Consider the following 69,775-nt stretch of genomic DNA (forward strand, 5'->3'; position numbering starts at 1 on the left):
GAAACAGTCAGAGGGAGAGAGTGTGTGCACGAGAGAGGGAACAGCAGTCCAACCAGATCAGATTGCAAAAGATTGATAGAGAGAGCTGTTCTGTTAATAAGTAGTTTTATGGAAAATATGACAGGCAGACTAAATACAAATAAAAATTAAGGATGAACACCAGCTGAAGACAATGCCTCTGAAGATGGAGATACAAAAACCTGAATTTTCACTTGGATAGTTCTCATTTTGCACCTGTTCTGCAAGTCCAGCGCTGACTAACGGCGGCTTGGGCCAAGGTTTCTGGTGCGATTCAGCCTCGTCAGAGCTCCGCTTCACCTGCGCTCGCAAAAGCACCTGAAAACGACAGAGAGAGAAAGAGAGAGAGAAATCACAGAAGGATGAAGAAATTCAAAAGAAGCCTTATCCTTTTGCTGAAGACGAAGGAGTGGTTTTCTTCAGTATTAGATTAGCAACAAAGAAGGAGGAGTTGTAGTGGCAGATGGAGAGAATGCTTCAGTTTGGTTAACAGGGATACTGGGAGAGAAGATACCATCTTTTAGTTCTGCAACCTGGTGTAGGACAAGTAATCATAAAGGTAAGATATGGAGAGAAAACTTTAACCTGAACTTGGGGCCTGAATCTATTGTCGTTCTGTGTCAAATATCATTGCTCTGTGGCAGTGGAAACGGCAATTTCTACTTTTAAGAATTCCCAACAGAACCAACCAGTCATTCTGCTGAAATTCAATCAGAATAATCTGAAGTAGTTGTTAAAAATCCTTGAATTAGACTAAACCAAAGTCATGTGCATCTTTTCAAGCAAGGACATGTCCCCACGAACCCAGAACTCTCAATATGAGCAATGCCACGCAATGATACCTGATCTGATAAGTTTAAGCACCACAAATTGAACTAGTAGTATAATTGTGTCGTGTAAAATCCACAGAGCAGGTACTGTGTTATAGAGTATAGCTTAAATTAAGCACAAATTAACATAAATATAGTATTATAGTTTGTGTGGATTTTTCCACCAGAAACCTTTCATGCATGCAGGGTTAATTAATTTAATTATGGCATCAGATTCTGGCCTTCCCTGCTGATATCGACAAGCTTCCAATTCGCACAGGGTTAAAACAAAAGTAATAAAAATAAGCTGGCATTTACTTTGATCCAAATCACCTATTATTATTCAGTACAATAGGAATGCAGAGCGAGAAAGCATTAAAATGAGGAATAAACATGGTTTAATCACGCACAGCAGCAACTCAGATTTACCAGTTTAGTCTACACACCAAACTGGTAAATGTGTTAACTTTGCGAGTTTCTGATCTGGGTTATTATAAATCATGCTTATGCTTAGTCATGCTTATATGCTATTTAGTATAGCTGTGCATATTTATAAAAATGGGTCAAATTAAACAGGCAATTTTAGCTTTTCACTTTCAAATATGGTTTGCATCTGGTAGCATAATTAATGGCATAAATTAAATGAATTAGTTTGTTGTTTCAAAACACAAGAGGTTGTCAATCAACCGAAGCATAAATCCAGTCAACGTAAATAAATAATCTGCCTGCTTTACATTTAAATAACTCAATATTGTGGGAGTTGAGGACAGCAAGTATCAAGGGACCAGTGGGCTGTTTCAGGTGGTGCACTTTTCTGCCTGTGTATAAAGAAATCACTGATGTGCAGGTACAAAGGAGACACAGGATGAAGAGAATGAACATTATGCAATCCTGCCCGAGAGTTCAATGACCTCATCTCGCTTTTTATCTCAGCTTAGTTCAGTTTGACATAATGTACGAATAGTTTTGTATTAAAACTAATGTTGTCAGAGTTTTTTTTACCGTAGACGTCACTTCATATTTGAAATTGCAGAGTCTGGGTTTAATATGGATGATTCAGCTTGTGAAAATGGGCACAAACAATTAAAATAAATTGCACAAGTAAAGATCAAAAAAGCCCAGAGTGAAGCTCACATGTGGGAACGATCAATCAGTGGGAACCAGGTGTTTGAACAGTGGAATAGCTACAGGTGCAGCTGTAAAAAACCACTAATGTTGTTCTACTTAATAAAGCAGCTGTTCTAACAATGTGTGAAGGCGATTCAGTAATTTATGTTACGTTTATCAGTCTTATAGTACAATTCAATGCACCGAGCACCTAAGATGGTTTTTCAGCACGGAGGATGACTTACATACAGAGTCCAGCCTCCGGTGTTGGTAACTGTTTATAGTTTTACTATTTCTGTCTAGCGATTAGTCACTGGTGCACCTGAAAACTCCCAAAAAATAAAAAATAAGATGTAAAGTTGTTTGCATAACATATTTCAGACAGCATCTTTCCATGTCGAGGTGGTGTCACTTTCTATAGTAAAATACTTGCGGGTCACTTGAGACGAGACGGTTCCACATGGTGAGCTATAGGAAAATACAATGACACCTGAGCCTCGGCTCTTCCTTTACAATGGCCTTGGGAGGTGGGCTGGGATCATAGTTCCTCAGCAGCTCAGTTTTCTGCGAGCTTGTCTTGAGATGAGGTGCCCTCTCCAAGTCCACTTCATTGTTGCCGCCCAATCCCTTCTTTTATTTTGCACATCCAATTATTCATTCTATTCATCCTAATCAGCAGGCGAGCTTATTATCTCCCCCAGTCGCTCCTCTCAACTCCCTAAGAACAGACACGATGGGCGAGGTCACAAAAAGGTTACACAAGAATTTTATTGAATTTGGTGCAAATCACTTTCTGTGCCCTGCCTTTTAAAGGAAAGATGTGTGTTCTTTGGTCAAAGATGTTTTTCAGACTTGAAGTGCTTTAAACACAGAACAAAACAATATGCAAAAAAAATGCACTGCTAATAGCCTTCCTCTGAGATAATGTCACGCTGCATGTTGCGTAAGATTTACATTTGAATGCTGACTTGATATAGGAATTAACAAATAATAATAAAGGTGCAATAAAGATGATCCCAATTAAACAAGCAATATGTAGAACCTGTTGCAACTTCCAGACTGACTGACATGATCCTCAGCTAATGCAATATATGTATATATATATATATATATATATATATATATATATATATGTATGTGTGTGTGTGTGTGTGTGTGTGTCTGTGTGTAAATAACAAACATAAGGTTGCTATTTTTAGCTGTGCTCTTCTGGGAGTGTAATGCAACATTTGTCCAAAGCAAACATGTAAAAATAGCATATTTGTTTTCCTGACACGGAAGAATTTACCTAATTGGACAATTTAAAGACTGTGCATGATGTAATTGGGCTAGAGATCAAGAGAACTTACACCTGAAAAGAGTGTGAATGAGAGCAGCGCGTAGTGTGAGTGTTAGGCAGACGGCGGGACACCTGGGATTTTACATTGCACATGACTGAACTGTCTAGTCTTCAGGGTCCAAATCATGAAGGCAGACACACAACGGATGTGTCCAGGCGATAAAAGCTGTCTGCACCCAGAGGGACCTCAGTAAACTCCCATGGGTCAAACTTCTTAACCCTCAGGCTCGACATCCAGCTCAGGGGCCAGGTTATCTGCTGCCAAACAGTCATTTTACAGCTCTACTAATTGTGATCCATTTTATCCCACTCTGACATTTCTACACTCGCAAGGTTTAAAATATCAACTTATCATGTGTCTACCTCATCATATTGTTGTAAGCTCAAGTTCTACCATATAATTAAGAATTATTATGCAATACCGGGCACTGTACCAGGAGAAAATCCTCTACCTACTTGTATGCTGCAGCAAGAGAAGAGAATATGAACCTGCAGCACCCTCACAACATGATTAATAACCCTGGAAATTTTACAGAATGGGGCCAAATAAATAGAGCCCGTCTTTATTAATCTCTTTATATAGAATCTGGAATTGCATGTCCATAGAATCAGTGGCACACATACCCTTAGGAGTTTAAATAAACAAGTACTACCCCATCCAGTCCCCTGGCAGAAGCAGAATGCTAAAAGGACAATGGCCTCAAAAGAAACAATGGAAGAATTATACTCATAGACTGTTTATACCACTTTGTAGGATTCCTTATTACTTAATGGCCTCTCTTATGAGCTGTGATCAAAAACCTGATTCAACTTTGGCCAATTTCTTATCTAAAGCATCTTCTTGTGCTACTTATATTTTTAGATCTCTTCCTGGAAGTTCTTTTCAGATCACTTAGACAGGTTTCTATGATTTGACAACAGACCTCAAAATTGTATAGATCAAACTTAAACTTGTCTTTCATGTCAATGTCTTTCATGACGCTGGTAGTGTGTACCAGCGTCCCATTTCCGGAGTCTCGTGGCTACACTAGCGAAATGTTTGTTCACAACCTGGATCAGTCACTAGATGTGGCTGCACCTTCATCAAGCCTGAAAAATTGCAGTTTTGACACACTTTTGCCGATTGTAGAAGCACCACTTAATATGGCAACATAATGACACTTTCACTGAGAGAGCTTAAAAAACCCCCAAAAAAACAAACAGCCAACCTCAAAATTGGCTTGAGGGTCTTACGATCCGCAAAATTTAAATCAGGTGAGGCTTTTGATTTTAATGGACCTGTTCTCATAACTTTTTGAACACTGCTCATTCAACAGGCATCCTCATTATATTAAAAAGAACAATTAGGAGCAGTGACTCATACAAGAGTTAATTTGTTCATTAAGTAATAATAAACATCTGGCAGGGTAAGGCCTCCACTGTGAACCTTCTTTATAATTTGCAAGAGAAAAGCAGAGGAAATGCTAGTTGACAGAAGTGGATGTGCTGTGAGGCCAGCTCCTCACTTACCCAGTCGACATCAAAAGACATGAGGGCCCTTGAGTGAGGACCAATTGGATTTTGAGTCGTGAGGTTTAGAGAAAGGAAGATGGATACTACTACTACAGCTTGTACTAGGAAGTACAACAGAAACAATATTGCTACAATACTGAAAGTCTTAGTTTTTTATTTATTCAGCATAGATTTGGGAGTCTACAAACTTAAAAGAAGATGGACTCTAGCAAGACTGACTGCACTGATTAAGAGACATGTGGACATAGAAACTAGAGATAACTTGAAATTTTACAAAAGGTCAGTGTAGGTTTTTTTTTGTGTGTGTTTTTTAATAAAAACATGTATAATGCTGTGAAAGGTAATGATATGAAGTCCTGAAAAAACATTGTCATTCAGATAAATATATGCAAAGAACCAAGTCGTTGTAGGCTTAAATACACATTTCACTGTCATTTTCTGGACAGAAAAGTGGTTATACATGTATCATTTAAAAGCTTTAATAATGAATATCTCAATTTCAAATACACAAATAAATAAACAGAAAGATTTTCAGGCATATTCTCCTCTTCTGATTTTTTTCTGCAGGGATTGGATTAAGACACAAGGCTACCAACTATCCACCTAAATGACTCACTGACATGCAACTGAGCCAGTGATCAAGCTGTGAAGGGGCCTTGATCCCACACTGGGACTCCAGGTCTGCCCTTCTACTCTAACCCTGCAGCTGGAGGTGCCGTCAGGAACATGAGCGTGGGAAGAATCAACCGCTACAGCATTGTGTCATCTGAAGAAGAGGGTCTGCGCCTCACTACCATGCATGGTATGAATGGATTTGGCAATGGCAAGATCCACACACGCCGCAAGTGCCGCAACCGCTTTGTGAAAAAGAATGGCCAGTGTAATGTGCAGTTTGCCAATATGGACGACAAGTCGCAGCGCTACATGGCCGACATCTTCACGACGTGTGTTGATATCCGCTGGCGATGGATGCTCGTAGTCTTTACTCTTGTGTTTGTTGTCTCTTGGCTGGCCTTTGGCTTAGCTTTTTGGGTTATAGCTTTGCTGCATGGAGATCTGGACAACCCAGCTGGAGATGACAACTTCACTCCATGCGTTCTACAGGTCAATGGATTTGTGGCTGCCTTTCTATTCTCCATTGAAACGCAGTCTACCATAGGTTATGGCTACCGCTGTGTGACTGAAGAGTGCCCAGTAGCTGTCTTTATGGTGGTCTTTCAGTCTATAGTTGGCTGCATCATTGACTGCTTCATGATTGGCGCCATCATGGCCAAGATGGCAAGGCCTAAGAAGCGAGCACAAACGCTCTTGTTTAGCCACAATGCTGTCATTGCCATGCGGGATGGAAAGCTGTGTCTAATGTGGAGGGTAGGGAATCTGCGCAAGAGCCACATTGTTGAGGCCCACGTCAGAGCACAGCTCATCAAACCTCGGATAACTGACGAGGGGGAATACATCCCTCTAGACCAGATAGACATTAATGTGGGCTTTGACAAAGGCCTGGATAGGATTTTCTTGGTTTCACCTATCACTATTCTACATGAGATAGATGAGGAGAGCCCTCTTTTTGGGATCAGCAAACAGGACTTGGAGACCGCAGACTTTGAGATTGTTGTCATCTTGGAGGGAATGGTTGAAGCAACCGCCATGACCACCCAGGCTCGCAGCTCCTACTTGGCCTCAGAGATCCTTTGGGGACACCGGTTTGAGCCTGTGTTGTTTGAGGAGAAGAACCTGTACAAGGTGGATTACTCTCACTTTCACAAAACTTATGAGGTGCCGTCCACCCCCCGCTGCAGTGCCAAGGACATGGTGGAAAACAAGTACCTAGTCCCCAGCTCTAATTCTTTCTGCTATGAAAACGAGCTGGCCTTCCTTAATCGCGATGATGAGGAAGAGGATGTAGGTGGTGGAAGCAGAGCACTGGCGAACCTCAGTCCAGATCGAAATAGCCGACCTGAATTTGAACGCATACAGACCACCAGGGTCCTGGATCAAAGGTCATATCGTAGAGAATCGGAAATATGACCTCTACACTTTGACCTGATGGTCAAATTTCAATAACTTTATTAAGGGTAAAAATGCAGAACAATGCAAAGTGCCATAGGAAAAGCTGACTACTGTGAAAGAGTGTAAAGGTGACAGGACAACAGTAAAAGGGACTTAATTGGAAGAAATGGGTAAAAGTGGGTGTATGCAGCTTGGCAAATTGTGGTAAAGAATGTCTACAAACAAGGAAAAAGCTAGAGGGATACCTTCTTCCTTTATGGAAACTTGAATCTTTTTTTCACACGGTCATTTTGAGTTTAGAGTGTTAACTGATAGAGCATCAAAAAACCTTTATGACAAAACCTTATAATCGAACCTTAGGTGTAAATACATTTATTAGATAAGTTATGTTTTGTGTGCAGTATCAGTTTCCAAAAACACTTTTAAAATTAAAAGTTGCTATTTCAAATTGTTTGTGAGATCAAAGATAATGTTGGAAGGCTTCTCTTAAGCTGTCTTCGAATTGCTGCGATTTGCTGGAATTGCATTCAGTGACACATTGAAAATTTGTGCACCGCAGCATTCAGATGCAATGAGCCATGATCAAACGTCTGACCATGAGCCGCTAAGAACAACACAAGTCTACAACTTCATTCGAAACCCAAGCTAGGGACCCAGACTAGAATATAAAGGAAGGTGTTAAACAGAAATGAAACTGAATGGACTCCCTATTTATAATGACCTAATTCCTCTTACAAGCTAACAAACCACGATTTGGCTGCCTACAGATATGATGACATTTGCAAATACGGTTCAACTAAGAAGTCAAGTAAAACAAAACTTAATCACTGATTTTAGACAATCGTGCTACAGGTGGCAATATCAAAGTTTGTACTGATCAAATTAATAAATAAACAACCCTTAAAAATGCACACTGAAGTGCTCTTTTACTTTTTCCACTTATGTGACAAGCAAAGATCAACTAAAACCTTTATGTTATCACTCTTCACTACTTTATCCTGAATTCTACCAAGACAAAACTGGTATAAACTGACTACACTTAATTTTTTTTTTTTAAATGGATCTATGCATATTAACCTATCAGGGGACAAGCATCCTATAGAGCTAAGTGTGTGAGATAAAATTATCTAAAGGGATTAATTCAACGAATGCCCAATGCTTAAAAAACAAACTGAAATTAAAAAGGTATGGTGTCAATTTCCAAAGGAAGTTTATTTCACCAGAGTTAAATTAAATTTACAGTAAACTGACTGTCAAAAATGGATAAAGGAAGACTGCTTGATAGATTTATTTTGTCTGAGAGTGGGCCTATGATTAGGTTAAATCACAAATCTAAGATTTAGTTGTTTGTATCCTAAATGAACGAGCACCATGAAGTCTCCAGTATGGTTGCTTCGCTCACTGCTGCAACCTCGTCTCACAGTCTCTTGTATTTAAACCCGCCAGTACGGCGCAGGAAGCTGCTGCATTATTCTCTTGAATGATATTTGCCACCACTCATACAATATCACCACATAAGTGCTGATATAGGAGGAGAAGAAGTCAAAACCAGAAGCCAAGACTTTGTTGAGTGTTTTTTCCACAAACTCTCAAACCTTTCCTGCATCTCCCTCTGTATATCTGTGTGTCTCTGAGCTTCTGTGGCGGAGTATCATTAAGATGGCAGTAAAAGCCGACACGCTCATACACTCGTGTCTTCACCCAAGCTGCGAGCAGCCACGGCGTCACACGTCAGGTTACAAAAATTGAGAGGTACACAACCAGCACAAGGTACATAACAGATGATGTGACATCAAAATCAGCATGCGACACCAGCGACACAGCGAGCATAATGACCCCATTAGGCAGATGAGTGTGTGTACAACACTTTGTGCTTTTAGATTAAGTTTAAAATACTCAAAATGTATAAACCAACTTTATAACTGCTCTGACATTTCTATTCAGTTTACATCAACAGTGGTTATATTTGACTACTGTTGTTATAATGTTACTAAGAGAGCTTATTTCAAACTATACTTGGATTGTAGATTTACATGACAACATTTTATTGATGATACAACAAACTGAACCTTCATTAAGCTGAAAAGTCAGACGTCCAACAGTAACACACACAAAAAAAGACAGTGTTCCCTTTTTTAATACTTGACTTTTGCTTTTAAAACAGTACATACTGTAGACAGCTAAATGCAGTTTAGCAATATGCTAATAAATGAGTTAAGACACTGGAGGGAGTTCAGAATAGAAGCAATAAACACTGAAGCACACTTTTTTAAAAATGTGCTTATTCATGTTCATTCACAGATAACAAGTAAAAGGTTTTGTGCAAGGATAATGACCATAGAAGTTTTTTTGTTTGTTTTTGGAGTTTTTTTGTATTTTACTTATAATAAAACTTGTAATAAAAATAATTTCTCATGATTGATACCAAAGTAGTGGAGTGTAGCCTGGACTTAACTTGTTAAGTAATTGCTCCCACCTTAATCTTCCAAAACCAGTTCAGACAGAATGGGTAGATAGGCTCTAAGAAGGAGTTTGAGTCTCCAGTTTGCATATTTAAATCATTTCTAAAACTACATCAAAACATACAGTATATATCTGTCAAATAAAAATCTAAAACCAAATCAAGTAATCTTTTATTTGTAGTTTGCTATATAGAGAGTAGGTTAAAGTAACTATATAGAATTATTAAGCAAGATAGCTTTTCTCTATGGCATGGACAATAAGATTTAAAAAAGAGCCCTTATTCTATACCATGCCAATTTATCATCCAAACCTCAACATGTTCAGCATAAAGTTCAGCTTAATTATTACCTCAGTAAAATGTGTATTTCATGGTCCTATACAAAAAATTATGGGAAACATAAAAGATTCTATATGTGCAAAGAAGGAGATTTAGGTCTCATTCACACAGGCCTAGAGACCAGTCGGTGGCCACTGAGCAGCCACTGGTATCTAGGAAGAAATTTGTATTTTCTAACCGGTTATTGGTAGGTGGTGAGGCTGTTGGCTGTCGTTGGGTGAAATTGGTCACAAAGACGTATACGGTGCTGCATTTAAAATCTCCTTGCAATTACTTCAGTCACAAGCAGATTGCCTTTGTTGTCTGTAGTTTGCATGCTGTCTGCCAACAATCGCCGACTACTTGCCAAGCAGAAAATAAATTGTGCGAACTTTGATCCAAATTGGCAAACACATAACATTTGGCTTCAAATTAAAAGTATCTTCAAAGTTGCTCTCTCTTGCAACCTGTCAGCAACCAAGGCTATCTGCTAACAAAGCAATCACAATGAGGACGGGTAGAAAACCCTCTTTATGACCGATTTCACCTGGCAATAGCTAGGAGCCTCCTGCAACCCCTCAATAACTGGTTAGGAAACACCAGTTTCTCTAGCAACCAGTGGTTGCCAAGGGTCACCAGCTACTGTCTGTGCCTGTTTGGCTGAGGCCTTAACTGATTTAAAGAAATAGGAAATAGAAAAGAGGAACCATAAAATGGTTATTATGCTGGTCACAATGACTAATGTTTTCAGTTAAGTTGTCATACGTGTGAGTCTAAGATACTTCTTGGCTATATGTTGCTTTTTTTGTAGGATGTAGTGAAACATAAATAGATTTTTTGGGGCTTATAAATGAAGCATCCTTTACCTACCCTGAACATTCATATGTTCATTACCTTCTGGGAAGGTTTTGCACACTGATGTGTGAAGCCTCTGCACCTACTCACGAAACTTTAGTGATAAAAAACAGGTGAAGGGTCTACAGCTTCCACGCTGCATTAAAGAGATTCATTAAATTCAATTTCTACTGAATATTTTTTTTCAAAGATTGTTTTTCATTTTCATGTTGCCCACCCGAGCCCTTAAAAAAGAAGCACACACTAAAGTTTTAGCTAAATAAAACATTTATAGTGTAAAAAGAACAGTGATTATAAAAATGATAATAAGGAGCAGCCAGGATGAACAACCTGCTTATTTTTATACAAAGTTGTTGGGTTTTGGGTTTTTTTTTCATAGAATACAACAATCAATATTTATCTGTTTTTACCAGAGCACTACGATAAAAATCACACTGAGAGGCTAAAATGTAATTCTTGTCTTAGTTTTCAAATTTTCACTTTCTGTTGTTTCCTTTCTGCACAGAAGTTAATGATTAAACAAGTATTTCTCTTAAAGGGATGATTGGAAAAACCTTTGACCTCTGTAGAAGTCTTCCTATGTCCAGCAAAATGTCTACTGGGCTTTTTATTTTAATTCAAAGTCATTAAAATATTCAATTAAAAACAATGTGAATTTTTTTCATCTCTTTTGTTTCTTCATCCCTACCAAGTGTGGTCTGTGATGTATTGAAATGTACAGTCCAATTCAAACCTAGTGTTTCCTCGAGCATGCCCTCACGTGAGGTAATACATCACCACGAGGGGCGTGTGAAGAAGAGAGATCGAGCTTCGTGTCACCACAGTCAGATAACTTCCTGGGCTTGGGCCAATTATTCAAGAAGGCTCATCAATTAACCACTGTGACACACAAACAACTATTGGGGCCAGAGGCCTTTTGGCCCTGGGGAATTGAGCAGGAGGCCTGCAGCTGACTTTTTCATATCAATATGGCAACAACACATGACTTTGCTACAAGAGAGTAAAAAGAAACCTTACTGTTTTTCACAGAAGACAAATTGATATAACACAGTAGACAAAGTACACATGTTAATAAGAAGATGGATGATAGTTTCAGCATCTTAGTTTTGTGCATGCTGACTTGTTGTCATGACTTACAGTGTGGCCTGAATAGTGCTCTAAGTCAGCGGTCCCCAACCCCCGGGCCTCGGACCGGTACCAGTCCATGAGTCGTATGGTACCGGGCCGCGAGAGCTGAGGCTCAGGTGTGAAATGTATGGTTTTCAGGGTTTTTATCGGTTTTCAGCGTTATTTTGTTATCGTTTTTATTGTTAACTTGGTTTTCCTTGGTCTTTTCACGTGTGTTATGAATAAATCTTCTTTTTTTCGGTACCGGTACTAGTTTTATTTTGTTGTATTTATCCGCGACACCTTAAAGGCCGGTCCGTGAAAATATTGTCGGGCATAAACCGGTCCGTGGCGCAAAAAAGGTTGGGGACTGCTGCTATAAGTCATAACTCTCATTTTCTTTCTAAAATACGTTGAGGTTTTTCTTTTAAGTTTAAGGACTTCCACTGCTAATTAAAGCCCAAACAACACTGAATACGTTTATCGCTGCTATTTGAAAGGGAAAACTCTGAATTATCTAAAGTGATTTATTTTGTTGGGGTCCTTAAATTTTTTCCATCCAACTTCTTTGATATGCAATTCAAAGTTGGGGGCTGGGGATGGAGCCATCGCAGCTGTCATTGGGTTAAAGGAAGGTACAGCCTTGACATACAAAATAACTAGGCAAACTAACAAAGTCATTATAAGATAATATCAGCCAATGTTGTTGCCCAAGTACATGTAAGAGTATTTTATTGTTTGTATAAAACATTTGAAATTGGGAATACAGGTTTCATAAACAATATTGCTGCTGGTGGTTAGTGGGTTGACATAATTCTTCAGAGCTATCACAAAGATCGCCTCCTAACAAGACACACAGAGTGTGCAAAGCAGAAGTTACAAATACAATAGTGGCATACTGACAACAGCAGCTACACTGAAAGAAAACATGTATTTATCTGTAATTTGGATGAGATCTGTGGCCATAAGTTGGGGTGACTAAGTCACACACATTGAGGTCCATTTATAGGGTTAACGTTGCTGACCGCTGGTTGTGCTGAGATCAGGCATTGGGCCTCAGCACTAACTGACACCGGGATCACAGAGGCTGTACTGAAAGCTTTTGCCAACTTTGATTATATAACATGGACTAGGGAGTGTATGTTGTGCTTTGCATTGCTTAGTATCAGAAATACATAGAAAATGTGAAACTTTACTTAAAGTGATGAACTGTAACAGGGGTCGTGGAAGCCAGTTAAACTTAACACTGAAAATGAGCCGTCTTTAGAGGACTGAGATGTCAAACTGGTGTACTTCCTCAGTAGGATTAAACATCAAGAGGTCCTGGATAATTAAGGGCATGTCAGGATAAAATGTAGCCTACTGGGACAGGGAGACTCTGACTTCAGTTTTAATTATCCTGAGCAACTGAAATCCCATTGAATTCTTGCTATGCTAAGTATTTTGTGGCCTCCGTTTATCCACCCTAACAAATTGCTCAAATTTCTCAAGTAAATTTTGCTCTCACTTATTTAGTCATATATAAACACATATGACAATGTATCATGAGACCAAAATTATTAGCTAAAAGTAATTTTCCAAATCAGTATATTAATTACAGGCAAGTCAGTCATGCTCGGTCAGTGCTGGGATGTGAGGCTTTATTTCTTCTAAGTTTGGTAAATTATGATGACATAAAAATTGTATTGTATTTTTATAGCTTTAACTGTAGAATATGCCACTATTAACCTAAAATCGTGGTAAAACAAAAATGCACTGTCTGTTAATTCTAAAATATTCACGTAGTAGGTGTTAGCGCAGTGGTTAGCACTGATGCCTCGTAGCAAGAATGTCCTGGGTTTGACTCGACCACCCGGACAGGGCCTTTCTGTGTGGAGTTTGCATGATCTCCCAGTGGGTTTAGGTATTGCTGCTCTCTACCACAGTCCAAAGACATGCAGTCAGTGGGGATAGGTTTATTTAACAAAAACTGAACCAAAATGCAAAAGCTATGTGTGGACAATTAAATAAACCCCATGATTCAGTAGCTTATGGAATCATCTTTAGCAGCAGTGACTTGAAGTATTTACTTTCTGCATGACTTTATCAGTCTCTCACATAATAGTGGAAGAATTTTGACCCACTCTTCTTCACAATGTTGCTTCACTTCATTGCAGCTTGTGGATATTTATCCACACACAGCTGTCTCAAGTCGGGCTGACAACAGACTTTGACTGGGTCATTACAACAACCTTGTTTTTATTTTCTTTTTCAGTCATTCTGTTATAATATTCTGCTGAGCTTGAGATCACTGTCCTGTGGCATGACTCAGTTTCCGCCTCATATTTGACTCTAGATTACTTTGGTATACAGAGGAGTTCATGGTTGACTCAGTGATACCGAGGTCCTGTGGCTGCAAAACAAACCCAAACCATCAACTGTCCACCACCATGCTTGACAGTTGATGTGAGGTGTTCATGTTTTTATACTGTGTTTGGTTTTGGGAACCTTAATGTTGTGCATTATGACGAAACAGGGCACTTTTTTAAAACTCTTGTGGTTTGTTCATGCAATTTTGCAAACTCAAGTTATGCTGCAGTGTTCTTGTAAGATAGATAAGGTTTTCTCCTGTCAACCACTAAAAAAAAAAAAATCACATTGACAGTGTAATGAATGTTAACATTTAACAATTTTAAGCTAACAGAAGCCTGTAGAGTCTAAGATGTAGCCTGTGGGTTACAATCTCAATTTCTCTGAGATTTGTACGGTCTGACCTTGGGGTGAATTTGCTGGGACGTCCACTCCTGGGAGTATTAGCAACTGTCTCAACTGTTTTCCACGACAAATAATAAATCCCACTCTAGAATGAAAAACTTCAAATGGCCATACAGTTCTTCTCAGATTGATTGGAAACAGCAGTTGCTTCTTTAAGTTCATTAATGATGTATTTCCTAGTTGGCATTTTGCTAACACAGACCTGCATGCTCCAGACCTGCAAACTGCCAAATCGTCTGCTTTTATAGAGGTGCTCACACTTCCCCATGATCAGTTAATCAAGTGCATTTGATTATCAGCACCTGGCTGATTCTCTTAACTCCTCTGGAAGCAGTAAGGGTGTATTTACAAGTCCAGACTTCACTTTTAATGAAATGCTGTGGCGGGACCATTAGACAGCTGTGCATGAACAAATGCCCACGTACGTCAATGAAATTAAACAATGTTGTAAAGAAGAGTGGGCCAAAATTCCTCCACAATGATGCAAGAGACTGATAAAGTCATTCAGAAAACAGTTACTTCAAGTTATTGCTGCTGAAGGTCTTTCTAGAAGCTATTGAAGCATATGCTGTATGCTGGACCCGCATTTTGGATTAGGGTTTGTTAGACAAATAACGACACAGTGTAATATTTCACGCTTTGTAGCTCATCTTTGATTGTAATACCATCATTTTAAAACCTGCTATGGACCAGATGATTTTTTATTGAGTCCTGATGTATAAAACAATTTATTTCAAACACATCTCAACATGCATAACTTAAAAATGTAAAAAACAAAAAATACTGTAAACAGCCTATGCTTTTGTTACTATTACAATACACCACCATTAATTGTTGTATTTTGTAGTGCAGTGGTTAGCTGTTATCCGGTCGGGTCCTTGCTGCCATTCTGTGTGGAGTTTATAGTCCAAAGGCATCCATGAAGGTTAGCTGTTGAGTCTAAACTGGCCGTAAGTGTTTACGTTGTAAGTGTCTGCGTGTTAGCCTGTGGCTGTCAATCGGTTCAGGGTGAATCCCACCTCTCACCCAGTGATAGCACGGATAGGCTTCAGCCTACGATAGATAACCAGATAGCTAGATAGATAGAATGACTTGAATTGTGCAACAGACTTGACAACCTGGATCCCATGGGAATGTCCCCTCTGTGACTCCCAGGGAATAGACGAAGAAGCCAGCTGGGGTCTGGACAGAAACATTTACTAATATGATCTAAAAAAAAAAAAAAAAAGAAACTCTTACACCTACTAAAATGTAATTAAACTATATGAAAGGATGCAAGACATAGCCTGGCTAGGATCTCTGCCACCTAGCCCATATAGACTAGTTATAAATAATGCTGGAACACATTCCCTGTAGGCTGAATTGCTGATGACAGTAAAATGGGGGAAAACTGTGTTGAAGCAGCTATATAAAGCTCTTTGGTGTCAAACCACATGTGGCTCTAATCCGTAGCCAGCATTTCAATATTCGAAGTACTCTCGATTAGCTGCTGTGGTAGTATCACTCAATGAAAGATACTTCTGAAATCTGTGTTACTATGACTGAGAATATTACTAGATGGAATTTAAGTAGTTCAAAGCTCATTGAATGCTGCAAAAAATGGTTAATATGACGTTATATAAAAACAGACAACGATTTAATATGATAGCAGCAACATAATCTAGAGACAGATAAAACTATATTGAAGTGAGCTATAAATAAATATATCCTATAAAGACACGCAATGTATTTTTACAAGCAGACACTTCACAACAGTTTGTATGCCAGAGCAGTCTCTAGTCAGACAAATGAAAATAAAACCAGTTGAAAGCGCTGCTGAGTGACAGTACAAACTGATCCTGAAGTGTGATGGGACTTTATCCAATTACTGAGATGTGTTTTGCAGTTGCCCAAATGGAAGAGACACAACAGCCTTATCCTACAACCCATCCTTGTCATCCTGTGTAAAAAGCCCATGGCTGTAAGCCGTGACCCAGTAGACGTTAAAAGACTGCATAGATTTAAAAAAAATTATGAATGCAAGCGCCATACCTAACTACAGTATAAAATTATTGTTTAAAATATTGGACTTTAAAATTTTTGCTAGCTACAGGTATTTTGTTAGTGCCACAGTCCTCAGTTGTATGTTGTAGTTCCAAATGTGTGTGTGTGTGGTTTTTTCTTCTTAAAGCGTGGGCTATTATTCCTGATATTTTGGGCTCTTTGTCTGTTCTATAAATGCGCTGTAATACAAACACTAGAAATAGCAAAATTTTGAAATTCTCTATTATATCAAATGACAAGTTTATTGTTTTATTTTAGCAAAATTATTATCCTCAACTTCACTATACACATCAGTAAGAAAGATATAATATGAGTAAAAACAACTCAACACATTTAGTCTTTTAGACATTGTCAAGGCAGCCTGGTGAAGTCTAAACCGAGGATCAGAATGGAGAGGAAAGGTGATTTTGGAGGTGGCATGGTTGTTAGTGCCAGACGGGCTTGTTTCAAAAACTGCTCATTTGCTTGGATTTTCCCACACAACCATCTGTAGGGCTCACAGAAAATGGTATGAAAAAGAGAACATATCCAGAGAGTAAAATTTCTCTGGTTGAAAATGTCTTATTTATGTCAGAGATCAGAGGATGGGCAAACTAGATGGCAACAGCAACTCAAACAATCACTTGTTAAATCCAAGGTATGCAGAACAGTACCTCTTGTACAGCAAACTGAATCTTGAAGCAGATGGGCTACAGCAGCATAAAATGATACCTGGTGCTACTCCTGTCAGCTAAGAACAGGAAACTGATGCTAAAAAAACTGGACAATAGAGGATTGGAAAAACGTTGCCTAGTCTAACGAGTTTCCATTTCTGCAGCAACATTCAAGCCCTCCTGCCTTGTGTCAATGATTTAGTCTGGAGGTAATATAATGATGTAGGGAATACTTTTACTTTTACCAACAGAGCATCATTTAACACACCACCAGAATGTTGTTCCTGACCATGTTTGTCCATTTATGACCACAGTGTACCCATCTTCTGATGGCTGCTTGCTTCCAGCAGGATAGCACACCATGTCACAAAGCTCAGATAATCTCAAACTGCTTTCTTGAGCATCACAATGAGTTCACTGTCCTCAAATGGACTCCACAGTCACCAGATCTCAGTATAACATAGCATGAAGCTCTCATGTCAGTATGGACCAAAATCCCTGAGGAATGTTCACCTTGTTAAATCTGTGCCATGAAGAATTAAGGCAGTTCTGAAGGCAAAGTGGTTTCAACCCACAACTAACAAGGTGTAACTAATGAAGTGGAAGGTGAGTGTTTAGTGCATATAAATTTGTTATAATGTTATTTACTGCAACTGTGCTTTTCCTATGTACATTGTTTGTATTACAAGAGTGGGTCAGCATATTTAGAAAGCCTCCCCATACACATGTTATTCCCAAAGTCGGTTGCCATGACTTTAACAGCTTTAACCAGATGTTCATGTCTCTCGCTTTACTGTTCACCTATGTTTCTACATCACCCTCCAGAAAGACTTTCATTTTGAGTTCAAACCTGAGAGAAATTAGCTGTATGCAACATTAAACGTACTGACACATCATGTGCCTTACCTTCTCTTGGTTACAGTAGTTGCCTCTAGTCTATCCTGATTCATGAAGCAACATCACTGGACAACCTGAGGGGACAGGAGAGGGCCACTCTCATTTCCTGGTTCTGAACCCTTGGTAATTATCTTGGTGTGCCCAGAGGCCCCAGGAGAGAATGAATGACAGTAATGTTGTGTTTAAAATTTTTTTTAAAAAAAACAGAATAGAGAAGTATAACAGATATAAAGATCTAATAGAAACACATGCTATGAAATATCACATTTATTTAGTTCTGCTCTTTCATAGGGATCATTATCTTCTGCCTCTCTGTGCACCCTGTACAGGTGGATGATTATGGTTTATTAAGCAATTGGCCCTAATGGATCTAATAAATTGATTACACAAAACACAACGCAACACATAATCCACATTTTTTCATTGTTAATTGCTGGTGTTTGGAGATAGTAGCTTATGTTTATCTCATTATTGTGTAGCTGAAAGGTATTGGTGGTGTTGAGAGAATTTAAAAAATTTAGTTTGAAAAAATAATAAGCATCTGAAAATAATACTTCTAAAAACTATGTGCCATTTTCAAAATTAGATAAGTTGTCGATACAGGGTTCTTTCATAGTGAAAGTATCTACATCCAGGTAATCCTGAGAGACTTTGAGCACCACAAACTAAACACTAGTGAGTCCCATTATAATGGGATTACTCAATAGCTTACATAGAAGAAAAATAAGAGTCAGCAAAACTGGGTCTGTCCCGGCAGTGAAGTCATGAGAACAGACACAGAGCTGTGACTTCAGTCTCTCTGGTCTCCCCAGGGGTAGACTCAAATCTCTCAGTACCCTCCACTAATGCAGCTCTCCACTATGTAGAAGGCAGAGGGGATAAGATCACTCTGCCCAAATTCACCGCTGCACACACACACCTCACAGCTTCACAATCTCTCCAACCCTCACCTACCAAGACAACGCCAGGACGCATGGATCATCTCTTGCTGGCTGGCACAGGGCCGTCCCAGGACACAGACTTCGCTCTATCAGGACACCGTCTCCTGTGTCAGGCAGAATGAGGGTCTTTGTAGTCATAAACTCAATACAGGATATTCCCTAACAGAAGTAGTTGGGTGGTTTTGATATAGAGAACAGTATCCCTTTTAGCATGAAATACAACTGAGTTCAAAAGTTAAAAGGAGATAGAGAAACCCCTGCCTGAGTAGAATTTTTTTTAAATACCAGTGCCACTTTCAGCATTGTTCTGAATATATTTTCTTCTTGAGCATGTGCTTTTTTATTTAAATCTAAATAAAGGAGCCATTTCCACATGTGCTCATAGTTTATTCCACCCTTGTTTCTTTCTGGCTTTCTAAGAGTGAACTGTTGTAAAGACACATGTCCTGTTTTGCTTTTTTTTCCACCTCAACATTCTGACATAATAAACAAAATCCTGCTGAAAGGGACTGGACTGGCACACACAAAAGAGGTACACCGAGGTAGTGAATCACACAGCTGAATGAGGTGGTTATGTAAGACAACAATGCATTTCACTGTATGCATGGATGAAATAATCAAACAAAATAAATGAAACCTAGTTATATCAGGTCATCATTTTACAGCTAAAGGTACAAGAAAAAATCAGTTAACGTGGAAACAAACGCCAGTTGTTACTAAGTTAAGTTTGGGTTTATTTTAGGTTTGTTATGTCATAAAAAAGCAATAATAATAACACCTACACATGTGGGGCTGCTGAAATTTATAAGTAAATACATCACTGGCCTGGAAAACTGCAAGTGTATTAGAAAAATTTGTTCTAAAAAATACCTAAAGCAAAAGCACTTATTAGCCATAAGGATTCATTTCAGAATATCACCAAATCAATATTGTGTAAACAAGTTTAATATGGTAGTTGTAGCTAGTTTTACATGGTCTTCATACTGCTGAGTAAACTAAACCTAGCTAAAATCTCCAATAAATGAGGTGGTGTATAAAGTCCTGTATTTGCCTCCAAAATTTAAAGGAGTAGAAACAAAAAGTTGCATAACACAAAAATACTAAGTCATGCTTCTGCAAGAACTATACTTTCCTTCATTTTCACTAACAAACAAAACGACACTGCAAACGGCTAACAAGACATCACAGGGATCAGGCTAAAATAGCTGTTTATATTAGAAAATGATTCAGTTCTTTGGTTTCATGTTTTACCCTTAGCTGGAAGGCACAACAACATTTTTGCTGCCTTCATTTCCTTATGTATAGAAAGGGGTATAAATACTGTGGTCGAGCTATGATTCTTGCCTTTGTAAACAGCGACATCTGCTGCTAGTCGAGTGGAGCTCTGCCGGTATTCCCCTTCAACCAATCCGCGCGAAGAATACTGATACGTCAGGAGGTTAACCAATGAACGGGTACGTCTTTCAAAACAAAAACGTCGCTTCTTGCGTTGTGAAGCTGGGGTCCTATAAACAAATGTATTTTAGCGTAAGCTTCTAAAAACTCAAAGCGTCAGGTAGGTATCAGATTTAGCACCGCTTTAAGACTCGTTTTGGTGTTAATTTATTGTGAAAACTGTTTGTTTTCTGTATCCGACAGGAGAAGTTTTCTTTAACTATTTCATTAGCAAATAGCATGAGCTAACGTAGCTAGGAAATAGTGTAAAATAAGCTTGAGTGTTACAGCGAAAAAACGAACAGTGACTGAATGGTGGCCATTTTTATTGATTTTTTCCCCCGCCAGGATGAAGATGGTCAATTTGAAGCAAGCCATTCTGCAGGCTTGGAAAGATCGTTGGAGTGACTACCAGTGGGCCATCAACATCAAGAAAAACTTCCCAAAGGGAGTAACATGGGACTATCTCAACCTTGCAGGTTGGTAGTAATCTGTTTAAGTATACCGGTTCTTGTGTTTTCTAAAGTTGCTCTAACTGTTCCTTGTATATAATTCAGAGGCTTTGATGGAGCAGGCGATGATTGGACCATCCCCTAACCCACTCATCTTGTCTTATCTCAAATATGCCATAAGTTCACAGGTGAGATAAAGCACTTGTATTTTAAAATAAAAAATAAAAAAAAAAAGCAAATGAAAACGTGTGAAACTAAGAAGATTATCTAACCTTGTTGGTTGTTTCGCATGTTGTGATTTGTCTCCTCTCTTGCCATAGATGGTGTCTTATTCCAGTGTGCTTATGGCTATCAGCAAGGTAGTTTTCTGCATGACAATACTCAATGCAAAATTATTTTTACTATAAGAAAATGTGAATGATCTTAATACTTGTCTTTTCTGTGACAGTTTGATGATTTTTCCCGGGAGCTCTGTGTCAAGTCACTGTTAGAAATAATGGACATGTTCTGCCATCGCCTTAGGTATGTTAAGTGTTTCTAATGCATCTGCATGAATCTAATTCACGTCTTTTAAAATTCTGATGGATGCAGAAATGTTTTTTAAAACCAAGGTTTGCAGAAGAGCATCTCTAAATGCACAACACATCAAACAACACGACAAACCATGAAGCTGATGAGATCCAGCCCTGTACTAGCAAGGTGTACCTAATAAAGGGACCAGTGAGTGTGTATCTTGCTTAAAATGTCACTGCTTCTTGTCTCTTATTGATCCAGCTGTCACGGAAAAACAGAGGAATGCATTGGGCTTTGTCGGGCTCTGCTGGCAGTGGTAGTGTGGCTGCTGCAGGGCTGCGCGTGGTACTGTGAGAAGCTCAGAGAACTGGGTCCATCAGCCAGCACAGAGACCAGTCTTGGAGCCTGCCAGGAAAGGCTCCAGAGTCTGATGAACAGCACCAAGAACAGAGCTTTGGTTCACATTGCCAGATTGGAGGACCAAGGTATAGAAGTGTGTGTGGGTATTTGTTTACACACAGGGTTGTGCTCAGTGAAGTCTGGCTGTAATCTGCTGATGTATCAGTACATCTATATAGTGTATAAATTACCCGAGGCTCTATTAACATGCTCTCAAAAGTTTATTTGCCTTTTAATATTAAGTCATTCTAAGGCAAACACCTGCATATGTGTGAAATCTGGCAATTGTCAAAATTATTGGCAGTCAGCCATAGTGATTCAAAAATTTCACTTAAGCTAAAACTGTCATTTTTGGCCAAATCTTGAATGTGTGTTTTTGTGCTGAGCGTGGCATCTAAACACTGTTTCTGCTGCTGCTTTTCCTCCACAGGTTCCTGGAGCAATGTAGAGCAAGCTGCGCTTAATTTGACAGATGGTCTTAGTAGTGTGACTAACTCAAAACTGCATACTAAATTAGAGGAGAGCTTGTCACTAGTAAAAAGGTGAGGCTGACATGTTAATAATGAGCAAATGATCCTAATTTGACAATAGTTTCAAGTGTCCCATCTGACTTCTTTGTGCCGATTTCTTCACTCTCTTCTTCAGTATTCCCCTGATGCTGTCTGAGCAGAGTGACCCTCCAGTTTATGCCTCTTTTCCATCAGTTCATGCCTTCATCATGCTGGAAGGGACTATGAATTTGACAGGAGAGATACAGCCACTGGTGGAGCAGTTAATGATGATCAAAAGAATGCAGGTGAATATTAAGCTGTGAAAAAAAAAAAAAAAACTGTAAAAATTTAGACTGACAGATTTTATAAGACAAAGGAATTTCATTACACACAAAAAAGAAAAATTTCAGCTTTTGGCCAAAGTATTACGCAGCCTTTCCTGGTGAGGTTTTGTGTGATGCAAATGGAATCTTTCTGTTCCCATCAGAGAATCCCTGCTCCCCTTTTTGTCCTGGAGATATGGAAAGCTTGCTTCACTGGCCTCATTGAGTCACCAGAGGGCACAGAGGAGCTTAAATGGACTGCTTTTACTTTCCTTAAGGTTAGATCCACTTCAAAGAGGAAAACTTGGTCTTCTGTTGTTTTTTTGTCTGCCTTTTGCTGCTTTTACTTGTTGTTTATATCATTGACTGCTTCCTTGACTCTGTTTGTTGTGGATTTTTATTGTAGTTTAGAGAAGGAATAGTGTGCAAAATTTTGTGCGGTGATTTTTAAATCTCCCCTCTGAGCTGTCTGCATGAAACTGATTTGGTAGTAATATTACTGTCTACACTTCACAGAAATCAGATGAAATTAACTTGTGATTTCTTCATCTCAGATCCCACAAGTTCTACTCCGACTAAAGAAATATCCTCAGAGTGACAGAGGACAGGTAAAGTAAATGCCTGACTGATCTTTGTATTGGAAGTTAACACCTAGATATTGAGCGCTGGGTGTATAATGTCATAAACTGTCTTTGTCACTTTCAATCGTTGCAAACGGTTTTCCCAGGATTTCATGGAGGATGTGAACATAGCATTTCAGTACTTACTTAAGCTTACGCCACTCCTGGACAAAGCAGATCAGAGATGCAAGTAAGTGTTCGTAAATGTCACTGGAGATGCCCCTGATCTCATAATAAGATTATATAGATAACACAAGCAGCTATAGCTACTAAGCCTGGTTCTGCCGTAGGCTTCTTCCTGTTAAATGGGAGTTTTTCCTTCCCAGTGTCGCCAAGTGCTTGCCCATAGGAGGTCATCTGATTGTTAGGGTTTCTCTGTATTACTGCAGGGGTCTTTACCTTATACTATAAAGCACCGTGAGGTGACTGTTTTTGTGATTTGACATTATATAATTGAGTTGAACTGAAATGGCAGTAATTAAATATGTCTTTTATATTCAGTTACTGCCGTCTGTGACATTGTTAAAGCGGCTATTATTAGAATTATTACCCATCTTCCATTTACCATCTTGTATTCTAATAGTATAGCTGTTTATGTTTACCTGTATATACCAAGTTCAACGATGCTTCCAATTTTTTATTTTTTTCCCTTTTGCTTCTTGTAGCTGCGATTGCCTTGGAATGCTCCTGACAGAGTGTAATAAACTCGGGCTGCTGTCAGATTCAAATACAGTTAACCTCACATCAAAGCGGTATGGGTTTCTCTGCTATCAGAAAACATGCGATTATGGATATTTTAGGACAAAGATTACCTATATTTCTTTTTTAAAAATTTTAATTATATTGATGAGAAATGAGAATGGAATTTTATCCACTATATTCATGTCATTTCCCCCAACACCTCCATCCTATCCCCATCCTCTTCCCGTCCCTTTTTATCCTTCTCCCCCTGCAAATTTGATTCAGGACCGAGGACAGGGAGTTCGCCCCCAGGCTAAAGACTGCAGAAAATGCTAACATCCAGCCTAACCCAGGCCTCATCCTGAGGGCGGAGCCCACTGTTACCAATATTCTCAAGGTAGCACCCCATAACCATGTTTGAATTGTGCATGTTTTTAATTAATGTATATCAAAATGCAGATGTAGTGTTGGCCATTGACAGAAGTGCCAAAGAAGGTTCAGAGAATCATGTATATGATTGTAAAAGTGATCCACAACCAATGATACCTAATGTCTGAAAATATCAGAATCAATGTGTTTTAAAGGTCACAACATTACAACAGCTTAGTGTTTTTTTTTTTAAAAAAAAATACGAGTATAAGTTTTCCATCTTTGTTCATTAGACAGTAGATGCAGACCACTCTAAGTCTCCTGAGGGTCTGCTCGGTGTTCTTGGCCACATGTTGTCTGGGAAGAGCCTAGATCTGCTCCTGGCTGCAGCAGCAGCCACTGGGAAACTCAAATCCTTTGCCCGGAAGTTCATTAAGTGAGTAAATTACGCTTTTGAACTTTTAGTAACAAGAACTTTGTAAGACCGGCAATGTTCAAGTGTTGGGAGATTATGTGCAACGTCATCTTGAACGTGAAGTTTTCGTGCGTTACTGTGTAATGTTTCATCCCCCTGTTTTGTTCCAGGCTTAATGAGTTTCCCAAGCACATCAGCGGGGAAGGATGTGAGTTCAAATACAAGAGTGACATGTTCCGAATAGGGAATTTCTTCTTTCATTCACACGATCTTTCAGTGGGATACTAACACTGTGGATGTTCTCCTCCTTTCCGTTAGCCAAGTCTGCGTCTGTACGGGCTCTGCTCTTCGACATCTCCTTCCTCATGCTCTGCCACGTGGTACAGACATATGGATCTGAGGTTAGTTCAGTTTGACAAAGTTCAAGTGCACAAAAACAGCCCAGGAATGGCTTTATTGCAGCTCGCTGGACGGCTTTGGAAAATGTAACAGAAGACTTTCTGTTTTCACAAGTTTTAAGACTTTTACTACTGATAAAGACATCGCCCATCGTCATTCATACTGCACTGTTATAATTAGGTAATAGATGTGTATGAAATGTTTTTTTCACTGCATACTATAGAAATTACTTTATTTATATATATAATTTTACAGTGAATCCACTGTTTAAAAAAACAGTTTTTGTGAATTAACAAAAGCTTTTATACTTACAGGGCAATAATTACACAGAGCTGCCAACAATTCCAATGTCATTTTACACATCTCTTACAATTTAAGCCCAAAGAGTTTTTAAATTTAATTTAATTTTAGAATTTCTTTAATTTACAACTGCAACATTTCTTTATCTTGACAAAATATTTTTTTTTAAAAAGAGAATTTTTCCTTTTTCTTTTATTAAGAGATCTCAGGAGTTAAATGTGTAGTTAAACTTCTTTATGCTGACAGAAAGGGGATTTCTCTGGTAGGCTGTACGTGGCCCTGCGATGTAAAAATGAGTTTTATGTCGTTGAAAATTCAAGTCTTAACTATGTTAATTGTGGACAGACTTACTTTGCATCTGTATTAAGCAAAAAGGCTTTTTTGCATATTAAAATATTCTATAAAGGTCTTCGCTAGCGTTAAAAAGGGAGAAAAATGTGGTGGTCACCTCAAAATAATAAACAGTAGAGATATTGTCTTTTTGAGCAGACAGTGATCAGCTGACTTTTGTCCAGGTGATCCTGTCAGACCCCAGTCCTTCAGGAGAGACGCCCTTCTTCGAAACCTGGCTGCAGACATGTATGCCTGAAGAGGGCAAGACTCTGAACCCAGAAAACCCCTGCTTCAGACCTGAGCCTGGGAAAGTGGAGAGCCTGGTGACCCTGCTGAACAACTCATCAGAGATGAAACTAGTGTGAGTGAAATCTGTAAATGAATCATTTACAGTCAGTGCAGATGTTGCCTGGCATTGCTGCGGTAATTAACTTTAGATCTTTTCTTTAGATGGTAGCATACTCAACCCAGGCATGAAGTTGCTTAACACCCTGAACTTCATTTACATGCCTGAATAACAATTACGATAGACGTAAAAGAGCACAGTTTTTTACTGTACTGTATTTTTGTTTGACATAAATGTTTCTGATTTTAACTTGCACTTATTTAGTGTTTAGAAATGTCTTAAACATGGCCAGCAATGCTCTGAATGTAGGTTTTTTTCCTAACCTTGTGACAGGCAGGTGAAATGGCATGAGATCTGCCTTAGCATTCCAGCGGCCATACTGGAAGTCTTGAACGCATGGGAGAATGGTGTGCTTTCTGTAGAGGCGGTCCAGGTTTGTCTAGCTTCACTATTTTTCCTTCCTGTGGGTAATAAAGATTTCTTGTGGTTTCCTAAGTATCTGATGTCTGTGAAGGTTCTCAGTCATCCAGGTGATTGTAGTCAAAGGAGCTTGCAAAGAAAAGCGTCTTAAAGAAGTCCAGATGCTTTTCTTTGCAAGCTCCTTTGACTAAGTATCTCATATGATTTTCAGGTTTCAACCCTTCCCACCCTTGTATTTCGTTGAGTCATGACATGACATTTTCCACTGAATATTTCGAGATTACTTGAGTAAAAAAAAAAAAGCTGTGAAAACGCGCATCATTAGTGACGTCTAATAGGTGTAGCCAACTTGTCACTTCTTCCCTATTCCTTTTAACTTTGTTTTCTAATGCAAAGTGGGAGGATGCCCATTTTAGTCAGAATTCGACCGTCTCTAACCCTTCCTTCTCTTCATTCTGCTAATCACATTCTTCCTCTTTCCTGGGTGCTGCCATTGCAAGCGTAGAAGATTACTGACAATATCAAGGGCAAAGTGTGCAGCATGGCCATCTGTGCGGTGGCATGGTTGGTAGCCCATGTCCGGATGCTTGGAAGGGATGAGAGGGAGAAGCCCCAGACTATGATCCGGCAGCTTGTAACGCCACTTTATGGGGAGAACACTCTGCAGTTTTACAATGAACGGTACAAACGCATAAAGAGCACATCCACACCAGCACCCACCGACTTTATATTTTACAAATTCTGAGAAATTTCCTTGTTCTGGATTCAGTTTGATTCACCGTCTCTCATTACCCGAGTTAAAAGTAACATCATTTTCTTCCACAATCTCACCAGCGTGATTATTATGAGCTCCATCATGGAGCACATGTGCGCCGACGTCTTCCAACAGACGGGTGCCACCCTGCGGTCCCCAGTGGAGGGCCAGGAGCCGATCCCCTACCGCAACCTGCTGCCACCCAAAGAACCCATCCATACGGCCCTCAGCAAGCAGTTCCAGGCAGTGCTGCGTAAAGGCTGGGTGGACAGCCGAGCTCTGCATCTGTTCGAGAGTCTTCTCAACATGGGAGGTGTCTTCTGGTTCACTAACAATCTGGTCAAGGTACGGGAATAAAAGGTCTGATGGCTTATGCAGTGACCATCGGCAACACTATCGATCTTTAAAGGCTAATTATTTATTTATTTATTTATTTTATTAACTTGAAGATTTTCTTTATTGGCTTCCTTGATCTATTACAATTTTACTTGAGCAACCTTTAGCCAGAAACATAGTTAAATGTTGAAATTTAAGCAGAAAAAGTGAGAACATCGAGCCAGAACAAAGATGTTAGTGAAACCAATGTGGTTACATTAGGTAAAGAAAAGCTTTGCATGCATTAATTTCCTCATAAAATGTTGACAAATATGTGATGTATTTATGTACTTGTTTTTTACCCAAGCCTGTAGCTGTGTCTTTGCACGTCATTGACCTTAAATAGTGTTAGTAGGAGTCCGTGTTGTCGGTTGTGCAAACATTTGTGCATAAAACACTGTTGACATTATTCCGTTGCACTAATGGTCACTAACCTCATTTTATTCAAATCAATGGCCAGTTTTTGAAAACATGAAACTGTTTCTTAACACAGGAACTGTTAAAGGAGACACGGCAGGAGTGGGCCAATCGAGTGGTTGAGTTACTCTACAGCATCTTCTGCTTGGACACCCAGCAGATCACCCTCACGCTGCTAGGTACCATACTGCCCAATCTACTCACAGACTCCGCCCACTGGCGCAGCCTGGCAGACCCACCTGGAAAGGCACTGGCCAAGTAAGAGAAGCTTAATACCCTAAGGGCAGCAGTCGCTGTGGCGTTTTTGACTTCCGGTTTTGACTTTTGTCTCTGGATGTCCCCTCAGGCTGTCGGTGTGGTGCGCACTCAGCTCTTACTCCTCTCACCACAAAGGTTCTTTCTCAGCTCGCCAGCGCAAAAGGCAGAGAGAAGATATTGAGGTAAAGAAGCTCTTTAAAAATAAAATTTTTAAAACTTGGTAAAATTAGGAGAACGTGTTTTCTGTAAGAGTGTAAAAATACTGACATGATTCCTTTATTATTCCCTGCAGGACTACAACAGCCTCTTTCCCTTGGATGACACTCAACCATCTAAACTCATGCGGCTGCTCAGCTCCAACGAGGATGAACCTGTAGCCCTTTCCAGTCCAGGTTAGGCCCCTTTGTGCCTGGATTTGAATACACCGTTAAATGATAAAGCCTGTGGTTTACAGATGTCTGTCTGCTAGTCTTGAGCTGGGGATGATAATGGTGGTAATACCAGAGAGTTTCAGAACTGTAACAGGAAGTTACTTCTAGTAAGCACTTAAAATGCTTTGTAAACTGGTCTTCCTCCTCATTAATTATCCTTCAAGTGCATTGGCTGCCAGCAGGTTCTAACTTGAACGCTGCCATCCAGTGCTTCTTGCTTTGAGCGATTGTGCAGTTAGCATACCCCCTTCACCCTGCTATTCACATGACTTAAAGTAATGAGCATTTATATTAACTGCTTTAGAAATTTTCCCTGGTTTAGTTTTACACAGAAACCCCCACACAGGATGTCACTTCAGTGTGTTGCATGACTTAGGAAAAAAATGCTTTGATGTTAAGACTGAAAGTGACACTGGTTTTCTCGCTACGTAAAGTCAATCATTTAGAAACCGTTCATCAACGCCGGATGCCTCACTTTATAGACTTTTTAAAATTTTATTATGAATAAAATACATCTTTTAGCGCAAGGAGAAAGAAACGTTTATTTTCCATGTTAAGAAAAAAATCAGAATTAATTTATTTTGTTAAAAAAATATATCATCTTTTCATTTTTAGTATCATTGAAATGTCTTATTCCAGGAATTATGATTATGATGTAAGATGGCAGTGGAAACCAACCGTCAACGGATCCTTAACTTCCTTTTTCACATCCTCTAGATTTTTAAATGTTTTTTTTTGTTTGTTTTTTGGGGGGGAATAAAATTTCCTCGAATGACTAAATTAGTAGAACGAAAATGAAACTTGTCAACTCATCCATCACATCTTCCTTGTCTTCCGTACAGGAGACCGGTCTATGAGCAGCTCTCTATCTGCCTCACAGCTCCACACTGTCAACATGAGGGACCCCCTCAACCGAGTCCTGGGTTAGAATTTTACCAGCATCTCTCTTCTCTCATCCCCATCTCTTTCATAAAAATGTCTAAATTACAATGAACAAATTCAAGACAAATCCTGAATTAACTTATCAGGGAAACGATTTGATGTGAAACTGGAGAGACTGGTATGTTGCTGTGATTAAAGCCACAAGATCTCCAATTCTGAAGGCCCAATGGGACCTCATCCAGCCCTTGAATATGTTTGCAAGGCCAAACACAGAGCTAAGACACTCATTATTTTCATGTAAAGTGAATTTTAGTGTGATGTTTTGTTTTTTTTCAATCAAAGTCACGCTAAAAGAAATGTCTGACATTACTGAGAATTATATTTTGCATGTTTAAAGTTAGCAAGAATGCTATATGTTATATGAATGTGACTTTTTAAAATTTGCATGATTTTTTTTAAAAATATATTAGAAAGAACCTTTTTTTGCCTCTGCAAAACACCACAAAAGATTTTAGACCAAAACGTTGTAATTAAGTGCAAAAGCTTTAAGCTTTCGTTTAAGAGATTTAACAAAAATATTACATCAACTGCTTAGGAATTGCAACCATTTTTATTCATAATGCCCATTTTCTGAGGCTTGGAAATAATTGGATATTTACTGAAAAGCAGATTCATGACTAGGTGAGGCCTGTTTCCTCTTTATATCATGACACACTAACAGTTTATAATATCTGTAGTTGATTCCATGTGTTGAACTTGTATTTGGTGTCTTATCACTGGAGCTTTCATAATGAAGTCCAAAGAGATGCAAGCAGAGAAGACTGAGATGGTGAAAAAAAAAAGCATGAAGTGGGCAACTCAGCAAAACCAAACAGTGTTAAAGACCACAGAAGAAAACAAAAGTGCGCGATCACAGAATTATTTCCTTTAAGCATATAACCACATCAAAAACACATTGAGGATGTAGGCGTAGCATTTAAAGGTCTACCATCAAGAGACACCTTCGTCAATGGAAAATTTGTTGATGGTGTGACTGCTGATGGAAGTAGCAGGATGAAGTGTTAAGTGCATGGGGCTGTGCTGTCTCTCAGAATCAGCCAAAGTCTGCATAACTGATTAGTCAGCATTTCACGATGCAAATGGATAATGACCCAAAGCATGCTGAAAAAAACAGCCCAAGAGTTTCTCGAGGCAAAGAAGCGGGATATTCTTCAGCGGCCAAGTCAGTCAACCCAAGTGAGCACTGCAGAGAGACCCACTAATAAGCGGCAATTGAAGGTGCTTGCGGCAATCAGTATAGTTAACTTTATGTTAGTTTGTCCAATTACTTTTCAGCACCTGAAAATGGGGCACCATATATTAAAATGGATGTCATTCCTAAATGTTTAATGCACTACTTGTGTTAAGCTCTTTAAATTCAAAGTGAAAGTCTTCTTTCCAGTCAAGTATTTCAGATTATTTGGCTGAAAATCCACTGTGGTGTTATAAAAAGGCACAAAAAAGGGTTATCATCCAAACTTTCACGGGCCAAACGGTAAACATGACAATGTCTGGGTTTCTGGGGTGGGACCACCTTGGGTCAACCGCCTTCCATCTATGCTCATTTAAATTAAGATCTGGGGAGACTGGGGTTCTTAGGCTTTTTGTTATTTACTCGAACCTTTGTCAAGCAGTTTCTGCAGTGTGGCAGAGTGCAATGTGCTGCTTTGGGAAACTGCTGTCACCAAGGAGTGCCATTACAACAAATGAAAGCGCTTGATCAGCAATAACATTTAGAAAGTTGATTGAGTTCATCTGGACGTAGCCTTTTTTGTTAGATGCTCTCCTGATGAACAGATTTCCTTACCTGGATGATTAAACATGCATCAAAACATTTAGATGGGTGGTTCATGCCAAAGAATGCTAACACCCAGCCCAACAGTGCACTGCAGCTACTACTCATCTTGTCAGTGGTGTTGATATTGGGGATGATTTGATTTGGGATATAAAATAATTCAGCAGGATAGTACTTACCATCTGTTCTCTTTATTTTAGCCAACCTTTTTCTCCTCATTTCCTCCATCCTTGGCTCAAAGATGGCTGGACCTCACACCCAGTTTGTGCAGAGCTTCATGGAGGAGTGTGTTGAGTGTCTGGAGCAGGGAAGCCGTGGGAGCATCCTGCAGTTCATGCCTTTTACAATGGTGAGTTATGAGCTGTGAGGGGAGAGGCCAGACAGGTGGAGATAAAGGAGGGAGAAGGATGACTGCTTCTTTAGATATTATCGGGAAGGGCTCAAGAATCCTGCTTACAAGTGTTCTACTGCCTTTAAAGACTGAGGGTTCTGATAAGATCAAGAGGGAGTCTGAAGGTCATAGCACAGATGCTTCTTGCATTTGCAAGAGATATTAATCACTCCTACAAGCTTCGAAATGTTAGGGTTGCCACATTTTCAAAACATGTGCAGAGTTTGAAATGGAATAAAATGCCAAGAACAAACCAGAATTGATAACAGAAAGGAGAAAAAAAGAGTAATGGACAAAAAATGGTAAGTGGCCTGTATTTGTATAGCGCTTTACTTAGTCCCTAAGGACCCCAAAGCGCTTTACACATTCAGTCATCCACCCATTCACACACACATTCACACACTGGTGATGGCAAGCTACATTGTAGCCACAGCCATCCTGGGGCGCACTGACAGGCAAGACAGAGGCAACTTAGCTGATTTAGTGGAACATCTTTTTCTAGTTCTGAGAAAAAGTATTTCTTAATTCTTTTCTTTTGTTCTAGTTACATTTTACTATGAGTGTCCCATGAAAACCAGATCAAGGGTCAGGAACACACCCACTTAAAAAAGGAATGACAATTAGCCTTGAGCAACACAATAAAATTCTTACCGTTTCTTGGGAAATACCGCCTCTCAGAATAACAGTTAATTTTCTTTTTTTTTCTGCACATTTAGGTTTACGAGTTGGTGAAGCTGCCCGCTCTGGCCAAACCTAAAGTTGTGCTTGCAATCACTGACCTGACTCTGCCGCTGGGGAGACGTGTAGCTGCCAAAGCCATCTCTGCTCTGTGAGGCTCGGGTTTAAATTTACCTCCGAAATAAATCGAGGCATCGACGGATTTATCTTCTGTTGGTGGGCAACAAAAGCCCAGCGGAGGGCTGAAAACAGTTTGCAAGAGCCCTGGACTCACATTGTTTTGATATACTTTTATATTTTTTTTTCACGCTTGTAAATAATTTTGGAATAAATAAAGAAATCAGACAAAATCTTTTTTGCTTGCCTGTGTTTATTGGTTGCATTTGTTTTGTGAGTTTCTGTGACACATCATGGTGATATGGCACCTCTGTGTTTTTTGAGTTTTGGTAACATGACGTGTGGCCGCTGTCGTTGTCCCTTGAGTCAGAATGATCACATGCTAGCCAGCCCAACACATGACACCATACACAAGGCACTGTGGGTCATCTCTTGTCACAGTCATACACCGCTTGCAACACTTCTTAAAGGACATCCGTCTGGTTCAGTAGCGGAAATAATGACAGCAAAGTCCTTATTTCACCCTTTGTTGCACTTCTCTATTACAGTAGTAACTTCACTGGAAGTCCAGGTTTCATTTTATTGTTTTGTATAATTATGCATGTTTTTTCACAAAGACGTACAAATGTTTTTCAGAAAAAAATGTTTTTTTTTTATTAAAAAATAAGAAAATACAGACATTATTATTATTATTATTATTATTATTATTTAAATAAAAATAATACAAAAATATACAATTTTACTCATGTTGTGCTGTTGGTATCGATTAACGTGCCACCAACACCTTAAATCAACTGTCAAATACCTTAATGTACTGCTTTACAGAGCATTAGTCAATTATGTTAACATTTCCTTAGTTTTAACCTGTGAAAATAAATAGTCCAGTCCAGTTCTGTTAATAAATATATAAATATGAAATGCAAATACAAAAATAAATAATTCTTTCACGGATCAATAAATATCATAACGTACACTTTGGACATGAGCCAAAAGCAAAGTATGACACTTTTTGGTCAGGACTCTGTCTCCACCTCTGTGCTGCGGTCCAGAGTCCTGAGGAAGCGGACCAGGTCCTGAATGTAAGACTGGAGGTCCACCAGAGTCAGGTGTGCTGCCACCTGAAATTCATAATCTGCTGGTAGATTTAAGGGCGTGGAGGGTTTGGTGGGGTGGGGTGAACCTTGTGGCTGGACAATTTTTAACATCTAAAAAAGCAAAACAAAAGAAAATGATTTTAAGCATTAAGAAGATGCAACATGCAAAAACTATTTGTCAGACTGGATGTAATTTAGAAAAATTCTACCTCTTTGATCTGAATGGCGAGGTCTCTTACATCAGCCATTAGCTCGGTGACTTTATCTTTGTTTGCCAGCCTGGGGTAGTTTTTGAGGGAGCTCAGCAAGGCCCGGTACGTCTGCAGACCCTCATAGAGCTGTCTCAAACCGTCCTCCTTATGGAAGAGAGAGAGAAAAAAACAAACTGGTCATCATGTCTGATTTTAGACTCTCAAAGCATGATGACAGTTCACTCTCAAAGAATGCTTACCAAAGTGACGTTTTCTGACAGGGCTTTGATATGAGGAGCAGAGGGGATGCCAAGCCTGGACCTCATGATCTCAAACTGCGCATTATCTGTGGAGTTCAGCTGCAGAGTCTACGATAAAAGAAATAACATCAAATTGTTAAGGATGTATAGCAGCGATGAATTCCAAAGCAAACACGAGTTGGGATTTTTTTTGGGGGGGGGGGCAGTGAAGGCAACAGCAGATCGTTAAATTAAGGCACTAAAATGTCACATCCTAAAAACTAGACCAGAAATATTTGTCCTGTGTTCTTACAAGATGCTGAGTCATTAAGAGACTTGTATTTGTGGTTTCAGAAATACTCGAGTAAAATCCAGCTGTGTAAAAAGAACAAAAAACATGCCAGATGTTGATAACTCAGTTGCCTGTCATCTAAAAACCAAAAGACCATTGACAGACATGTGCTGTTTCTTTTCCAGAGACTGTTCATATCAGTCATTACAGCTACATAAACGCATTTCAGATACAAACGCCGCTGACTGATAGGCTCGACCGCGCAGGCTCCTTACGCTGACAGCACATTATCAAACACAAGTCATGACGCAGAAGCTTTAAAGAAACCAGGCAAAACTGCATTAGTGTGTCTCACCTCCGTCTTAATGCAGGATTTGTGTGTTTCGGGGATAGAGAGAAGGATCTTCTCTGTCAACAGCTTGCAGTTCTGTACAATCTTTTGAAATTCCGGACCTTCAACAAGTGCGCTTCTTTCCGGCAGAGGTGCGCTGAGGGCGAACGTGGCCATGTAGCAAGAAATGGCGAAAACTGCAAAAAAGAGAAGCAAACAAAACAGAAATTAAAAAAAAAAAAAAAAGCTGAAGGCATCAGCGGCGAAACATAGAAACAACCCCCGTTATTCATCCAGTATGCTGTGTGGAGGCAGAGAACAAAAGGCAGAACAAAGCCTCCTCTCAACCGGTCCTCTCTGCTGCAGATTTGGGCATGTCCCCCCTTGGGGCTAAATATGTGCAGCAGTTGAGAACAGCCCGTGTAATGTGAAGCCTGAGCCAAAAGTAACTGCAGTAGATCAGCATGGTGGAAAAGAAAGCCCGAGCAGATGTTTTAAAAAGCACCAGATGTTAACACAGAATAAAAGCCCTATTAATGAATCAAAACATCTGGTGCTTCTAAAACAAACCTGCCTTTCTATCAGTCAGAGATGTCTGCTTGTCCAAAGGCTGATCCTTTGAATTTTTCTTGTAGCTTCCTCTACAGACTCTACAGAGTGTTTTCGCTCTCTGGGGACGATCAGCAGAGAGGAGAAATCAGTATTCTGTAAGGATTGCCTCACTACTCACCAGTCAGAATGTGCATGGCCTCTGCTAGGGAATGCCTTAAAGTATTGACCTCTAGTGAACACCATCAATGATTTATGGTAGGCTTATATATGTAAAGCTGGACCGTGTGGAGGAAATTCCCCCAATTACTCATCCGATGGTGTTTCCATTAAAAATGTACACGTTTGCACTTTAAAAAAAAATAAATAAATTAAATACAAATTGTTGGTCCCAATAAGTGAGTAGTAATTTAATCAAGTTCACATTAAAAAATTGTTTTTTTGTTGTTTTAAGCATTTTTAGCATTTTAGCAATAATAATAATAATAATAATAATGATAATGACAATAACAACAACAACAACAACAACAATAATAATAATAATAATAATAATAAGTATTATCATTACTATTATTAATATTATTAACAATAATAATAATAAATTTGGGGAGAAATAGGAACAAAATAAAACAAAAAATAAATAAATAAAACACTTGTTTTAAAAAATATGAAAAATGTTTGAGTCACATACAATTATAAAATAACTAAATTGAAAAACGGACACAATATCAAATAAATCTAAAAAAACAAACAATAATAACAGTAATAATTAAAAAGTAAATTTAAAAAGTCGTAATGAAACTTGTTAAATGGATGGACCTGATTTTTATTTATTTATTTATTCATTTATTTATTTATTGTAACAAAATATTTTTTTAAAGAAAGAAAGAAGAAAGAAATTTGACAGTTAAGTCATACAATTCCAGAATTACGTTTTAGGAAGTGAAATTTCCTTAATTACTGTCGTCCTACAGATTGTGCAAAACTGTCATATAGTAAAATGTAAAGGAAAGAAAGAAGGAAACGGAAATGAAAAAGAATTCAATGAATTATTGCCTTTTGAAACACTGGATTTTTGGGCTGAATGTGTTCTTTTGTTTTCTAATGTTGTCAGTCGTCATTTTGCCTGTTAGTCCGTTGAGTCATCTGATGACGTACCTTTTTCTTTTTTTTTAATCTATTAATAGACTGAAACATGTGACATCTTATCCCAGGATCAAACAGCTCCCCTGTCAATAAGGGAGCAGCCGAAAAGTAGCTGCCTAATCTGTCAAGAGATGAAGTCACACGTAGCTGCACCCCTACACTGTAAACGCTGTTTTTAGATTTTTATTTATTTATTTATTTACTGTGGTTCCTGTTGCGGTATTAAGGATGATCAAAGTTTTTCCTCTTGTCATTCACACAGCTGCCCACTGATTTGGGGTTAGTGACATCACCGGATTTTGCCTCGTCTGCAGAGAAGAAGCGAAAAGGCTTACAACAGATACAACAGTCCCCCCTGGTGGGCTCGTCTTAGTATATGTATTGAACACTTGCCATGCATCGGTAATATATTAAAAAAAATATCACGATTCAATACGTTCTCCACATTAAAGGCTACAGTTATGGAATTTAATGCACTTAATTCCAGCGACTGTGTGATCTATCTAATTATAATAATCATATATATCTCATCGTTTTTTCTTCTTCTTTATTATTTATTTATTTATTTTACAAGCTATTTCAACTGTACACTATGTCCCTAAGTAGTGATATTTACATGATGGGGTGTGGAGGAGGAGAAGGTCCAGTAAGTGCTGGGGGTCATGTAGCATCTGGGAGTTGCAGGTGAAGAGAAGGATTTTATAGGAGACACTGGAGTTGACTGGGAGCCAGTGGAGGTGTATATGGGTGGGTTTCAGAAGTTACCAGGACTGAGAGAGGGTAAGAAGTCTGTCAGCTGAGTTCTGAACACACTACAGTCTCTCTGGGGCTTTGTTGAGCAGACCTAACAGCACACCAGTGCAGGAGTCTAGCCAGGAAGTGATGAAGAAAGGACTGAGGGTTTCATCTGCATAGTCTGATGGGTGTCTGGAAATGTTCCTCAGGTGGTAGAAGGCTTTTATGTGAGTGTTAATTGTATAATGTATTATTTTAGGGTTTTTTTTGTTTGTTTGTTTTATTGCCAACCTGTTCCGTTAATACATGTTGTTTATCCTTTATTTAAGAGTGCTAAAGGTGGATCTGGTCACCATTCCTCCGAAGTCATCATGGCATGATGATGAAGTTCTTCTGAATTAATCATGATTACAGCATTAGGAATTCATTTCAAGTCATTACTGGCTTGGTTTTTAGTCTATTACATGATCTGCAGACCTGACCACAAAAAAGGCGGGAACATTATTACAACTCATGAATCATTAAGATTTGATGTAGCAAGGCATGTGTGAGATACAGTTCCCTCATGTACATTTCAGCTCTATCACAAGATTTTATGTTAAGTCATGTTTAAAGTCATACTTCCTGTATCCTTACTGCAGACTGTTGTTTGCACAATCAGACAATAAAACGTACAATTATTGGTCAGTTTCATTGCCTTAGTTATCAGGTGTGACTTGAAAACATGTCTAAACATCATAATCAGAGTGTAATCACCTCGCAGGTCAGTCCTGTGTCTCCTCTGTAGCCGTCGATAGGATCGGTTCTCTTCCCGCTCTAACATGAGGCACTTGATCAGTCTGTGTAGCTCTGATATGTGGCCATGCTTGATGGGTTGTGAAATAAAGCTGTCAAATCTGATCCCTGAAATCTACACTGCTCTGATCTCCAATCATTCCTCTCCGTGAAAGGAGGCATTCATTCACTGCTGTAATCTCTCTCTACGGCCCAGCAGCGACCTTGTTGGAAACATGATTTGGTTGTAACAGAGGAACAATGTGCTGGCCCTGCACTGGGCTAAGCAGAGAAGGGTTGAACAGTTGTGCCCTGCGTAGTGGAAGAGGATAGATACCTGATGCATGAGTTGATTACACTTTGTATAATATGTCAGTTGTGCCTGAAAGCCTTGTGGTATGGCGAACTTTGAATTATGTTGACAAATGCTCAGCGCTTAATGTAAACGCTGGATCCACGGATGAATCTGGAGATACTGTGGCGGTTAAGATGGAATTTTAATTGGCATGTGAAGACATGAAACAGATAGTTCTACCTTAAATGCCTTAAAACCCCTCCAGAAAATGATTAAAGGGCACGATTACCATAAAATGTACAAATAGTTAAAGGAATTAAAGGAAAAGGGTTTTCTTAATATTTTAGTCTTATTCCTGGGTTCGGAGAGCTCTTCTGAATGTAATGATCCTTAAAACAGAATCATTCGCCACTGTGCTGAAAATCCTCATCTGTTTCTGTATTTGTTTTTCCACTAAAGCTAAGGCCTGTGCACTGATTTTCTATAAAGACAGTTGTGTTTAATCAGTTGATACCGGTAACTGCTTACAAAAGCCAGTTTTAAAGATTTTCATTTCATGTGGATTGAGAAAGATGGTTTGCATCATTCGTTTTACGTGGAATCTCAGCCCGTCTGGGTAGATATGCATTGAAACTAACAAGGTAGGTTCCTCAGAAAAAATATGTCTGAAGAGGAAAAAATCATGTTGGGGAAGTGTTTTAGTGTCAGTCACGTCACAGACATGGTGACGATGATATAACTAGTAATTCTGACTTTGTCATGACAAAATGTGTAGCTGTCTGTACACACGAACTATGAGGATTTGGTCTATGACTTGCTGTTATTGCATAGACCACAAGTCATTTGTCATTTGTCATTTGTTAATCTCCATCCTGCAAATGAACCATTAGCTTTTCATTATGTTTTGTTGGGCAAAAAAGAGAAATAAATGTGTTACATCTAATTTGCATTTACATGTTAAACAAGAGCATTCAGAGAGCCCAACTCTCCCTGAAGGACCTGATTTACCTCTTTAAATCAGTTCGAGCTGATAACCAACGGGATGATAAACAACAATTTATATTCGACGATTGTAACCAAAACCTGTATGAACTTCATCACTAGGACCAAGTTTGTGTCATCAACACAGATAAACCCATTTTTTTCCATTTGGTTGTGGTTGGCCCAATCTACAAAAGGTTTTAATGAGCTAGTTTATATAGGCTAAAGTTGAAATAAGGAACATAATCCAAGGCTCTGGTAGTGGGAGAGGGGGTCATCTGCAAATCAGAAGGTTGCTCGTTTGATCCCTGGCTGTTCTAGTCTGCAGGCTAAATATCCCTGGTCAAGAAACTAACCACTGCTTGCTCTCCGATGGATCCATCAGAGTATGAATGTGTGTGAATGTTAGATAGAAAGCACTTACATAGAAAAGGCGTGTGTGAATTGGCGAATAAGGCAAGCTGTATAAACCACTTTGAGTGCTCAGAGTGGAAAAACGCTATACAGCAGGGGTAGGCAACCTTTCAGATGGCGAGTGCCATTTAAAATTTCCTCAGAAGTCAGTGTGCCATATGATTGCATTAGCAATAAATTTAATAATGCTCTATATGAACAGTTACACAATATATAGAACCACTTTATAGAATTATATTTGTTTGCAGATGTTGGCAGCTATCAGTGAATAGTTATCAGCTATTTTGAAACAAAAAAAGACATCTTTTATCCATAACAAGATCTCCATAACAGCAAATGAACTGTACAACAGAAAATACAAATGCTATTTATGGTTTCCTCACAACAATGATAAGAAAAATAAACTAAGCCAATATGGCATGTTTGTTAATACAGAGATACACATGTTAATGTGATCTCTGGTCTCCCACTCAGAGACACAGGTCTCCGAGTGTCCAGCATTCAGACAGCTACCTAAGGACACTCATGTGAGAGAAAATCTGCTCACACAGATATGTAGAGCCAAATACTGTCAATAAGGCCTCTGCAGTGTTCTGAAGACAGTTAAATTTGTCAGGTAGTGATGTCCAGCAGGTGAAAATGAAAGCTCCATGAACACACACAGCTATGGATTCCAGCTGCTTCGATGTTGCATTAACTGGCATTAACTCAGCCAGTTAATGCGAGACAAATCTAGCTGCTCATTAAAGATTTCTGGTTTGTTCAGAAAATAAAACATTGGTCCAAACACCTGAAAGTCCCAAAAATGCATTGTGTTTCGAGTCTACGGATGTATCTGTGTATCTCTGTGGTGTTGATGCTGTGCTGAGCGGAAAGCTCCTGAAGCTTTTGAAGTGTCGGAATGTGGAAAGCTAACAACGTCCCTCTCACCAGTAGGCTAAGTTATTTTTAGCCAATTACAAGTTGAATCTGGTAGTTGGGGTTATTAGCTAAGATACCGTCATTAAGAAGCAGCACAACTAATGTGTCTATGCGAGCTGATTTGCGATGTGCACCGCTGGCGCGGCCATTTATTTTTTGATGCACCTTCTCAGATTAATTCACTGCGTGTCGTGCCCAGGGCTGGACTGGGACAAAAAAACAGCCCGGCTTGACTAAAGACCGGCCCACCAGGTACTAAAGCCATAAAGCCTTTGAATGAAAACAAATGCTGTTGTGACAGTGATGTACAGTCTTGTTGGTATATGTATGATTTCTATACATTTTATGTCAGATAAAAACTTTGGTTGTAAGCTTCAGATAATTATTTATTAAAAGCTAGACATTTTAAATGAGAATAAGAAAGTATTTCTTTGTGCCCCCCTTTCCCTGTTAATGCCCCACCTGGCCCCCCTGGCAAAACTTTGCTAGACCCGCCCCTGCACAGTTACCAGCTGTCAGCTACTTAGAAAAGGATCCTGGTGTTATTTGTCTCTCAGAAACAGTTCATAACTTTCCTTCAACTCATTCATGTGACCTAAAAGGTAAACCTGTTTCTCATCACCTGTTCAGCTCTGATGATTCAGTAAGGACATCTCCTGGTTTCATCTTCATGTTTCCCTCTCACCACATATCCAAACCGACATCATGACCAGCAGCTTTTACAGCTGTGGCTCCAGCAAACATCAGCTGATACTAGAAATTAATATTAAATAAATTCTAACAACAGCTGATCAAGCTTAAACGTGCTGCTGTTGTTTAGCACGACATCCGCTGGTTTCCTCTTTCTGGTGCAAAGTGGTTGATAAACAAACAAGAGAGAAAAGCCGATCAGCTGATCATTGATCAGTTTCATGATTAAAGTAGCAACAGGAGAGGGAGGGGGAGAGAATGAGAGAAGAAGAAGCAGCTGTGCAGCAAAGACACAGAATAAATCCAGCTTTGTGTCTTTTTCCATCCTAGACAAACTGCGTCCCTTCTCAGCTCAACACGAAACGCGTAATAATTTCTCTGAATGCGGGAGGATTCGTCTTTTTACGGGAGTGTTGGCAACTCTACTAACTAATCTTATGAATAAAATAAAGTTCACTATCAGTAACATCATAGCACCCGCCCAGCTGTATAGAAACTCTGTCATGCTAGCTAGTACGCAGTACGAGTTATTGTAACTGACTGTAAAAAGTCAGCACAACGAAAATAAACTCCACCTAAACTTGGTTTACATCTGACCCAGATAGACTGCAGGTCATAACTTCTTACCTGAAGTTCAGTTCACCTGACACTCGGCGGCCGCCTCGGGTCTCTGCTCCTCCTGCCTCCTCTTTCCCTCATCCACCTGCTGGCCTCCACCACTTGTTAATTTTACTGAATCTGTGGAAGCTCCGCCATAGCCACCACCAAACAACTGAGTTATTTTTACACACCGGCCAGCATCTGGCCAATCCACCACCTTTCATTGTTTATACCGTTACAAATAAAATAAAATAAAATAAAATCATCGGCCCATCGAGCAAATGCCCGATGGCGAGTCCAGCTATGGTCGTGCCATCAGTTAACCCTTCCACAGTTGGCACGCGTGCCTAGGGTTGCCGACCCCTGGTCTACACTGTATATAGTGAAGTCTGCAAGTTTTCAAACAGAAAAATTTGTTTTGTGCCCAAATCATTTTGCAGATCATTAGAATGAAAGTTATTGGCCATGTTTGCATAGGCCTTTTTAAAATGATGCTTTCATGACATTATTGTGTGTCGGGTGGTGGTCAAGGCTATCCAGACTGACAAGTGGGACATTGAATGTCACCTCTCCGGTGGGGAGGGAGCCTGAGATGGTCTAAATTGGAGTCTGTTCTATACCAAATGCAGAAAAAAATGTTTTAAGAAAGCAATTAAGTTCATGTTCCAAAAAATATGATTGTTTTCTTGCAGGACACCAGGAGAGATGAGTCCTCCGTCACAGATGGTGTGGTCAGTGAAGATGGTCGCCTGCAGGTTCAAGCTCATTGCATCTCCAACCCACATCCACTGCCACTGTACTTAAGGGAAGTTAAAGACTTTCTTCTGCACCTACATTTGGATCACCTCGATCCATGATAGTCATTCAGGCAGTAATGCCTGGACTGGAAACAAGCCATCCTTAAAACGTTACAACATTCCAGCTCCTGTGTTGGAATGAAAAACAAATGTGTTGTTTAAATCAGAGACTGCACTTGTGACAGAACAATAAATATTTTATTTTGATTATATAAGTAATGTAAGTACAAAACAAACTTGTGGTAGGCCTAAACTTATTTTCAGAATAATTAAATCTGAGACTTTGTTTCATTGTAAGATTATAACAGTGATGGCAATATAATTGTTTGTTGTTCAGCAGAACAGTGTCCAGTATGTTGGCTGTTATACTTTGTTGGATTTGAAAATAAAAGTTGGGCTGATTTTAACATCATTACAAAAAGTGTTGTTAATTGTTTTTAATCATATTCAGGTTACCACTGAGAATTGTCATTCTTATTTTCAAATTTATTCTCATTTTGAATATTAATCCAGCAAAAAAATATTTTGAGCATTCTTCTCTGAGTGTTCAGTAAGACTAGAATCTGTATATCTGTATAGATGCCCGTACATGCATGCAAAATGTAGTTTTTACTTTCCCTGAACAACACAGCCTGCAGATGGCACAACCTGTATATCTCTGCCTTGGTCGGTTCCCCTATACCGTCCACTGATGGACACCAGTGCCGTCACAGATGTTGACTTTTAATCTGTCAGCATCTGTGACAGGTTGAAAGACATCTCTTCTCTTTAGCCCAAAGAGTTTCCACGATTTCTAAAAAGAATTTCAGATTCTAATTGATCAGAAGGCAGATGTTGTATTTTTCCTGGTTAGCTCACAGTATTTCTCAGAAGCACTGCCAAGCCCATGCAGTGATTTCCACCACAGAACCATCTGTTTTTAATGCAGTACTACCCAGTAGTTGTAGTTAATGGTGGTTTCTCCAGGTCCTGAAATTTTGTAGCTATAACTTTGTAATTTTTAAAAGATATTTTCTTTTTTGCCCTTTTTTGCACTGCTCAGCTACATTATTTTCTTAAAAAAAAAAAAAAAAAAAAAATCCCAACCTGATCTCTAGCAGTCACTGATAAGGTTAAAAAATGACAGTATAGGAAAATGGGTCAGGGGGAACTCGTGCAAGCCAATTTGGGTCCCGCAGGTCATTTTGCTCCCAGTATACTCTAAATAAAATGATTTTTTTAGTTAGAGTATGCTATCTACTTTTGCCCTTGTTATTGTCTTTTAAATGCAATCTTCTTTGACTAATAAATTCTATTTGTAATGTATAGACATGGACATTTATTTTCCTCACACTTACACACTTTCCACCGCAGGGGGAGCTGTGTAACACAAAATAAAGCTGGGACCTTGAAACAATGTCTCCTGAAAGTCTCTTCAGATCAGCCTCAAAGAATATTGACACTTACCCAGAGGATGTCCTTGACGGTCTCCTCAGATAAAGCCTTGAAGGTGTCACTTACCTTTTTGGCTAAAAAAGCAAATTGAGGGGTGCCCACTCAGGTCCTCACTCGGGGACTATGTGATCTCAGAACCTGGAAACATTTTCACCTGCAACCCAACCCCAAACAGCGTTGTGCTCTGTGGGATTGGATGAGTCACCTTATCCCCTAGTTTGTGTCCCATTACCTAGCAGTTGTAATGCTCACACCAGTGTAACGTGTCCAAGGTAGCAGGCGGGGCAAGCTGAGCTGGCCTGAAATTTAAATTAACCTCAGCAACATTTATGTGTGCATGGGGAACAGGTGTTGCATTACCGGCACCCTCAAAACCCGCCATGCACCCGCGCCTCTGATACGAATGAATGTACACACTCACATATATTAGCTGGAAGAGCTACTGAGACACATGTCTGCTACTAGTTTAATGCTTATCTCCCCCTGCAGTTAGGCTCCCTTTACGGTGGCTGGTTTCAAAGCCACCGTGAGAGTGTGTTATTGGAGGAAAGAGGGTAGGAGAGATCACTATTTGTGTGTGTGTGTGTGCGTGCGTGCATGAGTGACTGTGGCAGGAAATGTCACAGGGAGGTACACCATCTATTTTTCAGTACAGCTGAAGCTCCTGCTCATCGTGGGAGGCTGTACCTGGGTTTCTTTAAGATTAAATCCAAAGAGATGATTGTTTTCTGTAACAAATTCCTGAAACTCAGGAGCACGAAGCCTCTTCATCAGATATTGCTAACAGAAAAAGTTACTCAAGCACGTAACACCAACAACCACCTTTAAATTTGTATTTTTTCCCCAGAAACTTTCAATCTTTTCTAAGCTTTTCTTAAAGAACCGCTTCATAACTTGGGTATGAAGCGATTTTTTTTTAATCTCCCCCCTGACGTTAGCTTAGCATAGCTTAGCTTAGCTTAGCTTAGCATAGCCCCAGTATGACTGTCTAAAAATACATTTAGTAGCACATGTTCATTTAACCCTAGATCTTAGCCAAGAAATAATCTGGTACTTTAGCTTTTGTACAGGTAATTAATAAATCAATCAATATATAAAAGTGAAACTTATTTATATAAGCTGTTTTTTTGGAGTATACCCCAGTTTTTGATCTCAATCCCCCATCAAGAAAGAGTATTTCCTAAATTGTCAGACTATTCCTTACAGGCACAGGGTTGCCTTTGGGAAAGTGAGTTTGAGAATGAGATGGAACTGGCTCAGAGTTTACTGCAACTTCTGTGGACCATCAATGAGCAGCCGAAGGACATTTGGAAAGTGCTTTACCCAAGCAAGAGTAAGCTGGGCTGCAGAGATGGGGGCAGATGATCCCCTGTGGCATTCTCCCTCAATTTCTCCTCAAGAACTGGGTCATAGAAGATGAAGGGTGCAGTCCCAGTCTTTCTGCTCAAGTGTTTTTATGGCCACCATAAATCATTCATTGGTCTTGCTCTGCTCTAGAGGCAATTTGTGTGTCCGACACAGGGAAGCCCTTGTTGACAAACCATTCCCCTCATCTTCGACATCAAATTTCATTATTCAGCACTGCACTGGGCTATTCTTACCTTTCTATACCAGGAAAAAGAAAAAAACATGATTTCATCAAAGGAGATACAAATGCATCCTCCTATTTTCCATCCTCTGGTGAAATCGGAGATTCACTTCCCCGCCAGCTCTTTAAATGGACCCAGCAGGTCATGGCCTCATAAATGTTATTTTGAAAACCCATGCCAGTGACCGCATCAGACAATATGGTTCCCACAGGCACCATGGGAGCCTTTTAAAGGCTTGAGAGAAAATGAAAAACAGCACAAAAGCAGACACTAGATAACCAGGTATCATAAAGGATTCCTCTGTGTAAAGGGATAAAAGCAATGTATGTTTGGGCTTTTCCGACCAGCTAAGAAAAAAGAAGCTTGGATATGAAATAACAAATAATTGCAAATTCTTACCTCCTGAAATCTTTTTTTTCTGAGAATGATATATGATTAGCACATTTTCCAGAGCTTCAATGTGTTTGTGATATAATGTAGGCTATAATTGTCATGACTTTTCAAAGGTTGCTTGTTAAGAAGTAGAAAAAGTCTTTTTATGTGCAGTTATAGCCAGAGGACATTCCTACACACACACACACAATGTGTTGAATGCACATGTTGTTTAAGGCATAAGGTAGCAGGAGTTTTCTGTGAAGTACTCCCTACATGTAGAGCCAGTTGGACGTCGGCTGTTCTCATCGATATGGTGCTCTGGTACTGTAGCTGCTATCAAACTCATCACAGAATAACTGAGTATTGCTTCATCGTGCATACATCTGCGGGGAGATATGAGAAGTGATGCATCTGCAAAAGAGTGACTAGGATTCCAAATGCTGTATATATTTTCAGCTCAGTTCAATATAAGAAACCCCCCAAAACAACACTTCACTTATATTATAGTGGTGAATACTGTAAGGACTTTAATGGGAAACAGATGTACAGAGTTCCATACTGTAGTGTTGCCTTGTCCTACAGTTTACATTGCTGTTTGATGCTTCCTCCTCACTTGTCTGTTTGTGAGAGAGGTACATCAATGTGCATGCACCACTGGATAAATTCTATTTGTATCCCATGTTTGGAGTTCAAGAAAAAAGATGCCACAGCTTTTACTTCTTTAGCGCGCAGACTAAACCATCAACTCAGCCAACGAAAACTCCTAACGGGCTGCTGAAACATGAATTATTCATCTGGGCTAGGTTGCCTGGTTTTCTTGTGCAGGCACATGTTTTATTGCCCAACTTGGCTCCGTGACAACAGCTGGGCAGTACCTCAGTCCTATTTGTTGTGGGATACCATTTCAGTTCCCACGCAAAGCTCCATCATCAGTCCTAGACCACAGTACTAATGGTGGAAGATTCCTCTGACTTGCCCTGTCTGCTGGGCAGTGACTTGAGATACTCCAGATGTCGACGTGCGTCCTCCTGATTAGCCCTGACATAGTAGACAAGGTAGGAGATGACCATGGTGAACCAGCCAAACATAACAACCAGCATGGCCACATCTGTAGTCCTCTTCATCTCCACACAGAGGTCTATGTCCGGTGCCAACAGGAAGGCAAGTCCTTCAACTCCTATTTTCTCAGGTTCTGAAGTGTGGCACACAACGCCTGTCAGTGATGCAGGCTCCAGGTCCACACGAGGCATGGCCATCTGCAAATTGCAATTACAGTGCCACGGATTGTTTGTTAGGTTGGCGCGAGCTCGCAGCCCCTCAAAGGCATCAGGGGTCAAGTTTCCTAACTTGTTAGAAGAAAGGTCCAGGAACTGTAGCGAGGAGCCAAGGCCTCTGAACGCACCTGGTTCTAACTCACTTAGTTCATTGTGTGAAAGGTCTAATTCAACCAGTTGGGTTAAACCGGCAAAAGCATTTGTTGGAACTGTGGTGAGGAGGTTAAAATCCAGGTAGACACGCCGTGTGTCATTGGGGATGTCCTGCGGGATCTCTGTGAGCTGCAGGTTGCTGCAGCGCACCGTCTTGCCGCCACTCTCGCTGTCGGTGCAGTAGCAGTTCTTGGAGCAACTCGTGGCAGCATGATGAAAGCAGAAGGTCATTAGCACCAAACTATGCAGCAGCAAACACATGACCACTGAGTGGCGTAGCAGCCAGTCTGCAAGAAGGGACATTGTGGGATACGGTGGGCATGCTCCAGGGAGGAACACCTCAGCTGAGGACTGAAGTCCACGTCAACCTCCCCAGTAACTGTTGAACCTGTTGCATAAAAAAACAACAGAAAGTGACACAGGCTGTGGGAAGTTTACCTTCTGAAAGCAAGAAATGAAGAGCAGCTTGTACAGTGAAAAACGTTTCTTTTGTAAAACACTGATGACTGTAAATGTTCTTCAGAAGCGGTGATGTTATTTAAGGGAGCAACAGGAGCTTATCTAATTGCACTGTGGAGGCAGCGGGAATACTGTACGCTCATTTCAGCGTGTTGCCAACTAGCAACAACTGGTGTTTCCAAGAAACTCAAAGGATCAAAGATTCCCTTCATCCCAGCATAATAAACAAGCTAAGAAAATACTTTGCTGTCACTGTGCCTCTTTTATAATTGACATCCCTGCAGTGCAGGGCTATTTCAGTACACATAGACGGGCATTAACATAGTAGTGTGACACTAAGAGGGAAAAAAATGTTCTAAACAAAACATAACTCCACCTACATTTTAACTTTTTTTCTTTAACATCTTTTGTCACATTTCCAGATTTTTTATTTAACATGTTCTAGCTTTACTGGGAAGTGCAAGTAACACAGAGATAAGAGCTTGTCTTTGTGTCCTGTAAATGATAAAACTTTTATATTTTGTAGGTAAGTCTTTGAAAATTGCAGGTCAACCCACCTTAACACACTTCATTAATAGCTGATAAGGGCTTACTCCTATCCTGTTACTAATCCTCTTCAGGAAAAACTCCTTAAGTCAGTGTAACGTTAGCGCTGGCCACCCAATCCTTATGCTGAGGTAAATGCTAATGCCCCCAAAACAACTAAACAGACAATGTGATGATCTGCCTTGTTTGAAGAGAAAGAAGAATTCACCAGGCTGCTTAATTTCTCCAAAATGGTCAGGGACTGAGCAAGATCCACTTACCAAGATTAAAAATGAAATCGATCTCTAAGTACCTCAAAGTATCACATGACTGGGGGGGTTGGGGGTAGTGAGTAGTGGCACTGGTGGTGTGTACATGAGATGCAGCTAAAACCCTCAGTGCACACTAGTTAACAAATGAGTGTCAGACAACCTCAATAATGAGCCATTTGGGGAGACTGATGCAAAGCACAGATGAAGCTTGTGCTATTAAGCACTGACTGCTGCGGTTTGCCTCCTTCAGATATGCCATTTATCCGTCTTCATCAAGGCCAGGCAAAGCAACTTTCAAAGGATTTCCCTCTGCACTCTGTGGCAGCAGGGTGTACGAGAACGTAAAACAGCACGACAGAAAAGCTTAAAACCCAAGGAAATTAAGGGTCTTGTACGGCTAGTGTTATGCTTCTGTAAAGGCAGTACTTTTCCCATCACATAGCATGCCAGCCTGGTATTTGGCTGAGAGATAATGGGGGAGCAGAAGTAAAAGGGCTGGTGACAGAGATGGGGAAAGCATGTGGGTGAGACGGGGAAATTGGACACACAAGCACAGGGTTGTGAGAGAAAGAATGATATCACAACGATTTAAGGAGAGGGGTAACATTGCAGTGACAGCACAGAGAACATTGCGTGACACTAATGAGAGATCGAGGAAAAGGGCAGATGTTAGTAAGCCAAAGAGGCAGCTGACAAAGACAGCTGGAAGAGAAAGGATAGGCAGGAGAGGGAAAAGGCAAGGGACACTTGTAAATAAGATCAAGACAGTAGACATGGTGTAAGCTGGATGAGTAGCAGGGTGGGGCACAGGTCTGCAAAAATAAAATAAAAAATTAAGAAAAATCTGTAATGCATTTGCAAAAGATTGCATGCATGCAAATGTTCTAGAAACGGTTAGTCTTCTTAACGTAATGTGATAAATAACGATGCAGCTGGCACTGCAAATGCATTGCTTTTGCAGCCACAGGTCAATCTCTCACTTCCTAAATTCACTGCTGTCAGGCCTGCGCACACTCTGGGACCATTTTAATATGGAGCAATGACGTGGACACACACACCCAGACATCCGAGTCATTAAGATCTAATATATGTTAGTGTCTGTTGTGTGTAGTCTCACAACAGTAGCCTATTGCGGCAGCTGTGAACACCACGTGAATTTTAAATAGGGGAAAGTGGGGTGATTTGTGCCAGTGGGGAAGTTGTGCCACCCCCTGTTTCTAGGGAACCATAGAAGAAATTGGTCATGTGACCACACATTTTTGAACAGTCAGCCATTTTACTTATCCTGCAAAGAAGGGAACGACACTGCATGAGAATTAAGCACATTTAAGATAAGAAAACAACAGTTTTTCGGTTTTCAAAGTAAAATTTCTAGGCTCAAGGTTTTTCGGTTGATTTGTCTGAGCAGTTATAGACAAGTTTGAAAACATTGCACAAATGTTTTAATGCTTTGACAAGCTACACTGTGTCCACACAGCTAGCATGATGTTAGTTCAAAACTGCTGGATGATGCATTTTTTCCTAAATAGTAGGGTTGGAGTGATTTGTGCCAAGGGGCCTGGGTTAAGCTGTGTCACTGGCACAACTCACCCCCAATTATGAATATTTTAAATATATTATTTTATTGTAATTGTAGCTTTTATTTCTACAGTTTACCACTAAAACTATACTACAATCTTAATTTCAGACCAACAATTAATACTAGACTATCATGCCAAGGAGTTATAATGAGGAGGACAGGCAGGGTTTCCACTCCTTTAGAGGACATGGAGAAGGGGGAGTCCATTCGTCAGGTGGCAAGGAGGATGAACATATGCAGGATGACATTAAAACAATACAGTGAGAAGAGAAGAACTGGACTCGCCAATCAAGTCTTTGATGAGCATAGGAGAAAGAACTGGCAGAATATATAAAGGCACTAGAAGCAATGTTTTATGGTCTAAGTCCCATGAAATGCCTTGAACTGGCTTTTGAGTATGCACAAAGAATCTTTTATAATCAGTTGCACAATTTACCACAAGGTATTCTTTCCAAAGGCACAACTTACCCCGCACCGGGGGCATGCTGTGCCACTTTTTTTTCCAGAAAGCTGTATTTCTTAAATACTATATTTCAAAGTGATTGTGCCCAAGGATGCACCACATCCTAAAATATATGTACATATTTTATTTGAAAGCATTACTGTCATGGCCTCGCTTTAAAGTCACGTTAACTAAAAACTGGCACAATTCACCCCACTCTCCCCTGAGCTGACAGTTATTTGTGGCGGCCTGGGTAAACAGCAACAAGGAAAGGACAAATGAACATCCTCGATATAGCCTGTTTAACTTGGATTGGTCCTTTTAATGCAGGCCAAATATTATTTCACCGATTTCAGCTCATGAAGCCCTATTCTGGATACACTTTTCTGGCTCCGTGCAGCAAAACACTGCACTCGGTAGATTTCCATTTCCAAATAAAAATCTTTTTAACTTGACTTAGAGAGCAGTACAGTAAACAGTAATACTGCCGAGCAGCCAGCTCTTCTGATGCAATGGCTCTCATTCCGTGCTGGAGATTAGAAAACTGTGTCACTGACTCATCAGTGTATCCTCAAGATTGACTTGAATCTTCAAATCCTCAACATAAAGTTTTACAGCCTAGTGATGCCATTAGTTTTAAACTTTAATTTATGATAATGACAACACCAGCTGACATCACAGGAGCTAAAATGAGTGGCTTAAACCGGCTACCGGGTCCTGCGGAAATACCAGTTTTCCTCACGTACAAGCATCTGGTTAAAATGAACTGAAAGCAGATAAAGGTGATACCTCGTGGAACCGATACCTTTGTTAAGTTTGTCTTTCATCCTGTTTATAGTCAGCACCATTAAGCGCCTTTTCCCAACAGCGGCTACGTTTTTAAAATCTTTGTTTAAACGGCGATCTTTTTTTTGCTTTTTTGGGGTTGTTTTTTTTTTTTTTTTTGGGGGGGGGGGGGGGGGGTTAGCTGCATAAATTATCACAAAGAACAAAAAACACATGCATCGTGGCCAGTATCACAAACACAAACACTCACGTCTTTGCCGCTTTCCCTCTTCCTTCCATGGCGCGTTTCTAGGCAAGTGTCCAAAAATAATATCTTCCACCAGATCAGTGCGCTTTCCAACAAGCGGCTTGTTCGATATTTTGGTTCGCCTCCAGTAAGTCCTCCTGCAGCTCGTCAAACTTGCGGCGAAAGCCGCTCTGGAAACTACGACGCGCCAGTGGAAATGCCCCTTCACTCCAGGGCTCTCACTCAGAGCAGCCTTTTAGTTTCCACGCAACGAGAAAACTAGGCAACATTGCCCAAGCCTCAGCGAACTGGCAAGAAAACAGAGCGAGGGCATGACTTTCAGTGACGGCGGTGTCTCACTGACTTTGATCCAAATACATGGCAAAATTGATATTAATGCACAGTCTCACGGCGCATTTACGCACTGGTCGGATATTTTCTGCCACTGCTTAGAGCTGAGTGCTGAACATATATACAGAGGAAAAGTCCATGTGATGGCATGACTTAATCCATTCATTCGTTTGAATCTACTAATTGCTGGGATTGACGTGAGTTCAGTGTGCATGCATCAGGTGCCAGGAAAGTAAAAGAGTGTCCCTCCCACACCATCACACACAAACGCAGAAATGAGCTCATGCACAATGCGGTGCACAAACATGGCTCGGTTGTGCTGGCAGCCTACACTGATCATGTTTGATCTGAAGCTTGTTGTTTCAAACATGCAGCCTGGCTGCCAGCGCTGTGGATCTTTGCCGGTCTCCAGTCCCTTTTCCTGCCTGCTGCCACCCGATAAGGATGTCCAATCAAATCCACTATAAAAACAGACGTGCATGGCCACTAGCCTGGGAGAGCCTGCCAAGCAGCCAGTCATAAGGTATTAATGGAATTAAAATCAATAAAATGGGATACTTCACCCAAACTCCCTCCCTGGTGCTCTGGAATAACAGAAGGCATATGATTCACTTCTTTTTTTCTTTCATTGATAGTGATGAATGTGTGCTAAGGAAGAGAGTCAAGCATAAACATAAAGAATTTTTGATTATTTGAGTTGAAATACAGTATTTTATGTATCTATGAACTGCTTTTTGTATAATCCTGGAGCAGTGAGAGATAAAGAATAAAATAAAATAAAATAAAAATCACTGTTTTCCAACATATCCTTTTCAAATTCCCATCCCAGTGCCTGTTTCAATTTAGAACGTATAATTTCTTTGTCTGTCCAGACATATTACTGTAAGATTATTTTAGGGACTAGTAATTGTTTGTGTTATGAGATTCAGGCTGGATAAAAGCATCATAACACATCTGTGGGTCTCAGTCCTCATGAGAGATACATGAAACATGGCGTTCCGTGCTGCTGCTCCTTCTGCAGCCCTCAGGTTATGAGACTGCTCTTGTCAATTAGACAAGGATCAGATAGGTGGAAAAGCATATGACAGAGAAACAGCAGAAAATAGGATTACTTTCCTCATCGACAGAGGAAAGTGCACTGGCAGTCAGTCTTTCTCAGCTTAATCAGATTATTTTAAATGCTCCACGGTGGTTGGCAGCTAGATGGTGCATTAAAAACCATGCATTAGTCCTGACAGAGTACACTTCCAAGTGGATCAAAGTTTCCCTTTTTTTCTATGTAACTGGGTTTTCAGTCTGCATTCCTGATCAGCTTCAAGCGTCCTCTGTATTACCCCAGTACCTGTGCAGGTGGCATACCTACAAGCTAACATTAATCCATGAAGTCAAATTGCTGAGTGGGGATTTGGCTGAGAAAATGCTAGCACCAAACTTTTTACAATGTCACCTCAAAAGGGTGGGAATGTAATTTTTTTTCTATGTACTCTGAGTTCCAGTGGAACAAAAGGACTCATATTAATGAGATCCCGCTCTTTCATTCTCATTTGGTCTGCTCACACAAAGTCTTACACATGCATACATATATAGTTAAGCGCACAGGAACACGCACACGCTGTCTCCTGCTCCCAGGTTACTCCTCCTCAAGATCAAAGCCCTGCCTTGTCTTTGTGAATACAACATAACCTTCTTTATTTATTTATTTCCTTGCCTGTCTTGAGCCTTTTAATCAAAAGCTGCGAGAACAGTGTATTAAAAGGATTTCTCGCCTGCTTAGGTCACCTCACCTCATCTTCTCTGCGAGGAGTCTTGTCTTTGAAGTCTGATATTATTGACATTAAACAATAGGGTGCCAATATGAAAGTATTGCAGATATTCATTTGAGCCTTCGCCACTCACAGAGCTGCGGCTGCCAGAGCCATTTCAGAAGTTTCTAAGTGCAAACCTTGGAGTCTTAAATCTCACTAAAAGCAGGTTATGAATGGCTTTATGCTCTAGCGGTATGCTGGAAAACGGTGATGTTGTTTCTGTACATAAATCTTGTTTTTGATATGCTCCAGGGCCGTGGCTCTCACTTTCAGATTTGTGGGTAGGAGACCCAAAAGTGGAGCTACGTGGTCAAAAGATGTATCAAGGATAGAAAACCTTTTTTCATAAACTGTACATGATCAAGTTTTTAGAATTAGTCAGTTGATCACAGTTGCTGACATGTTGATCCCATAGACTGTATACAAAAGATGGATTACCACTGTGACATTAACCAAGTGACAGAGAATTACTGGAAATTACTCTCAATGTTGGTTTATGTTTAAAAAAAAAAGATTTAAAACAACATTCTGAGCAACTAAAGCAGAATTTGCACAGATGTGTTTCCGGGTGAAGCACCCTCGCTTTTCTTTTTTTTTTTGAATGGGGTGACATCAAGTGTTGCTGAACTGAATTTTTGATATGCCTCTTCACTTCGCTCATGCTGAAAGTTGAGGGAAAATTCAACCTCTGGAGTTGCAGCACAGGTGTCAGCATTCGTGTCATGTCAGCGCAGCCATTTGCCAATGAAATTCATGCATCCAGTCTCTAGTCTGGAGCTTATCCCTGCCTACCATAGGGCAAGAGGTGGCAGTAGCCAATATGATGCAGGGCTAACACAGAGAGACAGACAACCATGCACGCTTACATTCACACGTACAGATATTTAGAATCACTACTTAACCTAACCCCACTAACTGCGTAAAGAAGCCGGAGTACACGGGGAGAACCCTCGCAAACAAACATTTCTGTGGAAATAAAATCATGCTATGCAGATATGCTGAGAGAGCAACAGGGTTTCATTGTGCAGCTCATTTCAGTTTTATTTCAGTTTCACTAAAGGCACTTGTATTGTAAGGTAACGACCCAACAATAATAGAGAGAAAGCCCCAGCGAACAACCCCTGTGAGCAAGCACTTCGCGACAGCGGGACGGAAAAACTCCCTTTTAACAGGAAGAAACCACCAACAGAACCAGGCTAAGGGAGGAGGAGCCATCTGCCATGACCAGTTGGGATGAGGGGAGGGAGACATAATAAAAGACTCACTGTAGAGCATTAAGTGTAAAAATGTGGCATTTCATTGTTGATTGTTGCAAATAATCAACCTGTTGCTAACAGGCAGCTAACTTGGCTACCTGCTGATTGAAGCTCTTTTTAGCTTGTCTTTTGAGGATTGGTTATTATTGCCATGACGATCACACGAGCAAATGTCAGGAACGCCCACATTTAAGAGCTGAAGCTTGTGAATCCTGCCTTGAAGTGTCTTCCCCTGCAGCAGCAGATATTTGAATTACATACAACACCTTCAGTTAAAGTGGCCACAACCTTATTTATTCAGATCTTATTTACTAAGCATCGTAGCAGTGCAAACAGGGTGTACAGCATTATACATAAAAACTAACCTTCAAAGTTGACATGAAGAAGGAATTTAGTAATATGGACTTAAACCAATTTTTGTACGAGGCTGTGAACATACGAGGAACTGCAGCATTTAGCGCTTACATCTTATTTTTATTTTTACTCCCAGTGGGTACAGCGTGACAATTCTTAAGCATCAGTAATGTTTTTGTATGTTTATCATTTTGGTTTAGTGCTTAATAAAAGTACATGTAGAAAAAAAGACTACCGGCTTGAGCTGCTCACCATACACTCAAAGCTTTACATGACAGAACTGCAGACAGAAACATTTAGGAAATAAGGTTGTTGAATATAATAAACTGTACTGTTTGGGAAAACACTTCATGGTAAGATTACTTTTAACAAGTGTGATTAAATAACACTGCATCACCGATTGTTAAATTTTAAATGTTAAGTTACTATTGTTGCTCGCAGTTGCCTGCAAACACAGGATAGAGGTGGTCTGAGCTGCCCTTTCAAACTAATAATAATTCTTAGTCCCTCACTGTATTCACAATGACAGCCAGGGAGGGGTGTTCACCTTAAAGGTCATGTTGTGGACGTCCAAGGACACAGCTGGAAATGTGATGGTCAAAACATGACCCAGAAAGCAACCAGAGGAGAAAAAAATCTGTATATTAATGCTGTGAATGTTAGACGTTTGCTCTAAGATGTTATTTTCCTTCCTAAACACTGTTGTCTCTAATAAAAAGTGTTGCCTGAGCTACTGAGATTTTGTTTTCTACCTTAAGCCATTCACTGGCGGTCGTTTTATCTGTCACACACCTTGAAATTGACTGAGCCAAAAATATTCACAGTGGACCTGAAGCTGTAATTTTGTTTTCATTTTAGTTCATTGTCATCATTATTATTTTTTTGGAGTTCTCTCTTATCCTGCTACTCGCAGGGAAAAGCCTTTGCCAGGAAATAATTACACACAGTTTGAGGGGAATTTAATCAAATATATGTAAAATCCAACAGAAAACACTGCTGTGACACTTACTCTTCATAGAGAGTGTTTGGTAGCACTTTATATAAGGGCCTGCTAAGGGCATAATTTCCAAAATCTGAAATTATGATGTAATTATATTCACCCACATATACTTGGGGTAGCAATTCAAGTTTTTACAGAAAATAAGAAATGATTATACTATAAGTAATTTTAAGATAGTTGTTATTACAGTTTTATAATGCAGCAGATAGTTTTATGTTCAATGGTGGACAACAAAATTGATACATATACCCTATATTTGATGAACCCCCTTTCTAATAAAATAAACAAGACTTTTTAATTGTATCAAATCACATCATGATTCAGTTTTCTTTATATAGTGCCGAATCACAACAACTCAACTCAACAAGTCAACTCAAGCAACTTCACATTGTAATGTAACTATTCAATAATACAGAGAAAACCCCAACAATCATGACTCCCTATGAGCAAGCACTTGGCAAAAGTAGGAAGGAAAAATCCCTTTTAACAGGAAGAAATCTCCGGCAGAACCAGGCTCAGAGAGGCCATGAATCTTCTCTGTGGTCTTCCTCTTTTCCTCCTGGTTTGCAACTCCATATTTGGTATCCTTTGTCCAGTTTATCGACTATCCCTCCTCTACACATGTTCAAACCGTCTCACCTCTGCCGCTCTTATTTTCTCTCTAGTCTGTTCGACCTGAGCCGTCCCTCTGATTTACTCATTTCTAACCTGTCCATTCTGGTCACTACCAATCAAAATGATTCCAGTGCAGGGTCATTATTAACTCCAATATCTTTGGCTTATCTTTTGTGGTCTATGATAGATGCAAAGCCAAAATAAAGAAAATTATATATTTTTTCCACTCTTGGCTGTCACATCTTTCACAAATCCCAAAACGCTCTCCTGGACAAGCTCTGACAAGCTTGTCAAGTGCTCAGTTGGAGCAGCTCTTTACCTGTCACACTAATATCCGTAAAGGAGCCCTTTCCTTGTAAGACACTGTTCATCAAGCCACATCAAGCATCTCCTTCAGACAGCTATCAACACGTCTGTGACACTCCAAGTTTCGTTTTCTCCCACCGTCCCCAGCAGTCAAGCTTCAGAAAACACAGAGCCATCAATAAATAAACAGGAAGGCAGGTGGTAGCTACTGAGAGTGTCCATCTACTTTGCAGGGTGACTATTTTTGGATGCTAAGTACTTAGCATTCCTGTTTCAAACTGCCCACTTCTGCTAGATAAGAGAAAGTCTGTGTGAGACTTACACAGTGTTTAAAAAAAAATCAAAAATGCAACAGAAATATATAAAATCAAAGGTTTATGTATTCTATTAATCATTAAAGAAAATATTCTTAATATTAGATAGATAGATAGATAGATAGATAGATAGATAGATAGATAGATAGATAGATAGATAGATAGATAGATAGATAGATAGATAGATAGATAGATAGATAGATAGATAGATAGATAGATAGATGAAATAGTCCAGATATATAATATCTGGAATGTAAGAAATAATAATTTTTGCATGTTGTTTTGTATGCATTAAACAAATGTGATATGTTGATCTGATCAAAATTCTGCACCTTTATTGTAAAGGTACCGCATAAACTGTCTGTTTTCTTTTTTAAAAACAGTCTTTTTTAAAGCTAGCATGTCCAACCCTGTGTGCATTGAAAGTGTGAGGGCAGCAGGCACATTCTTTTAGATTTCTTAAAGGAGATAACTCAGTCTTTTTGGCTGAAAATACCAAGCAAAAAATATCAGATAAACAGTGCAAAAAGTGCTCGCTCCTTCATTCATGTGTGCAGCTGTGGGTGTATTAGTGTACTTGCAATCCACTACATCGACCGGACCGAGGCAGCTCTACTCAAGCTCCTCCGCCCTATTATTACCATGCTAAGGTCAGATGAGTGGGCAACATAGCAGAGGAAGACAGATAAGAATGGTAGAACGGTTGGATAAATCAGGTTACTGCATTTCCATTGACTGATAGCCACAAGACAAGAAATATGAAGAGAGATGGTTGCTTAGAGCTGAATAAAACTGTGCTACTGAAGTAACGCTTTCTTAGCATCACATATGAATCTTTTTATCCCAGTAGAATAGAGGATTGGGGAAAAAGTGAAGGTCGATCTGATAAATGACTAAAAAACACAGTTTAGGGGTATCGTGCAGCTACATGGGAAGAGTCCAGGATAGGAAGGAACAATATAAAAGAAGAAATCTGATATTGAGCACTAGACAGATTTTAAGCAGTTCCTGTATTTTATGCAGGTAAAAGAGAGACAAAGGACAGAAAGTGGCAGAGGTGGTGATAAATCAAGTGAAAGATCCAGTACACTCTAGTGTAAAAAGAAAAAAGAAGTGAGCACCATGGTCCCAGAAAAACAGAACACTTTTCTTGCAAGGCAAGTTTTGTACATTTAAAAGGCCACTCATGCTTTATATCCCAAGTGACCAAAAAGTGTCAAAAATCATGACACCAGACAACAAAATCCATTTCCTTTTTCCCTTTTTCCTCACATCATGTCCTCTTTTTCTCTGCAGTTGGGGAGTTGGAGGAAGGAAAGCGACATCAATCAGGCTATGGTCCCTTTGCCAGCGTCAGTGGGGGTCTGAGCCTGCTGACCCTGGATCTCAGTATTAGTGAGCTTTTGTTGCATGAGCAAGCCAGTCTACAATCAGTGCACATCTGTAATGCATTTGAAAATCTTTCTTTTAGTTGAACTGGTGTGATGTTTATCTGAAACAGCATTTTATTTCCTATGTGAGGTGAATCTCTTACCTGTAAAACTACTTGTCTGTTATCTACATGAATACATGAGTTGTTGGAAATGTGATAAAATATGCATAGATGTTCAAGCTCCCCTCCTCAGATATGACTTCTGATTGGATTATGCAGCTGACTTTTTTTTCTGAGTTTCTCTGATCTCTGTAAATCCTGAAGGATTATAAACTAACATGTCAGCCTTCAAAGACTCTTGCCTCATCAGTGTCTTCTTTTACATCACGTTCAAACACTCATGTCTACTGAAAGATATTTTTTGTAATTAATTTTAGTATTTTTTTTTTAAATAATTTTTTGCCATATAGGATGCGGTATTTTAGTTGATTTGTAATTTCTTTATAACTTCGTCTTAGTTTGTTCCTTTATTGTGTGTTTCTGGAAATTGTTATGATAGTTACTATTATTATTATCATTGTATTACAGTTGATAAAAAGTGAAGATTCACGTTTGAGACTGCTCAGTCCGCCTCTATTAAAAAACGAGAAACGTGAAATCATCAGAGAAAAAAAGCTTCGTTTGTACTTGTAGAACAAAAATTCAAGAACATTGAAAACAAAATAGTAATAATAAAATATAGGTCGCATTTCTTCATTAGACACTATCAAAATAGAGCTGACAGGAAATTTTTTTTATCCAAAACAAGGAAACAGGCTATTTTGTTTCCCTCCTAACTCTTTTCCTGTCTGTTCTTGAATTCCCAGCACGTAGGTTACTTCTTTTTGAATGCTGATTGGCTGTGATACAAGAGATGGGTGGGCTCATGCCACTTTTACCGTCTACGATTGGTTATTTAACTGAAAAAGAACGGATTTGCTGCTCTCATTGGAGGAATTTGTCAAGCGCTCAGTAGTATGATTGGTCAATATAGCTGGCGGGAGATGTTGCCACAAAATTTCGAATATTCATACTGGGACCTCAGCTCAGGCAGCCGTTATTATTGGGGGTAGCTGGGATTTATTTAGCTTGTTGCAAACCTAGAGTGTACTATATTTCAAACGAAGGGCTTTAACATTAAATACAAGAAGAATGGCTGAACCGTTGAAGGTAACGTTACTGTCGCTTTCATATTTGCTGCTAACGTGTTATTAGGCTTACGTGCTAACCTGCTACAACTGTAAGCTAAACTTCTAAGAAACAGTTAAAGGCACTTGGCTAACGTCGTGAGCTGCTTAATGTAACAGTCCGCGATGTTTAGACGTAATAATGCACTACTTGCAGAGTGTCCCTTTTAGTAATTTAACAACTAGTCCTAACTCACACAGCAGCTTGTAAATATTAACTATAGCTAATGCTGTTAAGCCAGTTGAAATGGTGTTACCCCTGCATTCATTCTCCTCGCATTATTTATTGTGTTTGAAATAAAAACTGTCCTTAAATACTGAGCTAAACCCTGTCCTTGAGCCTCAAATGTAATCAGAGCCAAGCAACTTCAGGGGGGGTGTTTTCTCTCCCCCCGTACATTTACATTGTTGTGTTTTTTGTGCAGTAAAACATGCAAAACTGTCAGCAAGTAGCACTATAGATGATGTTGATCATTATATTAAGGTTTCCTGCAGTACAAAGATAAGTCCCATCTTCGTTACGGTGCAAGGCCTATAGAAGATATCAGTATATTGATATTATTTAAAGCTTTTCATTTATTTATTTTTTGCACCGTGTGAGGGAGAATTGCTTTCGTTATGCATAATGACAATAAAGAGTGTTGAATGATGAATCTTAAAAGATAACCTTGTGTCGTTTTCATCAGGCCTTTTTGGAGAACAAGCCGGTGGAAAAGCTGAAGAAGGATCCTAAGCGGCTGTCAGTGGAGAGAATCTATCAGAAGAAGACGCAGCTGGAGCACATTTTGCTCAGACCGGACTCCTACATAGGCTCTGTTGAGCCTGTCACTCAGGTAAGAAGTTTTAAAATTTCTTTAACAGTCATGTGTAGATTTAAAGCAGTTTTTTGTTTGTTTTGTTTTTGACTGCACAGTTATGGTTCTTATTGAATGAACGCATGCAAGCTCCTTGTGATTATTTAACTTTTTTCATTAGCAAATGTGGGTGTTTGATGAGGATGCTGGACTGAACTGCCGTGATGTGACCTTTGTGCCTGGGCTCTACAAGATTTTCGATGAGATCCTTGGTAAGTAAAAAGCTCTTGCAATTATAGATGTCCATCACAAACCTTTATTAAACAGTGTTTTAGCTCCAGTAAAATGTAGTAAAAATAGATTTTACTTTCTCTTCCCATAGTAAATGCAGCTGATAACAAGCAGAGAGATAAGGGCATGTCCTGCATCAAGGTCAACATTGATCCGTGAGTTGTGTATAACGGTGCACTACCAAGTTTAAGATATTAAAATACAAAGTAACTCTACTACAGCTACCAGCTGACAAATCAAGTGCTTGTGTATGTTTTTGTTCCTTTTAGTGAAAACAACACCATCAGTGTATGGAATAATGGGAAGGGTATTCCTGTGGTGGAGCACAAAGTGGAGAAAGTCTATGTACCTGCTCTTATCTTTGGACAGCTCCTCACTTCAAGTAACTATGATGATGACGAGAAGAAAGTCACTGGTAAGATTGATACATTTGAGTGCTTTATATAATACTGATTGTTTTCTGTCATTCTTAATGAGAAAATATTCTGTATAATTACAAAGACTCCCTTCAACATCATTATGTCCAACACAATTAATGCTGAAATTTTAGCGTTTTATTAGAAAAAAAAACCTAATTTAATGTTCAATCTGTTCCTAACTCTATAAATGTTCTTCAGGTGGACGAAATGGATACGGTGCCAAGCTTTGCAACATCTTCAGTACAAAGTTCACTGTCGAGACTGCTTGTAAACAGTCGAAGAAGTGCTTCAAGCAGGTATGAAGGAAGATCGACCTCATTTCCCACTTTCATTTTTATGTCTTGATTGGGGAGAATGTCATTTTCTGTTATGCCCATGTTTTCCATAGACTTGGTATGACAACATGGACAAAGCAGGGGAGGCTAGCATCAAACCGTTTGATGGAGAGGAATACACTTGCATCACCTTCAGACCAGATCTGGCCAAGTTTAAGATGAGCATCCTTGACAAAGACACAGTGGCTCTGATGACCAGGAGGGCCTATGATATTGCTGGATCCGCTAAGGGTGTCCGGGTGTTCTTCAATAGCAAGAAGCTACCAGTAAGTTACTGTGATCGTTAACTTTTTTCCGTTAACTCTTAATGTTTTGGGAAGTAATTTTATTAAGCTTTTTAATATATTATGTGTATTTTAAATGTTGACTGAAGACTTCATTCACAAAGTTAAACCTAAAATCCAAAGCTTTTTGTGGACTTATAAAAAGTAGTCACTTACCTGACTTAAAATTATTTCTACTAACTTCATTTAATGAAATATTTGATGTTAGCGAGACAAATCTTACATGTTACATCCTAATTTGTTCGGGCTAAAATGCATTGAAAACTGGTATGAACTTCACACTTAAGGTTACAGGTTTCCGTAGCTATGTGGACATGTATGTGAAAGACAAGGTGGATGAACTGGGTGGTCCTCTTACTGTCATCCATGACACTGTCAACGAGCGCTGGGAGGTCTGCCTCACCATGAGCGAGAAAGGTTTCCAGCAAGTCAGCTTTGTCAACAGCATTGCCACAACAAAGGTAATAACTCAGTGCATTGGATTTGATCTAATGCATATATTGTGTCTATGTGTAGGCTGTTGTTAAATCAGTAATTTAAATGATTAAGTTTGTTGGAAAGCTGTCTAAATTTACATCTTTGAGCAGCTCTGAAATAGTTTAAGAATGATTAAACTAGACTGAGCTCTCTTGGCAGCCAAGCAGAAGTCTTGCTGCTCTCCAGCCACTTTGTGTCACTATGATTAAGACCTACGGTGTTTATTCTCTAAATGGATCTTGTTTTTGTCCTCTGGACTTTAGGGAGGCAGGCACATTGATTATGTGGCTGACCAGGTAGTTAGCAAGCTCATTGAAGTGGTGAAGAAGAAGAACAAAGCTGGGGTGACAGTCAAGCCTTTCCAGGTATTCATTTTTTTTTTTTTTTTTTAATGAAAATGAATATGTAAGTGTATTGTTTGTGTTTGTTAACAAAATGCACAACTGAGTGCTCTTCACGGTTTTTTTTTCCATTTAGGTGAAGAACCATATGTGGCTGTTTGTCAACTGCCTGATTGAAAACCCCACCTTTGACTCTCAGACCAAAGAGAATATGACTCTGCAGCAGAAGAGCTTTGGCTCCACGTGTCCCCTGAGTGAGAAGTTCATTAAACAGGTGCTGATGAAAAGCCACCAGCAGTGTATTTCTCACAAGTTTAATCATTCATCGATTTCACTAACTGGTGTCCATCCTTTGTTGCACTTAGGCCACATCCTGTGGGATTGTGGAAAGTATCATGAACTGGGTGAAGTTCAAGGCTCAGTCCCAGCTCAACAAGAAGTGCTCGGCTGTTAAACACACAAAAATCAAAGGTGTGCCAAAACTGGATGATGCCAACGATGCAGGTAATGTGCGCCGCAGTCGGTACAGTCCAGCATCCCGAGAATGGAGATGACCTGCAGTCCTACTGTACTCACTATATTTTCTTACAGGTGGGAAGAACTCCATTGGCTGCACGCTGATTCTTACAGAGGGAGACTCAGCCAAGACACTTGCTGTGTCTGGGCTGGGAGTGGTCGGAAGGGACCGCTATGGCGTCTTCCCTCTCAGAGGAAAAATGCTCAATGTCCGGGAGGCTTCACATAAACAGGTTAGGCTAGCAAATACAATGATTGCTTGAATCATCTATTTATTTAACAGCTGTAAGTAAAACTTGTTTGATTTTTTTTTTTTTTTTTTTTTCTAATCAGATTATGGAAAACGCAGAAATCAACAACATCATCAAAATCATCGGTCTTCAGTACAAAAAGAACTACAGTGACCCAGAATCCCTCAAGAGTCTGCGCTACGGCAAGATCATGATCATGACAGATCAGGTGTTTTGGTTGATCTTTATTTTCACTCCTTTCCTACCTTCCCGTGTCTTTGTATTGATAATATTCAGGATGTTCATGTTTCTGTGTGCCTACATATATGTAAGAATAGGTCTTTGTGACCATAATGGTTTTGTCTGTCCATACTGGCCCCGAAGCCTTTCATAAGGTGCCAATGCTGCAGGAACAAATGGATGGTTAGAGCAGGTACAAATCCAGTGTAATGTTAACTGTGAGCCCAGTTTTAAGAGGAAACATGCACTTAACCTGAGGAAGGTATCCTTCCCCTACAGCTGTGAAGAGAGCTACTAAGTAATTTTCACTGAGCATGACTTTGAAAGCTATGACTCAATTTAGATTAGTGGGGCAGCTGAAGCTTCATATGAGCCTCAGATGGATGTTTGAGTGAATTTTTAGTTTTTCTTCATTGAGCAAGGCTTATGAATTTTGTTCATCATTTGCCAACACAGTGACTTTCAGATGGAAAAACAGGATCATCACTACGATTTCTAGTAACAATGCACATGTCCTCTCACATATATGGGGAAATAGACTCTGAATTGGTGGATGGATGCATGTTAAAGACGGACTTCAAAATCCCAACCCACTATTAAAAACTATTTTAGTGCTACTAATGTTGTCACAGAGCACTTTACTAACCCTTTTTTGTCATCACTCACACACAATTACTTTGTTGTAATATATCTGACCTGTGCTATTGTCACAGGATCAAGACGGCTCCCACATTAAGGGCTTGTTGATCAACTTCATCCACCACAACTGGCCTTCGCTGCTGCGTCACAACTTCCTGGAAGAGTTCATCACCCCCATCATCAAGGTCTGTAGATGCTCTAAAACAGCGGTCCCCGGGCCTCGGACCGGTACCGGGCCGTGAGAGTTGAGGCTCAGGTGTGAAATGTATGGTTTTCAGGGTTTTTATCGGTTTTCAGCATTATTTTGTTATCGTTTTTATCGTTAACTCGGTTTTCCTGGGTCTTTTCACGTGTGTTATGAATAAATCTTCTTTTTTTTTTGGTACCGGTACTAGTTTTATTTTGTTGTATTTATCCGCGACACCTTAAAGGCCGGTCTGTGAAAATATTGTTGGGCATAAACCGGTCCGTGGCGCAAAAAAGGTTGGGGACCGCTGCTCTAAAAAGCCCATTGCAGACTTGCCATGTGCAATATTGTTGGCTTCATCTGGCAGTTTACATGATGTGTTCTTTCATTCAGACATGGATAACTTACAACTTCATACCTACAATAGCAATAGAGAGGGTTGTGATGTGCCATGTTTTGTTGTTACAACACAACAGAGTAATATGAGTTTGTTCTTCTAAGACAGGGGTGGGCAATTCCAGGCCCCGAGGGCCAGTGTCCTGCAGGCTTTAGATCTCACCTTGGGTCAACACGCCTGAATCACATGATTAGTTCGTTACCAGGCCTCTGGAGAACTTCAAGACATGTTGAGGAGTTAATTTAGCCATTTAAATCAGCTGTGTTGGTTCAAGGACACATCTAAAACCTGCAGGGACACCGGCCCTCGAGGCCTGGAATTCCCCACCCCTGTTCTAAGATCTTATTGTTCCTATGAGCATTCTTCGCAACATGCGCACATTTGTTTTGTTTTTCTTCCCTCAAAGACACCTGAGAGATGCACAGTTGAGATATGGCATGTGCTTATTTGTTAATGTGTCTGAGTTTTTAACCATGTTGGAAATTTGAAACAATACTGCCATCTGCTGTGAAAACCTCAGAATACTCAGAGCTTAATGGAAAGCTTGCCCCCCCCCCCCCCCCCCCCCCTTTTTTTTTTTTTATTCCAAGTTACTTTTAAATTAAAAATCCAAATTTTTTAATAATGTTAAAATGTGAAAAGCTTTAAGTGACTAGGCATCAAGAACCATGGTGATGGACATCTTATTTCTGTGTCTCTTCAGGCGTCTTTCAAGAAAACTCAGCTGTCTTTCTACAGTATTCCTGAATTCAATGCATGGAAGGAGAGCCAGCAAAACCACAAATCTTGGAAAATAAAATACTACAAAGGTTTGTTACAAACCCCTGTGTGGTAGTAAAACGGACAAGTAAGCAACACATAATGCATATGGCCATTGTCATTGTTATAGTTTCTATATTGTTTTGTTGTAACTTGTTCCATCTCTTTTTTTCTTTTGTGGCTATTGCCCATCTAGGTTTGGGAACCAGCACATCACAGGAAGCCAAGGAGTACTTCTCTGATATGCAGAGACATCGTATCCCATTCAAGTACTCAGGACCTGAAGATGATGAAGCTATCACCCTTGTAAGATGTTACCCATCTGTGTGGATCATTCCTTGGCCAATTTATATTTGATCTGGACTTTTTAAACATCCTGTAGGCCATAACTAACAGTTGGAGCATTAGTTCTTGGGTCTGTTTTTACAATTCTTTTTTTCTCTCTGGGAAGGCCTTTAGCAAGAAGAAAGTGGAAGAGCGAAAAGAGTGGCTTACCAACTTTATGATTAACAGACGCCAGCGCAGAGAGCACAACCTGCCTGAGGTAATGTCTGTGCAACTGGTGAACTCAATATCTTGTTTCTGTTCTGTTAAGTTTGACTGTTTTACTGTATCTTTGCAGGAGTACCTGTACGGTCAGTCAACCAAGTCCCTGTCGTACAACGACTTCGTCAACAAGGAGCTGGTACTTTTCTCCAACTCTGATAACGAGAGGTCCATTCCCTGCCTGGTGGATGGTACGTGAAATAATGATAATTAAGAAAAAAGGAAAGATTTAAAACCATTAACTAATTATGGAGAAATAGAAAGCTGAGAGTTGTCCAGATCCAGTTTAAAATTTAAGTCATTTGAGCATGTGTTCAGGGAAGGGTTTGCTGAGTCTTCTTGACAGGTGTAAAAGGTTGTGAACCGCTGGTCTAATGTCTGGATGCATTTGTGTTTACATCAGGACTGAAACCAGGTCAGAGGAAGGTGTTGTACTGTTGTTTCAAGAGGAACGACAAGCGAGAGGTGAAGGTGGCACAGCTGGCAGGCTCAGTGGCTGAGATGTCGGCATATCACCATGGAGAGGTGAGGTGGCTTTAATGTGTGGGTTTTGTCAGTGTGTTTTTGACTTTTCAGTTTAACTGTATCATTTTTATGTTCAGAAAAATGTTCACTTCTTTTTAAATAGGCTTTGCTTTTGAATACTGGTTGTTATTAGCCATCAAATTCTTATATCTAAGAGTAGCTGTCAATTTTGTCAGAACTTGAATTGTTACACATGGAGAAGTTTCCGGTTAAATAACGTTTATTTAAAGGAAAGTAGAAGCAGTGATCTTTCATAGAAAGATTAAAAAAAAAACAATGCAAGCCATTCTGGCTGTACATAGCTGTTTCTGTTGTATTTACTCTAAACTCTTTCTTGTTTTCAGGTCTCTCTGATGATGACCATCATTGGTTTAGCCCAGAACTTTGTGGGAAGCAACAACATGAATCTCTTGCAGCCTCTGGGACAGTTTGGAACCAGGCTGCACGGTGGCAAGGACTCTGCCAGCCCTCGATACATCTTCACTATGCTCAGGTAAGCAGGATTTCTCATAGATTTAATAACAAAGTGCCAATGTAGGGAGCCAGCAACCGAAAAGAGGCTACTATTGGTCAGTGTTAAGAAGGCTTATTGTAGTTAAACCACTGTCACTTCTTGCACTGCTACATCATGCATTGTGGATGAATGAGTTGTATGTAAGTGTATAGAACTATCAGCCCATGTTCTGCACTTTTTTTCATGAATCTAACAAAATGGGGAGAGTTTTTTACATGGATTAGTTACTGAGTCACTAACTAAAATTCTCCCACCGATCTTTACTTCTAGCCCCCTCGCCCGCCTTGTTTTCCCAGCAGTGGATGACAACCTGCTCAAGTATAACTATGATGACAACCAGCGCGTAGAGCCTGAATGGTACATTCCCATCATCCCCACTGTGCTTGTGAACGGAGCCGAAGGCATCGGCACAGGTTGGGCCAGCAAGATTCCAAACTACGACATTCGTGAGATCATCAGCAACATCAACCGTATGCTCGACGGCGAGGAACCTCTGCCCATGGTCAGGATGGTTTCCTGAGATCTGCCATGTTGGGTGATTTGCTGTGCAAAAACTAAGTGCTTGTTTTTCCTCCTACAGCTTCCAAATTATAAAGACTTCAGAGGCACAATTGAGCAGGTGATGGATAACCAGTACTTGAATAGTGGAGAGATCTCCATCCTTGATTCGACCACTATTGAAATCTCTGAATTGCCTGTAAAAACATGGACACAGGTTGGTCAATTAAGTCATTTCCAGAACATTTTACCACGTGTACCCGTAGTGTTTAGTAGATTGACTCAAATAAATACCCTCTTACCCTTTTGCTGAACTCTTCATGTACTTTCTCGTCTAGGCTTACAAGGAGAATGTGCTGGAGCCGATGCTGAATGGCACAGAGAAGGTTCCTCCTCTCATCACAGACTACAAGGACTACCACACTGACACCACAGTGCGCTTTGTGGTCAAGATGACAGAAGAGAAGCTGAGGGAGGCTGAGGCTGCTGGCCTCCATAAAGTCTTCAAGCTGCAGAGCCCCCTCACCTGCAACTCGATGGTAATGATTGCCACTTATTTGCACACATTCACAGCAGGATGAATAAAGTCATCTATTGCTTTCCTGTGAAATCTCAAACATTTATTCACATATTTCCAAACCCTGTGAAGCATCAGCATTTTTCCCTTTGTTTTCCAGGTTCTGTTTGACCACGTGGGTAGCCTGAAAAAGTATGAGTCTGTGCAGGATATCATCAGAGATTTCTTTGAGTTGAGGATGAAGTACTACGTGCTGAGAAAGGACTGGTTGGCAGGCATGCTGGGAGCAGAGAGCGCCAAGCTCAGCAACCAGGCTCGCTTCATCCTGGAGAAAATTCAGGGCACCTTGGTCATTGGTAAGTGCAAAGTTTCAAATAGCTTCTGTGTTGTTGTTTATTTGTTTGTTTGTTTGTTTTCAAGCACATTTTTCAATAACAGTGGAAAATCCTGTATATCTTCTGATATAGTTATTTATAGTTAGTTTGGTTGTTCCTTGATTAGTATTAATACTGTCCATGTGTGTGCAGAGAACAAGCCAAAGAAGGAGCTGATCCGCATGCTCCAACAGATGGGCTACGACTCCGACCCAGTCAAGACTTGGAAACAGGCTCAGGAGAAGGTGGGACACTCTGATTCCGACAGTTGCAACAAAGTTCAGCTACAACAGAGAGGGATGTTAAATAACCACCTGTGTGAACTCTCTTAGAATGAGGAGGAGATGGAGGAGGAGGAGGAGGAGGGGGAAGGAGGAGAAAAAGACGACTCGACTGGACCGGACTACAATTATCTGCTGAGCATGCCCATGTGGTTCTTGACAAAAGAGAAAAAGGAGGAGCTGTGCAAACAGAGGGATGCTAAGGTGAGCTATGCGGCAAACCTAGTGATGCTTTAAGCTTGAAATGTTAGATTATTAGCTCCTGTGTTAAGGTCGTGTGTTTCTGTCCTAACTCTTGTACAGGTGACAGAGCTGAACACCCTAAAGAAAAAGAGTCCAGCAGACCTGTGGAGGGAGGACCTTGCTGCCTTCTCTGAGGAACTGGCGGTACTG

At 39.9% G+C, this 69,775-nt stretch overlaps 5 protein-coding genes across 8 annotated transcripts in view; 3 read left to right on the forward strand and 2 right to left on the reverse strand.

Annotated features, from left to right (window-relative positions):
* Positions 1-329: 329 nt before the first annotated feature.
* Positions 330-11,078, forward strand: kcnj12a (potassium inwardly rectifying channel subfamily J member 12a). Its single transcript, XM_084938007.1, has 2 exons — positions 330-577; positions 5,353-11,078. Exon 2 carries the CDS (start codon positions 5,512-5,514, stop codon positions 6,811-6,813), a length of 1,302 nt encoding a protein of 433 aa, XP_084794133.1. The 5' UTR covers positions 330-577; positions 5,353-5,511; the 3' UTR covers positions 6,814-11,078.
* A 9,189-nt stretch (positions 11,079-20,267) lies between these two features.
* Positions 20,268-32,689, forward strand: med24 (mediator complex subunit 24). 2 transcript variants are annotated; one of them, XM_084938008.1, is made up of 26 exons: positions 20,268-20,379; positions 20,607-20,737; positions 20,816-20,898; positions 21,031-21,069; positions 21,159-21,232; positions 21,485-21,708; positions 22,053-22,164; positions 22,268-22,418; positions 22,601-22,714; positions 22,991-23,044; positions 23,164-23,246; positions 23,722-23,808; positions 24,023-24,134; positions 24,400-24,542; positions 24,692-24,729; positions 24,840-24,922; positions 25,736-25,914; positions 26,233-26,332; positions 26,825-27,000; positions 27,154-27,418; positions 27,942-28,123; positions 28,212-28,305; positions 28,416-28,515; positions 29,397-29,477; positions 31,471-31,619; positions 32,378-32,689. In XM_084938008.1, exons 2-26 carry the CDS (start codon positions 20,608-20,610, stop codon positions 32,492-32,494), a joined length of 2,970 nt encoding a protein of 989 aa, XP_084794134.1. In that variant the 5' UTR covers positions 20,268-20,379; position 20,607; the 3' UTR covers positions 32,495-32,689. The 2 variants fall into 2 exon arrangements, with proteins under 2 accessions (XP_084794134.1, XP_084794135.1); XM_084938009.1 differs by having other exon boundaries at positions 24,035-24,134.
* Positions 32,690-32,697: 8 nt separating this feature from the next.
* Positions 32,698-35,369, reverse strand: csf3a (colony stimulating factor 3 (granulocyte) a). 2 transcript variants are annotated; one of them, XM_084938010.1, is made up of 5 exons: positions 35,334-35,369; positions 34,628-34,800; positions 34,002-34,109; positions 33,760-33,906; positions 32,698-33,661 (listed from the first exon to the last, which is right to left on the reverse strand). In XM_084938010.1, the coding sequence occupies exons 1-5, from the start codon at positions 35,347-35,349 to the stop codon at positions 33,470-33,472; spliced, it is 636 nt and encodes a 211-aa protein (XP_084794136.1). In that variant the 5' UTR covers positions 35,350-35,369; the 3' UTR covers positions 32,698-33,469. The 2 variants fall into 2 exon arrangements, with proteins under 2 accessions (XP_084794136.1, XP_084794137.1); XM_084938011.1 differs by lacking the exon at positions 35,334-35,369 and adding an exon at positions 35,174-35,191.
* A 10,960-nt stretch (positions 35,370-46,329) lies between these two features.
* On the reverse strand, positions 46,330-52,356 carry lrrc3ca (leucine rich repeat containing 3Ca). The gene is made up of 2 exons (XM_084938012.1): positions 51,644-52,356; positions 46,330-47,718 (listed from the first exon to the last, which is right to left on the reverse strand). Exon 2 carries the CDS (start codon positions 47,631-47,633, stop codon positions 46,839-46,841), a length of 795 nt encoding a protein of 264 aa, XP_084794138.1. The 5' UTR covers positions 47,634-47,718; positions 51,644-52,356; the 3' UTR covers positions 46,330-46,838.
* Positions 52,357-60,017: 7,661 nt separating this feature from the next.
* The window catches only part of top2a (DNA topoisomerase II alpha), a 13,109-nt gene continuing 3,351 nt past the window's right edge, over positions 60,018-69,775 (forward strand). Inside the window, exons 1-27 of one of the 2 annotated variants that reach the window (XM_084938014.1) lie at positions 60,018-60,201; positions 60,905-61,051; positions 61,194-61,284; positions 61,395-61,458; positions 61,573-61,718; positions 61,921-62,018; positions 62,111-62,323; positions 62,629-62,802; positions 63,082-63,183; positions 63,296-63,433; positions 63,525-63,663; positions 63,751-63,908; positions 64,009-64,134; positions 64,859-64,969; positions 66,072-66,177; positions 66,324-66,433; positions 66,579-66,671; positions 66,750-66,864; positions 67,077-67,198; positions 67,543-67,691; positions 67,983-68,214; positions 68,293-68,427; positions 68,549-68,749; positions 68,888-69,083; positions 69,255-69,346; positions 69,434-69,586; positions 69,686-69,769. In XM_084938014.1, the coding sequence (XP_084794140.1) occupies positions 60,184-60,201; positions 60,905-61,051; positions 61,194-61,284; positions 61,395-61,458; positions 61,573-61,718; positions 61,921-62,018; positions 62,111-62,323; positions 62,629-62,802; positions 63,082-63,183; positions 63,296-63,433; positions 63,525-63,663; positions 63,751-63,908; positions 64,009-64,134; positions 64,859-64,969; positions 66,072-66,177; positions 66,324-66,433; positions 66,579-66,671; positions 66,750-66,864; positions 67,077-67,198; positions 67,543-67,691; positions 67,983-68,214; positions 68,293-68,427; positions 68,549-68,749; positions 68,888-69,083; positions 69,255-69,346; positions 69,434-69,586; positions 69,686-69,769 (3,513 nt within the window). In that variant the 5' untranslated portion in view covers positions 60,018-60,183. The remainder of the gene's footprint in view (positions 60,202-60,904; positions 61,052-61,193; positions 61,285-61,394; positions 61,459-61,572; positions 61,719-61,920; positions 62,019-62,110; positions 62,324-62,628; positions 62,803-63,081; positions 63,184-63,295; positions 63,434-63,524; positions 63,664-63,750; positions 63,909-64,008; positions 64,135-64,858; positions 64,970-66,071; positions 66,178-66,323; positions 66,434-66,578; positions 66,672-66,749; positions 66,865-67,076; positions 67,199-67,542; positions 67,692-67,982; positions 68,215-68,292; positions 68,428-68,548; positions 68,750-68,887; positions 69,084-69,254; positions 69,347-69,433; positions 69,587-69,685; positions 69,770-69,775) is intronic. The other variant, XM_084938013.1, reaches the window with a different exon arrangement.

This window comes from Perissodus microlepis, chromosome 8 (assembly GCF_051167445.1).
Source record: "Perissodus microlepis isolate ML-2025 ecotype Zambia chromosome 8, ASM5116744v1, whole genome shotgun sequence".
Classification (NCBI taxonomy): Eukaryota; Metazoa; Chordata; class Actinopteri; order Cichliformes; family Cichlidae; genus Perissodus; species Perissodus microlepis.

Coding starts and splice junctions, on each gene's coding strand:
- kcnj12a (XM_084938007.1), top strand. CDS start 5,512: ATGAGCGTGGGAAGAATCAACCGCTACAGCATTGTGTCATCTGAAGAA.
- med24 (XM_084938008.1), top strand. CDS start 20,608: ATGAAGATGGTCAATTTGAAGCAAGCCATTCTGCAGGCTTGGAAAGAT. Junction 23,045..23,163: donor CTCAGAGTGACAGAGGACAG/GTAAAGTAAATG, acceptor CGGTTTTCCCAG/GATTTCATGGAGGATGTGAA. Junction 24,730..24,839: donor GCACATCAGCGGGGAAGGAT/GTGAGTTCAAAT, acceptor CCTTTCCGTTAG/CCAAGTCTGCGTCTGTACGG.
- lrrc3ca (XM_084938012.1), bottom strand. CDS start 47,633: ATGTCCCTTCTTGCAGACTGGCTGCTACGCCACTCAGTGGTCATGTGT.
- csf3a (XM_084938010.1), bottom strand. Junction 33,907..34,001: donor TGTCAGAAAACGTCACTTTG/GTAAGCATTCTT, acceptor CTCTTCCATAAG/GAGGACGGTTTGAGACAGCT. Junction 33,662..33,759: donor TCGCCATTCAGATCAAAGAG/GTAGAATTTTTC, acceptor TTGCTTTTTTAG/ATGTTAAAAATTGTCCAGCC.